Below are 72,089 nucleotides of genomic sequence, written 5' to 3'. Positions count from 1 at the left end.
TCTCCATGCTCTCACCCTATGACATGTGTCACTCCTTGATTGGCTATAAGGAAGCACAATCCATGTGCTCTCCTCTCATGCAATCTGAGCCCTCCATGAGCTTTTCCCCATCCTTGCATCTTAGCCCTCAATCCCTCAAGCCTCTTGCCTATAAATTGGATCCTTCCCCTTTGCAAAAGAACACAATCCATAAAGTAAAGTCATAATGCCATTTTAAGAAGCCATTTTACATCAAAACCATACACTCACACCCAAATTCCAACTCCATTTGAAACCCTTTTCGAAGCATAAGCTTGAGCATACATCCTATCTATTTAGACAAAGCCACTCAACAAGAGAGCTTCTCATTGAGAGAGCCCATTAATGGCTCATATTCTCAATTGAGAGCTCATCTTAGTCTATCTTGAAGTTTATGAATTTTGTTTAGTTTGTAGAAGCTTTATTTGAATTTGGTTTCTATTAGCATACTAACATTGCTCATATATAGTGAGGAGGATAAATGAATTGAATAAGGAATTCCCTTGCTTGTAAGAAGAGAACCAAATAGTAAGAGAATTTTTAAATGTTGGACATGGAATGAATTTGGTCATTATTCCTTAAGTGTCCTAAAAGAGAGAAAGAGTATAAGAAAAATTTCAAGTCTAGAAGAATTAGAGTTTTTTTGTATGCAAATGAGGATCATGAATCTGAAGAAAGAGTTCAAAGTGAAAGTGGTGATGAGTTAGGATTTGTATCTATAAAAGAAGAAAAACCTAAAAAAGAATTTAAAGAAGAGAAAGCCCTAGTTTTTAGAGTTGGAAAGATAATTGATTGGATTATAGATAGTGATTGTTCACATCATATGACTAGAGACATGAATAAGTTTGTTAATTTTAGTGATCATGATGGAGGAATTGTTAGAGTTGGTAACAATGCAATTTTCCATATCACTGATGATGTCTATTTTTTTGATGGATCAAAGAACAACCTACTAAGTGTTGGATAGTTGGTTGATAAATGTTATTAGTTGAAATTAATAGAGAAGAAATGCATTAATAGTGATAAAGATAGTAAGCTGATTGACTTTGGTACAAGATCCAGAGGTAGTGTCTCAATTGAACCCTATAGAGATGACTTGTTTGGTTGGAAAGGTGTATAATAGTTGGTTATGGCATATAATTTTTTTACATAAACTTAGATAATATTATGAATGATGGTAGTACATTTTCTATCAGATATCTACCTAGAATTATGAAGCCTACTAATGTTGTGTTCAACCAATGTGTTATGGCTAAGTGGAAGAAAGTTTCCTTTCTAGGAAGAAGTTCACTACCACATCAAAATTTGAGATTGTTCGTACGAAATTGAGTGGTCCTACTTGAAAAAGAGTATTCTATGGTGAAATTTACTTTATATTTTTTGTTCATGATTTCACTAGAATGATGTGGGTAGCATTTATTAAAGAAAAATTTGAGGCCTTTAAAAAGTTTAAGCTATTTAAAAATAGAGCTGAGAATAAATATAGAGTAAAGATAAAATGTTTGGGATTAGATAGTGATGGAAAGTTTACCTCAAGAGAGTTTAATACCTTTTGTGAAGTTAATGACATCAAGAGATAACTCTCAACACCTAAGACTACTCAAAAAAGTGGGATTGTTGAAAGAATAATTAGGTCTATAATAGAAGCACTAAGAGCCATGATGTCTAAGAATGTTGTATGAAAGTCTTTTTGGAGAGAAGTAGTCAAGACAACAATATACACAATGAAAATAGTATAGATTGGAATAGTTGCAAATAAGACTCCCTGTGAATTATGGTTTAGGCATGCATCCTTATTGAAATATTTAAAAGAAATTGGAAGTAAGTATTACATAAATAGAGATGATAATATTGGTAAGTTTGATGTAAGAAGAAATGAAGGTATGTCCATTGGCTATTCATTGAAAATAAAAGCTTATAGTTGTTTTAATCAAATAACTAAGACTATTTTTGAGTGGGAAAATGTGAAAGTGCATAAAAAGTTTGGAGCTAAGGAGAGAATATTGGATTATAATTCTAATGAAGAAGAAGATAATACTAAACCTATTATGGGAAACATTGAATTTTTCTTTGACACTAACAATGATTTGCAGAATGATGTTCAAATTGTTTAACAAAGAGAATAACAAAGGTTTGAACCTAGAGAAGAAGTAATAATTCAAACACCAAAGCCTACACCAAATTGACAATTTGACAAAGAATTTCCCTTCTAATTGGATCATTGGAAGAAAATAAAAATTAGTATGATGAAATAAAATTAAGAATGAATTTGAGATGGGTATGATTGGCAAGATGAAATATTTCTTAGGTCTACGAATTGTATAGAATAGTGCTGATATTTTTCCATCACAAGAAAAATATTTAAAAGACTTGTTGAAAATGTTTGGCTTTGAAAGTTGTAAGATTGTTAATAAACCCATGATAACTGGTCATAAGTAATCTAAAAAAGATGAGATATCTATAGTTGAGAAGAAGAAGTACAAATCTATGGTTGGAGTTTGAAATATCTAACTCACACCAAAAAAATATGGAAAATCTAGTTGGGATATTAGAAATATCTCAAGAAGATCCTAAAGAGGCACATTATGCAACAATAAATAGAATATTCAAATATTTGAAGGGTACACCTAATTTTGGTTTCAAGTATGACAAATCAAATGATTCTACTTTATGTAAATATATTGACGTGGATTAGGAGAACAATATTGATGATAGAAAAAGAATCAGTGGTGGAATATTTTTCCTTGGAGGAAGATTGGTTTCTTGGTTAAGAAAGAAACAAGATTGTATCTCATAATCACAAGTAGAGTATGTAGCAACCAAGAACAATTGTAATTAGATCATGTGGATGAAGGAGATGTTAAAGGACCTTGGGATATAATTTTTGAAACTTGTTATCATACATTGTGTGATAATCTAAATATAGTATGTATGTCTAAGAATCCTATGTTGCATTCTAAGACTAATTATATATTTATAAAGTATCATGTTTTGAGAGAGAAAGTTGCAAAGAAAGAAATCAGATTAAAGTATGTGATTAAAAAAGAGAAGATTGCATATATCTTTATAAAGCCTTTACCTAAAGATACATTTGAGTATTTGTGAGATACACTTGTAGTTATGCCTTTTCCTACTTCTATGTAGATGATGTAGAAAGTGCATTAGTCTAGTAGTACATATTACTATTTTTTATCTAGACTGAATGCTCTACTTCCTATATGGGGGAGTATTTTTTATGAGTAGAATCATCAAGAACACTTGGTAGCTGGTATTGAATGGTGTCTTTGGACACTTGATCTAGTTGAATATTTAGAGACATTAATTGGCATAACAAAGCCTTTTTTAGTGATGTCAATGGGGGAGAGAGAGTGAATTTGAAATATCTTCTATGTATGACAGAGAAGTGTTCTAGATAGAGAATAAGATCTCTAACATAATATGCAAGAGATTGTGAAACATTTATGGATGGGGGAGAAGTTTTGTTCCTAATAGATTGATTAATATCAATAGGGGAGAAGTTGTGAAAAATGGTTTCCATCCATGTAAGTTGTTCCTGTGAGTTAGAGTAAGAAAGAAAAGATAGAGAAGTGCTCCAATGAGTTTTTCATTTGATTGATGAAGAGGATTTTAAAAGAAGAAAATATCAACAAAAACAAAGTTTTATTTGGTAATCTCAAAACTTATATGTATTTCAAATGTGTTGGCATCAATTCCAAAGTAGGAGATTATTAGCATGAATGTTGATGGCATAAATTTAGGGGAGTATCCTAAGCATTGGATAGATGGATAACATGATTGATATTTTGTATTCATTACTATGTTTATTATTGATGTCAACATAGTATTTTCATTACTATGTTTGTTATTGATGTCAACATAGTATTGTTTCTATGAAGACTAGAAGAGTAGTAGACAAAGAATGGAGATGTACATACTACATATTGATGATCAAGTCAAGTGTAGTTGAGGATGTCTTCTACATTGTATCTTGATGAAGTGGACAAGTATCCATACATAGATTTAAAGATGTGTAAAATTATCCTTGAATTATAAAGGAGATTGTGTAGAAAAGGTACCTAATAAGTGCTTTCTAATCTATGGATTATATCTCTTAACAATAATAGAATCATGATGAGTGCAACTAGATAGTGACAATAGAAAACCTAATGATAATGCTAGAAAGTGCACAAGGTCAAAGTTCACATGTGTGAGAATTTGTGAAGAGTGTGAGCTGAGAGTGTCATGTTATTGTAAAATAATTTTAATATCTTAATTAGTTCCTATTATAATTAATTGGGAAAGCCTCAAGGCCAACTCAAGAAATTATTCTAAAGATATGGTATAAAGGAAGGTTATTTTCCTTGTTGTGAACTATGCGATTTACGTGTGAAGTGAAAATTGTACAATTGATATGCCAAGTTGAAAAATCTATGTAATAGATCCAAGAGATTATTGGATGTGACATTGAAGATCTATTATTGAGATCTAAAAGAGGATTTTTTTGTTCAAGAGGACCAACGAGTTCAATATTATTCATTTCTATTATTTTATAAGGAAAAATACAAAGATCAGTTAGATAGTGAGTTCGGTGGTCTTGCCCCTTTAGCTATTTGGATAGTGGGTCCTTTTTCCTTCTACATCTCATAATAGGGATTCAAAGTCTCCTAACATAGACTAATATATAATGAATGTATTTTATTGGTTCTGCACAAAATCTATCCTCTTATAAGGAACTTTTATATTAGTGCATCATTTTGTAGGTAACATTAGTACCAGGGTTTTCCCTCTAATCATGGTTTCCCTAGTTAACATATGTGGTATTACTATTTATGTGTATATTCTTATGGTCTTTTATTATATTGCTCAATTTTTTTAAGGATTAATAAGATTGTTAAATGTTTTAATTTTTGGATTGTTTATTCACTACCCTTGCCCCTCTCGGTTATCATGGTGGATTTTACTTCATAGTAATATAATATCTCTGAACTAAGAGAGGTTGTTGTTGTTGGAATGTTCAAATGGGAAGAGTACTTCTAAGAGCAGGGGGGGGGGAGGGGGGGGGGGGGGGGGGGGGGGGGGCGAATCAGACGTACCAACATTTATCCTTTCAAACCCTTATTAACACATAACTACAAGCAATGTACATGCATGTAAACATATAAACAAACATGAAATGAAAACATGCATAAATACATAACACAAAGATTTGGTAACCCAGAAACCCTCTAGGAATAAGAAGGTAAAACTTGGGTGGGGATGACACCCAGAAAAATCATTGCAGAAATCAATGTTCAACCACTTTTGATGGTCTGCCATGTGAGAGGCCTACCCTATTAAATGCTTTACACTATGTCAATAGTGACCTGGTTTAAGGATTTACAAACACTTACATGAAGTGTCACCCTGTTAAAGGATTTACAATAGGTTGTTAAACCCACCTAATACATAGGATTTTCAAGACCTTCTCTAGAGGATTTCCTAGCTAGCTGTTAAGCTAACCTATCAACATAGGATTTTAACCTCTAATAAAATTTGAAAGAGTATTAGAACATTTGACTTGATTGAATGAAATCTCAAATTGTTGGGTTTTGGTACTAGATCTACTCTTTTTGATCTGATCCTTCCTTGATCTGATCTTTGTAAGTGCTCCTTGTCCCTTGTACTATTCTGATCAACTTAATATGAAATTGCTACTATGTTCCTCTAGATCTTTCCTTCTTCACATTGAAATTTTTCTATAATTTCCCTATATACTATTTTCATCCACACTTGCAATGGTGCATTCGTCCTCATAAAGAATACGAAGACTTAGGGTTAGGTATGGATCTATGATCCATATGGAATCTCAAATTCCTACTCATAGCTTGCATTTTTCTCATTGGTTGCATGCCTTCTCCATTTTTCTAATTGGTTGCATGTAGATTGCATAGGGAATGTAAATGATTCATCCTTATCCTTTTTTATCCTTCAAAAACTCTCTAAGTCGGCTCCAAAAATGGTTTACATCTTAGTTTGTGAAAGCAAAAACTCTTATGCTCAACCTGTGTTACTTGACACTCATTAAATTACTGATGCTCAGCATGAACTAATTCCTGGATTGCTTGGCATCTATTATTTTTTGACTTTCTTGGCACCTATTAATTCTTGGTTTCCTCAGCACCTATTAAACAATGTATTTCTCGACACATGTATGTTTTGTATTGTGTGGCATATGTATTTTCTGTATTGCTTTGAATATGTATGTTCTGTATTGCATGGCATCTAAACATTCCTTGATCACTTGACACATATTGCATTCTGACTTACTCGACACCAACTGTGGCTTGGCACGTATTGAAATTTTGGCTTGGCATACATTGTGTACTCATCATATATAGTGAAAATGGTTATGTGTGTTGACACTCAATTCTACTCAACACTATGCATATCCATTCTATTTTGAAAATGATAGGGAAAGCTAGGGCTTTGGTCAGACACTTATTGTCAACAATGGAGAATTCATCTTTAAGTTTTCCATTTTCACATAGTTTATCAAATGCATTAAATATCTCCAAATCTCCTATGGCTCCAACTTTACAATTATAACATTTTTAAACATCTTGAACCATGAAAACTTTCTCAAGAATTATGGATAGGGCACAAGTGGAATCATTTTTATAAGCAACTTTAGGAATGGGTCTAAACTCTGGCTATTTGACTTCATTACTGACTAGTTGAATTTCATGACTCTCCTTCTCCTTAGTGCTTTTTGACCTTGATATCATTATTTACCAAACTAGGGTTTAAAATTGAATAAGCTTTCAAACTCTATGAAGCTTGGCACTTGAATGAAATACTTGTGAAATCGATGAAATCAAGTCGAATTTCTATTGGAATCACCACAAATTATTGTTTGATTGTTGTAGAATCACCTCTTTGCTCTGCTTGACTTTGCTTTGTGTTCAAATGATTCAAAAATGAATGATTTTCAATTTATTAGGTTCAAAAACCTAGCATTTATTGCATTTTTTTATTACAGCTATGCACTTGGCTTCCAAAGATTTTATCAACTCGGCTCCTACTGAAGTTCATTTACTCGATAGCTACTAACATGTCTTACTTGGCATCCACTAGTCTATTCAACTCGCCATATACTAGAATTTTTCTCGGATGCCAAAGATAGCTTGGCATCACCTTCTAACTTTTAACTTGACATCTTTCCTCATGCATATTTCTTCTTTGTAGTACTTCTATGCTTTCTTGGGCTGATGTATGATACATCTTTATATGTATCAGCCTCATGTATGTGTCTCATGCTTAGTTGGATGAGGTATGATCATGTGACCTCTTGGGTAAAGTGATCTCTCCATTTGACATGTTGCATTCACCTTTCTTCTTCCATGTCTTGTTCATTTGTCATCTTATTTGTTCAACATGAATCTTCTCTTTTCCTTTGTTGACTTCAATTTTTGGTCTTTTTGACTTTGTAGGAAAATTTTTGCTAATATGACTAGTCTTCAAGAAACTAAAACATGTAGTTTGGTTTAGCCATCTACTATAACTTCCCTTGAAATGTGTCCTTATGCAATTTTCAAGAATGTGTCCATACTCTTGACAATAGTGACATCTATACCTAGTATTGTAATCCCAATTGTAGTGATGTGCATGATTGATTCCTCTTATAGGCTGATTAGGTGTCCACATAGGCTTTGATTTGCATTCAAATTCTTTATGTCCTTACTTTTTGTAGTTGTAGTAGTGACCCTCAAATCTTGGTATCCTCATGGTCTTAGTTCTACAGTCTTGTGTTGAATGTCCTTGCTTTTTGCACTTGTGACAAAAGTTTGCATTTCTAGGTTTATCATGTTGAATACTATTCTTGCTTCTACACACATTAGAGGTATGTCCCTTTTTACAATAGAAATAACAAGTAGGTTTAGAGTTCTTACCTTTGTTGCTTCTTTCTTCTACAACCTTGGATGATTCTCCTTGTTCAGTGCTAATGTAGCCAAGTCCTAAAGTATCGTTACTAGCCCTTGGTGATTTCAGCAATTGCTCAAAGTACTTGATGGTCTCATTGGGTTTGTTGTAACTTTCTACTATTTCCATTTTTCTCTTCAATTCGTTCTACAATTATTTATTCTACATCTTCAAGGTAGAGATCTCAATGTCTTTCATGTTTAGCTCATGATGAACATTCATCATCTGGCTTAAGGTGTCCAATTGCATGTTTGATATCTTTTCAAATTGAATTATCTTCTCTTCCAATCTATTGATGAGATTTCTCTTGTCATCTCCTATCGTGGCCTTGTCTTCAATAGCTCTTTTCTTTTGTTTAGTCACTTCACAAAGCATAATGGCTTGTGAGTCTTGTTCCATCTTAAGAGATCTGATTTCTTCTACTTGAGCCCTATTTTTCTCCATTAATTTTGCTATTGCTACATCAAATTCCTTGGAATCTCGATTGGAAAACACTTGTGAGGTGTCAATATTCTTGTAGTGTATGCTATTTTCAGCTATGGCTATCTCCTTCCTTCTTTACAATGATTTTCTCAGTTCCTCCCTAGCTTTCTCTTCTTTGTGTACAGCTAGTTGTACATCAATCACCTGGTTGTCAATGATCTTCCCAAGTTTGAAGACTTCCATCTCCTAACCTTTTTCTCCAAGCTATTATGCTTCTCCTTGTGAAAACTAGTGCTCTAATACCAATTGTTGGAATGTTCAATTTTGAAGAGTACTTCTGAGAGGGTGGGGGAGAGGGGGGAATCATAAGTAACAAATTTTATCCTTTCAAACCCTTATTAACACATAACTGAAAGCAATGTACATGCATGTAAACATATAAACAAACATGAAATGAAAACATGCATCAACACATAACACAAAGATTTGGTAACCCAGAAACGCTCTAGGAATAAGAAGGTAAAACTGGGGTGGGGATGACACCCACAAAAATCACTACAGTAATCAATGTTCAACCACTTCTAATGGTTTTCCTTGTGAGAGGCCTACCCTATTAAAGGCTTTACATTGTGTCAATTGTGACCTAGTTCAAGGATTTACAAACACTTACATTAAGTGTCACCCTATTAAAGGATTCACAATAGGTTGTTAAACCCACCTATTACATAGGATTTTGAAGACCTTCTCCAAATGTTCTCGTACTTAGTTGTTAAGCTAACCTATCAACATAGGATTTCAACCTCTAATATAATGGTGAGAGAGTATTAGAAAATTTGACTTGATTGAATGCAATCTCAAATTGTTGGGTTAAGGTACTAGATCTACTCTTTTCATTATGATCCTTCCTTGATTTGATCTTTGTAAGTGCTCCTTGTCCCTTGTCCTGTTATGATCAACTTGATATGAAATTGTTGCTCCGTTCCTCTAGGTCTTTCCTTCTTCACACTAAAATTTTGCTATAATTTCCCCATACATTGTTTTCATCCACACTTCTAATGGTGCTTTCATCCTCCTTATAAAGAATACAAAGAATTAGGGTTAGGTATGGATCTATGATCCATATTGAATCTCAAATTCCTGCTCATACCTTGCATTTTTCTCATTAGTTGCATGTAGATTGCATAGGGAATTTAAATGATTCATCCTTATCCATTTTTCTCCTTCAAAATCTCTCTAAGTTGGCTCCAAAAATGGTTTACATCTTAGTTTGTGAAAGCACAAAATATTATGTTGGTCCTATGTTACTTGGCACTCATTACATTACTAATGCTTCACATGAACTAATTCCCAAATTCCTCGGCATGTATTATTTTTTGACTTTCTTGCCACCTATTACTTTCCTGGTTTGCTTGACACCTATTAAACACTATATTTCTCGGCACATGTATGTCCTGTATTACTTGACATATGGATGTTCTGTATTGCTTAGCATATGTATGTTCTATATTTCTCGACATCTAAATATTTCCTAGATCACTCGACACATACTATGTTCTGACTTGCTCAACACCAACTATGGCTCGACACCTATTGAAATTATTGCTTGACCTACATTGTGTACTCAACATTTATAGTGAAAATGGTTAAGTGTGTTGACACTTAATTGTCAAGACTATTCTTTTAACCAACAGTTGTGTACCTTGACAAGACCATCGTGGAGCACTTGATAGAGCACTAATATGCCTAATAATCTCCAAGTTATGATCCTCTGAAAATTAATGCACAAATGCACTTTATGCATCTTGGGGATGCTTTAGTTTTGAATGTCATGAATGTTCTATGATCTCAATCAACTAAATAGGGGTATCGCTAGGCTTCACCCAACCATCAAGAGATAATAGAGCTAAAATCTTACTTTGAGGTCATTATTTTGAAAGTTATGCATTGATACACCAATAAACTTAAGTACACTACAAGTCTAGGCATTGGTTGAGATCGCTATAGAAAATTTAAATGGAATGTGATCTCTCCAAACTTAGAGAGGTCTTTGTAGAGCTCAACATAAAAATTGTGTAGAATTTGATAAAGAACTTGTATCCCTAATGAGATCTATAATATAACCCTTGGAAGATCATATCCAAACACACCTAAAACACATTGGGGATGGTCTAGTGTTGGGTGGTTGCCAACATTCTAGGATCTCCATGGATGGAATAGTTGTGTCCCTAGTGTTAAACCACCCATCCAAAGATAATAGAGCTTATGATTTAATGCAATGGTTAGTGGTTTGAAAATTATGCACTGATGTACCAATGAACTTAGCTACATTTCAATTTTTTGCATTAGGAGAGATTTTTGTGCCAAATTCAAATGGAATGTGATCTCACTAAAATAAGAGATTTTTTTGTATACCTTGGTATAACTTTAATGTAAAATTTTAAAAGGCAACGATATCCTTCTCAGGATTTGAGTTCTAATCCTTTGAATATCGATCTCCAAATGCACTTAGTCCACCTTTGTAATACTTTGGTGTTGGGTGCTTGTGAATATTATGTTCTCTTTATGGATGGAATAGGTGTATAGCTAGGGCTCTCCCACCCATCAAGAGATAATGGAAAAGAAAAATTGATACCATAGTCAATGGTTTGAAAGTTACTTAGTCATGCACCAATGAATTAAGGTACACAAAAGGCTTGGAATTGGGCAAGATCACAATGTCATTTCAAATGTAGAGTGATCTATCAAAAAAGAGAGAGGTAGTTATAGGCCTTGTCTTCACCATCCTATACAACTTGACCAAGTACTCATATCCCTCATGAGATTTGAGTTATCACCCTCAAAAGATCAATCTCCAAATACACTTATTGCACCTTGGGGATGCTTCAATGTCATGCATTTGTGAACATTCTATTATCTCTATGGAGGAAATAGGGTGTCACTAGGGTTGATTTGTGCATCCAAATATAACACCAATAATTATTTGATGCCACAAATATCATTTTAAGAGTTACACATCATGCACAAATGAGCTCAAGTACACTACAAGTTTTAGCATAAGACGAGATAATCATGCCAAATTCAAATAGAATGTTATCTCTTCAAACTAAGAGAGACTATTGTAGGCCTCAAAATCACCATCATATATCATTTTATATAGAAATGATATCCCTCATGATCTTTGAGTTGCGACCCTTGGAAGATTGATCTCTAAATGCACTTAGTGCATCTTGGGGATGCTTTGGGGTCAGGTGGTCGAGAATTTTGTAGGCTCCTCATCGACAAAACATAGGTGTCACTAGGCTCAAACCACCCATCTAGAGGTAACAAAGCTAATGATTTGATACTAGGATTAATGATTTTAATGTTACATAGTGATGCACCAATAAAATGAGTTATACTGCAAGTTTTTATATTGCAAGAAATTGTTGTGCCAAATTTAAATGGAATGTGATATCTCCAAACTAAGAGAGTTTTTTGTACATGTTGGCATCACCATCTTATAGAATTTGATAAAGAATTGATAGTCCTCCTAAGATTTGAATTATGGCCCTTAGAAGATCAATCTCCAGAAGACTTAGTGCACCTTGGGGATACTTTGGTGTCAGGTGGTCACGAACCTTATAGAGCCTCTATGGAAGGAATTGGGGTATCACTTGGGTTCACTCACAAATCCAAAGCTAATGAAGTTGATGACTCAATGCCATGATCATATGTTTTAAAGTTACATAGTGAGGCACCAATGATCTGAGGTACACTACAAGTTTTGTCATCAAGCAAGATTGATGTTCCAGATTCAAAGGGAATGTGATCTCTCTTAAATGAGATATTTCATTTTAGACCTTCACATCACAATACAATAGCATTTGATAGAGCATTGATAGCCCTCATAATCCCTAATTTATGACCATCTAAAAATTAATCTCCACATGCATTAAGTGCACCTTGGGGACACTTGAGTGCTAGTTGATCACACATGTTCTAGGTTACCCATCTATAGGTAACAAAGCTAATGATTCAATGCCAAACTTAGTAGTTTGAAAGCTATAGAGTGATGTACCAATGAACTAAGGTTATTACCAAGTAAATTAGACCAAGTAATATGGTCCTAGTGGATGGAACATGGGTTATTACAAGTAGATTAGCCCAAGTAAAAACATCATTTTTAAGATCACTCCATGTTATTTATTGACTTTTTCTTCTTACACCAATTTGACCATCAGGAAACCTTATGAAAAATATATATTAAATCAACAAGTTTATTTCTACAATTTCTCAAGTGTTTCATCAAACTTATATTAATGCATGTACTACCCAAAATCCTAGTGTCAAAAATATAATATAATTTTCTTCATTTCGTTCCGGATTGGGTTTCTATCTTCATGCATTGCTACTCTTCGTGATGTACCTACATTTCAATATCATACAAAATATTACTATTATGTAGGCATAATAATAAGTAGATTGATGACCAAGATTCTATCATAATTTAATTAAATTTAAACAAGATACCAATTGGTTCACCAAGTCATTATGAATAAATAAACATAAGAAGTAACTATACCTAGTTGCGTGTTCTTGTAAGGTCCCCTCTCTTCTTTAGGGTCTCCAATAGGGCTTTGTGATTAGCATTAATAATAGTTAAAGGTTAATTTTTCTTGGTCTTCCTTGATGCTTCAAAAATATTAATTTTTTTTTATAATAAGATGTGAATATATGAGAATTGTTTTGTTCTTCTCATAGCCTTAGAATACAATAATTATATTCCTTCTAAGAACATATTTCCACAACTATGTTCCAAAAATAATGTGAGGCCTCACCCAACCCACCATAGTATAGATGACATATTTGCATTATGATACTTCTAATTTGATGTTTTGATATACTTTCAAGACTATAGGGGGTATGTTATTTTAATATATGCACCTTAATGATCCACACATGAGGACCTAATTGATATAATTAATGATTCCATTTAATGTTCTAAATTATTTAGATTGCTTTAACAGAAATTGAAATTGTAGAAATGCTTGAAATGTCAAATTATAATGTTAGTGTTAAAGAATAGATTTTGTTATGCAATAGAACCTAATATTGTGAATGGGATGATCAAAAAAATATGGATGTTGTTTTATGACATGATAGTATGCAAAATGTTAATTGGATTAAGATGTTTCATGACTTAATGTGATATGCAGATAAATGTTAATTTGACTATGATGATTTATGATATGCAGATTTGATATTCTAACATCTTTAATTATTTATTTGAAATGATTAGGAAAGGAAATTTAATTTAAAATGTTAATAGGGACTTTGTAAAATTTGAAATTTTATGCATTTATGATATGCAGATAAATGTTAATCTGATTATGATGGTTTATGATATGAAAATTTGGCATTCTAACATCTTGAATGATTTAATTTGAAGTATGTTAATAGGGACTTCGTAAAATTTGAAATTTTATGCATTTATGATATATATATTTGATATGAGCTTCTTGGACTACTGATGCTTGAATTTAATTTGTAGGAAGTGGAACCATAGAAATTCTTGAGGGAAACAAGTTCCAAACCTTTATGAACATAGTTTAACCAAGGTGAATATTTGCAAGATTCAAAATCCTCATTGTGAAAGTATTTTTCTTCATAAATGTGAGTTTTCTTACATGTAGAAATGTTTTATCATTTTCTTCTTTTGTATTACATAATGAATCTGCAAGTATGGAGAAATTTGTTATGGGTTCATGTAATGTATTGTGGATTTGGGCATTATGTTGTGATGTTTGTGAATTTTCTATTGTGAATTTGGGCATTGTGTTGTGATGTTGGTGAATGAGTATTGGTTCATGTAGTTTCTTAATTTTCTTTCTTGATCTTTTTGTTTTGATTTGAATGTCAAGTGTTGATATGGGTGTGAGGGCTTCACTCACCCTTTGGGAAGGGAAGAGGAGTCCAAGGTGAAGGGCTTAGTTGGGCTTGAAAAATAGTTGGGAACCTTGGAGTATGGGCTCCATTGTATGTCATATTCATTCAAATCTTTCTTTGTGGGTGATAAGGGAAATGATGGTGTAGAAAGGAAGATTATGGAGTGTAGGTGTTCAAGGATGCTATGGTTAATGATAGTATGCTGGAGGAATTTTGTGAAAGCCCCAAAAAGGCATGAAAATTATTTATTATAGATATGTGATGATATGGCAAGTCTCCTTATTGAAATAACACCTTCACCCTAAGTGCAAATGGTTCCAATGGTGAATCATAGTGTAAGCCTTGGAAGGTAGTTATTATGTGTTATCTTGTAATTTTTCATGCATGATCATATGTTGTATGTGTGTATCCCATTCAAATCTTGTTTCCCCTACTCAGTGGGTGGCTTCATAGAAGCCTAGGATGGGAGGTGAGCCTCCAAGGTTCCAAGTTTTGTGTTGTGTTGCAGGTTTTGTGAAGATGGATTCCTTGGAGATATTATGGTTTATAATTGGCAATATTGGAAACCAAGTGTGTGTGGAGATACAAATCCTCCATATCATTGTAAATGTGTCAAGATGTTGAATCTCCATGTTCATTTCATTGTGATGTAAAGATTGATATTCTTGTTATTGTATCTTGTTCAAAATATGTAAGGAAAGATTGAAAAATAATTATATCGTTTACTTGTAAGGAAGCATTCATTGTGAGCTTTCACATTATGTAAAATGATGCAAAATGGAGAATCATGTAAATGAAACACTTATTCCTACAACTCAATTAGTGTAAATAATTCATAGTGGTTACATCCTTTTGATATAGTTTATTTAATTCAATGCATAAATGGGTGTATTGTAAATATAAATGTTATGCATACAATATGATAGAAGAAAGTTAACATATTTTGATAGTTCATTCATGTATGAAGAATTATGTTACTTGGACTTCAAAGTTCTAATCTATTCCTAGGTTAGATAATATCTTCACATCATCACACAATCACTAAAATTCCATGGTAGAATAAAGGACAAAATTTTCTTGAGAAGACAAAATACATAGTTTAAATCTATGAGCAGTCTTGTTGTATGTTTACATTTCCTCTCCAAAAAATGTATAGGGGAAGAAAATAAATCCCTTCCCAAAAGAATGCAGAGTAATAAAATATTCAAAAGAATATATACCTTAGGAACCCCTTGCTTAGAATAATAAGAAATAATACATTAGAGGTGAGACTCAAACTTGTAATAATGTGCTAATGCATAAGCTTTGAATTTAAGGACTCATAATAATCCTATGATCCTTGAGTCACAATCTGACAAGTGTTAAAAACAATGTACATATTAGATAATGTCAAGTTGAATATAGTAAAATGCCCTAGGTATCTAACCACCCCCTTAGACATGATAGCATCAAACAAAAAATGATAATAATAATAATAAATTTTCCCTATAAATTAAAATAAAAACTTACACATACACAAGATAAGGCAAGGGCTTGGGCACACATCTTACAAAATAATAATATTCAATGTTATTCTAGATTTTTTTTGGAATTTGATTGTGTAGCATTTTTTAGCATCAAAATTCTAGATCACACTCAGTGATCCATCATCATGATGAACAGTTGGAGAATAGAATAGAAAGTCCTATTCTATTCTCCAATTGTTCATCCTGATGATGGATCATTGAGTGTGATCCACAATGTTCTGGATCACACTTAGTGATCCATCATCATGATGAAAAGTTTGAGACTAGAATAGAAATTCCTATTCTATTCTCCAACTGTTCATCCTGATGATGGATCACTGAGTGTGATCTAGAACATTGATGCTAAAATATGATACACAATCAAATTCCAGAAAAACTCCAGAATATTATCATGGATTGTGGAAATCTAATGTCGATATTCAATGTTATTAAAATGTTCATGAGGGAGACAAAGGGCCTCATGTCCCCTTTTCAAATAATTAAAAAAGAAAATCTTTGCTAAGGCAGGCAGGCCCAAGAAAGTGAAGTTTCGGAAAAAGGGGGTTAATCTTTGGAAACCGTTGGACTAATAAATGAAAATTATTATTAAAATAAGTTTCATTAACCTCTCTTGGACGTGAGTTATAGTTATGCCCTCTTTTAAGGGGTTTGGAGGCATTTTGGGCTGATTCTAGAACTTGATTTTTGCTCATTCTTTGTTATTCTTCAGAGGCTGACAAACCTGTGGAGAAGGAGACCCAAGAACGGGAGTTTGCAGGTTTCTAGGGAGACCCAAGAATGGGAGTTTGTAGGTTTCTAGGAAGGCTAAGGATGAGATTTTGAAGCCATTCTATGTGCATGCTCATACAGAGTTTTCCTTTGTGCTGAACAGTGTAGATTTGTGGGTTTTTGGGTGTGGTTTTTTGCATGAGTTTGGTGTTTTCAGTTGAGCATTTCATATCAGTTTTTTTTGCTGCTGTATTTCAGACTTTAAGATGTGAAAATAGAGCTGAATATATGTATTGGTATGTGATTAAACTTCTGAGATAGTTTATTAGTGTTTTTGTGGTGTTTCCGGGCATTTTTGTGTTAATTTCGGGAGCCCAATGAGCATAGTTTTTGTCCTACATTTGTGAGCTGTTTTATAAAGGCTATATAGATCTGGAAATGAAATTTTATAGGCTCTTATGCTTCTCAAATTTCTGTAAAAATTTCTACTTTCAGATTTATTAATAATAGGTGAAGCTGTGAAGCTTTTTGGCACTATTTTCGACATACCCGATTTGGGGTTTCTTAAGAAATTTGGTGGATCTTTGTGATATCAGTTGTTTGATCTTAAAGATCTGATTAAAGGTTGGAAATATCATACAAAATCAGAAAAGGGGCATTTCAGTGGTATCAGAGCCATGATCTTGCCAGCCTGAGGGTTTGTAGAAGTTTGCATTTCAGTTTTGACAAGTACCCAGATCTTGCATGTCAATTTTGACAACTACCCAGATCTTGCATGTCATAATTTGGTGGTTGCATGTTGCTTCTAATCAGTTGCATGTCCAAATATTAGGTTTCATGCTACTTCTAATCATTTTTATCTTAGTTCTTGGTGAATTTGGTGGTTGTAGAAATTTGCATGTCAGTTTTGACAACGACCTAGATCTTGCATGTCAGTTTTGACAACTACCCAGATCTTGGATGTCATAATTTGGTGGTTGCATGTTGCTTCTAATCAGTTGCATGTCCAAATCTATGGTTGCATGCTACTTCTAATAATTTTCATGTTAATTCTTGGTGCTTGAAGAAGTTATATCCTATTGGGGTTACACTCTACTTTATCCAGAATGGATAGGTATAGTACAGAGTCTCAGAGGGAACGATCTTGGACAATTGATAGCCAGAGTCAAAATAGTAGAAAGGATGGTTATTTAGACATTCAAGATAAACTTATGAAAATAAGCCATGACATGTCTAAACATTTGGTTGAGCACCACCATATAAATGACATGTTATCTGACCCAGCTAAGGTGGATAAGTTGACTGGATTTCTATTTGGCAGATTTTCTCACAGGACAGATGACACAATTCCCAAGAACTTGCATGAGGAGTTTGAGAAACTAGCTGATAGCCAAGTAGAGGTCTCAGATTCTACTCTGCCATAGGAGGTGGTGGGAAAGGATATCACACAGATTGATAGTAACAGTCAACTTGATACTCGAATTGAGACAATTGTTTACAGGTTGTCAAAGGGTGATGCCACAGGTATTCAAGATGGTATAGTTACAACAGGCAATGACTACAATGTAGTGGGTTCAGATGATGATTATGAGGATGTTGTTGTGCAAGATGGTGAGATACCTGGTAGAGATGAGCAGACATTGAGCATTCATGACTTTGCTGAGAAAGAGTACCAGGCACAGTTAGATGCTTCATCGCATGAGGTTGAGGCTGGTAGTACTTCACATGATTTGTCCAGCTAGCTGAAGGTGAACCAAGATAGTATTGTGACTTCATTATCTCATCATGACAGGTATGTGGAGTTAGTTGGTATTGGTCATATTACTCAGGTGAGGAGTTTTCTTGAGTTACCAGTTAATTCTAGTTTACGGATATGGACTCGAGATTGTTATATTGGCATTTGGGATTCAGTTGACTGGAGATCTTTAACACTTTTTGGTAGCAGTGTTTGTTTGGGTGCTATCATGGATTTGATTAGCAGATTACACGGTGTTGTCTTTTCTTGTGCCAGTATCTTGTTTGATGTTGGTATTAGTTTTTATACACCAATGTTGGGCTTTGTTCATATATCCAGTCGACCATACTTGCTGGAATGTGTTGATGATATTTCATATTTGGCAGTGTGTATAGATGAGTCCCAGGATCATATTGGCATTGATGACATCCAGGAGGATGTAGTGGGCAGTTTTGAAGACTTAGTTTCCTTGGGTATAGAGGAGTTGGGCAGCAATGTTAATGTTTTTGATACTCCGTATGTTGATATTAGCTTTAGATTTGATTCACAGGATATGGATGGTAATACTCTAGAGACTAGTAACTTTGAGGACACTCCTTCAGACAGTGCATTAGAGGAGGTTTGTAGGAGACAGTCAAGCTAGTGCCATCATGTGTCTAATCAGTTGAGAGTTAGTGACCAAGACATTGCTATCACTTGCCAACATTTCGATGCTGCTCGTCAGTTGTTAGCAGTTTATGGATGGGGTTCTCCTACTAGTGATGAGTAGGGAGGAAGTTATCTTTCCTTGACAGAGATCCACTCTTTATGGGAAGCTATTCGGATTTTGAGACAAAATTATATGTAGTTGGTAGCTGACAGAGATTATCTTATGGAGTGGGGCAGTACAACATATGATGCATTGTTGGCCAAGGAAGATGAGGTGAGTGAGCTTACTGAGCAGCTTGAGGTGACTTCTGAGATTCTTGAGAGTACATAGTTGGCTCTCAAGGAGTCACAGTTTCATTTGGCTAAGGTGACCATGGAGTTAGAGCAACTACAGTCTTTACCTAATTCTATACAGTCACAAGCTGTGGTGTTTGGTGATCTGAGGATGTCCATGGCCGAGATTGTTAGAGACAGTGGAGATGGGGATGCATCCATCCTTGATACTAACATTGGCATATCAAGTTCATTCCCACTAGAGTCAGGTTCAATTGAGTTGGGTGCTGTAGTAGATTTTTGTGGTGTGCCTGACATGGTGGTGACCTCTAGTACTAATGGCACGAAGACTAGAGATGTTGTATCAAAGACCATGTGTGACATTGGTGAGCTGATAGTTGGCATGGTTCTGACTAGTAATACTACTCCCTTCGCAATGTCTTCAGAGGTAGTAGTCAGTTCCAACTTGGTTAATGATCGACTGCAGTTAGTTACATCTGGATTGCAGTCTAAGCCACTGACTGAGATTGGTGCATTCTATCGGCATTACACTGTGAGGTTGATAATACATGACTTAGAGCAGGAGTTTTGGAGTGATGCTTTAGCAGGTGTTGTTATTGATTCTATTCCTTTGGCTATGACATCTCTTGACTTAGCTAGTGATCAGTCACAGTGGGTTGTATCACTTCTTCATGGTGAGCTGTTGACTGAGGTTGGTTTTTTTTATCAACAATATATTGCAGGGTATGTACATCAGTTAGCATTTGATCCTTGTGCTGAGGAGTTGATGGCAGACAAATTTGGTTTGGATTCCATTTCTTACTCTTTATCTTGTAATGTCTTTTCACCATCAGCAGTGTATGGGAGTTATGGTTATGAGATAGTGGCCGATGATTTGCAGAGTTGTGTTGACTGTAGGAGTTGTATAGTGTGTGGATTCTCCATACTTGGTATAGTTTCATTCGAGAGGGTTCACCATTGTTGCAGAGTTGGATTGTACATTCCATATAGGCCAGTGGGATGCGTTGATGGTATTTACTGTGTTGGTAGTTTGATTTGTCCACTTTACTTGGGTTCTGATGTTCTAAGAGTTTGTGCCTCATGGGTTTTTGATTGTGGTAGTGGTGATTTCGGAGTTTGGTTGAGCTATAATTGTCAATTTTATTATGGATTCCTCTTGGTCATATTGTAGAGGATATTGCAGGAGCCTGTGTTAATTGGTAGTAGTATAGTTCATGACTACATTTGGGATCCAAGTGGATTGATTGGTTTATTGTTCAGCCATTGCTTGAGGACAAGCAATGATTGGGAGGGGAGGACTTTTCATGTCCCCTTTTCAAATAATTAAAAAAGAAAATCTTTGCTAAGGCAGGCAGGCCCAAGAAAGTGAAGTTTCAGAAAAAAGGGGTTAATCTTTGGAAACCGTTGGACTAATAAATGAAAATTATTATTAAAATAAGTTTCATTAACCTCTCTTGGACGTGAGTTACATTTATGCCCTCTTTTAAGGGGTTTGGAGGCATTTTAGGCTGACTCCAGAACTTGATTTTTGCTCATTCTTTGTTATTCTTCAGAGGCTGCCAAACCTGTGGAGAAGGAGACCCAAGAACGGGAGTTTGCAGGTTTCCAGGGAGACCCAAGAACAGGAGTTTGTAGGTTTCTAGGAAGGCTAAGGATGGGAGTTTGAAGCCATTCCATGTGTATGCTCATACAGAGTTTGCCTTTGTGCTGAACAGTGTAGATTTGTGGGTTTTTGGATGTGGTTTTTTGTATGAGTTTGGTGTTTTCAGTTGAGCATTTCATATCAGTTTTTTTTGCTGCTGTATTTCAGACTTTAAGCTGTTAAAATAGAGCTGAATATATTTATTGGGACATGATTAAACTTCTAAGATAGTTTATTAGTGTTTTTGTGGTGTTTCCGATCATTTTTGTGTTAATTTCGGGAGCCTGATGAGCATAGTTTTTGACCTACATTTGTGAGCTATTTTGTAAAGGCTATATAGATCTGGAAATGACATTTTATAGGCTGTTATGCTGCTCAAATTTCTATAAAAATGTCTACTTTCAGATTTATTAATAACAGGTGAAGCTGTGAAGCTTTTTGGCACTATTTTCGACGTACCCGATTTGGGGTTTCTTAAGAAATTTGGTGGATCTTTGTGATATCAGTTGTTTGATCTTAAAGATCTGATTAAAGGTTGGAAATATCATACAAAATCAGAAAATGGACATTTCAAAGGGCCCCACCTACCCAATCACACTTAGGAAAGACCCTTACTAACTCATATCACCACACCTTGATTTAAGTCACCTATCCTATTGAGAACCTTTTTGAAGTCCATAGAAATATGCAAAAGTGGACATGCTTTGACCTATGTCAGAATCATCCTTTCCCTAGGCTCCTTTGCCATGGGAGAGAAAGTATTCTCTAACCTAGGGAATGATGGTGTCTAGGGAAATGGGAAGAGGTATAGGGTGGTAGGGGGAAATGCATGACATGATGTTAGTAGAGTTTTTAGAAAGAATTATTAGTAAAATATTTAGAAAAAGGTGTTAGTGGGTAGTTAAAAGGAGGTTAATTGTGGTTAATGTAGATGTTAGAAAATGAGTAGGATAAAGTAAATTGGGTATAGTTAGTGGTGTACTTTAGTAATAATTAGATAATTAGAGTGTTAATAAGATTTTATTTTATTACCTCAACTAATGACGAGAATAGTAGTTGGAATTTAGTAATAGTACATTTATATTACTTTATTTGATAGAAATAAAATTAATATGACTAATTTAATTAGTTTAATTTTCCTTGTGTTATTAGGGAGCTTAATGTAATAGTATTGGTAAGATTTTAAATGTAATAAGAAATTAGTGGTTAGAAATAATATATTTGTATAGTTGCATTGTAAAGTTTACCATGGTCAACGATTGAGGTGTAATAGAATTATAGTTTACGTAAATTAGTATAACTAGAAATGATCACTAACAAACATATAATAAATAAAATATGTAGTGTTACAATGGAATATATGATGTTATGAGTAGAAGAACATCCAAAATGTGAACACATAGATATACTTTTTCAACTAGTTAACAATGAAAGTGGAGATAGATGTAAATTAGTACTAATATTTTCATGCACTACAGGATATTTATTAAAGTCCTTATACTTGCTTCTAGTAACATTCTCATATGTAATTTTGGTAGGAAGGCATTTCCAAACTATGTGATAATCTAAGCAACCCTTATATGGTATAGCTAAATGTATTTGTTTTACATATATACATGTATAAACACTATTATAAGTTTAATATAATCATGCCCTCAAGTATGGAGACGTGGTTGATATGGGGTTTTATTAACTCAGCTCCATCAATAAACATAGTTGTTCATAAACCTGAGCTAGGATTGATTGTACTTAGTGTTATCCATTATTTGGTACACAACAGTAATAATGATCTTTATTTATTTATTTAACAAGTACATCTAAGATTCTTGTATGTGTATATAGGTTGTGAAGCCCAAAACTTTTTTTTTTTGCTAAATTATTATAGATGAACCTACCCCCTTTATATCCTTCCATAAACTAGTGATTAAAGCAGTGTGGCATATGTTTTGGATCTACATTGGTGTAAGAAGGATGCATTATTTTCACAAGTGATATATTTATATATTGTATTAATAGATCCCAAAGCTAGTAAATTCATCAATGAAAGCCTTAACAACATGTGCCTTAATCGAGACAAGGATATATATATACATACACCGTAGTAGTAAGAAGTAAAACCGTGATTTGAAATATTTTGGAATTTAACTCTCTAATTGTCAAATCAAACAATCATAAATTGTGTACTCAAGGAATAATGTTCCTCATTCTATTCCAACCACTAGGGAGCTCCCTTGATTAAGTGCATGACCCTTAGGACACTTAGGGATTGTAACAGTCCCTTGGAAAACCTTGCGTCAAGGTATCTTGTATACATAGCTAGATGATAACCAAACTGTAACTTGTAAATTTTCAAGGTGTCAGTAAAACTTGGTTTTATATATTACAATAGATAAATAATAATACTACTAATAATGAGGATCATAATAATAAGAAGAAGAATAATAATAATAATAAAAAAAAATTATGGTTGTGTTTTTTCCTTGTTAAATTTAGAGCATGACAAATAACAACACAACCAGTAGGATATGTGAACCCATTATTATCTATAGTAAGTTTTTTTAAAAAAAATTACCTCTTACTTAATATACTAGCCAAAAATCTTATTTTTCATCATTCCCCTATGGTGCAACCAATGAAAACATTTATCTTGGCTGAAGAAGATCCTATTGATGGTTATGCTCAACTAAACTTTCCATGTCATCATTTCTGATAGAGGGTAAGAGAGACAATAGTTTAAGATAATGTGGAGCTGATGTATCCACCTATTCACTCAATTCAAAGTTATCACAATGACCCTGAAAAAAAGTAGGACAAAGGAAGCTAGTTACCGTGTCTAAATTGTCCATGTACTAGAATTGAAGCTTCAGAATTAAAGTGTTTTTGAAGAATATCTAATAGTAGAACAATCCAATCTATCACCAATGGAATCCTCCTCCACTAACCAAAACAATATGCATACTCTTGAATCAATATTTCACCTATGATAATGTTGAACTTCACCAATCAAGAATGCTATGAACATCAAGGATATTGAAACCTAAAATATTCAATTTATCCTTAACTATAGATCTTTTCACACATGCCCCTTCTCCAATGTGTTCCCCTTCCCCATGGTTGGACTATAAATACTCCAAATATAAGGCACACCTATCTACATAAATCCTACACAACTGATAAAACATGAGAGAATTCTTCAATTGACTTATGCAATTATCTGACCAAATGATATGTATATTTATACCAATATCTTGCTCCAGCAAGAAATCAATTTAATTATCAATGCAATGCTGCACAAACTCATGAGAGTGAGATATATTATTGCTCATGTGAAAATCATACTTTCTAATTATCTATTGGTTATCTTCCACACTATTAGGGGCATGCCTATATATTATGTGGACAAAAAATGTAATGTGAATGGAGTCGTAATAATGAAATTGTGTCTCATTTTGAGCTGCAATGTATAACTTTCTCTCCAAAGTCAACAACTAATATAATATTACTAATGGAAAATATGTCCTTATACATTCTAAATTATTAACCCAATCACTAAGATGTGTGACATTTTCTTGAAATCCAAAACAATAGAAACCACATTGATTTCTTGTGCAAGCAACTAACATCTAGAGCCCTCACCTCCACTCTTCAACATGTATATCACCATTTCATATACCCTTCTTTTTACTATTTTCCTCCCAAGATGTTGTTCACAACCCTCATAGAATTTTTTATAAGCTTGGATAAGACACCTCACTTTGAACACTTATTATTTAAGGAATCATTTCTATGAAAGAAAGAACCATCAATTTTGGGACATAAAGTTTGATTTAGAAAGTCTCTTGATAATTTTGGAAGCTCAATAGTACAACAATTCTCCAACATTTCATTACTATGCAAAGTAGAACATACGAAACATAATAGTTCATGGTGCATAGTAAACTCCACATGATATTTGAAATAACATGTGTTTTGAAACTTAAGTGGCAAATAGTAAAATGGCTTCAATGATTCAAATGCCTATTGTGATATATGCAATATTTGATCAATCTCTTTAAATTGCAAGAAAAACATACTTTGACTTACCTCATAATAATGCATAGCATGTGGCATGAGTTCTCTATTTCCAATTCTCAACTTCAACATGTCCTTAGCATTTGGTGAGACTCTTGAGCTAAAGTGCCAAAATAGTGTAATTTACTTCTTCTCATCATCGGCTTTTCTTATCAAAATATGGAAGTCTCCCATTTTAAGCCCATATATCAATTTTAGGAGTATCATCAATTCTCTCTTCTAGCAAGTTCTCTTCTCAAAGTACAATGATTTAGGTTCAATTCGAGACATGTTTGGCTCATATATCTACCCTAACTCAAATCATGACTTACCAAAGAGGTTCTAATAACCCTTCTAGTAGGTCTCGTGTCCTAGTTCTTGCTAATTTTTCCAATCTTATTAAGAGCACTAAAATGATTATTCACAATAAGGACATTTCTCTCCATTTTCTTCTTGTCACGAATCTTCAATTTGAGAAGAATATGTTGAATGTTTTTTATCTTTAACAAGTGTTGAAAATAGATTAATACAAGTATGAGAATGTGTTTGAATCATTGATTTATCATTGATGTCAAACCTGCTACTTGCTAGTAAGATAGTTGTTTAGTTAATTTAAGTACTATCATTTATTTGATTGATGAAGAGGATTCAATCAAATGAGATTAAAAAAAGCACCTAGAGAAAAGGTTAAGTTATGGAATGAAAAAGAAGTAAAAATATTAGTTAAGACATCAATGATATAGTCCATTAATTATCTACTTAAGGTTGCAAAGGTTGGATACATTGATTAAGTCTAGAAGAACAAGTAAGAAGAATTGAGTCTACCAAGCTTGATCGAGTGCATAATAGGTACTGAGTAAATTTAGTGCAAGTTGAGCAAAAAAAAAATTGGAATCAAGAAAAGTGAAAGTTCAATGTATGTTGAGTGATATAGTGTAAGCCAAGTAAAGTTTAGCTGATGCCTAGCACTAGTAAACTTTAGTGTTTGTCAAGTTATCTAGTGGATGATGAGTGGAAGAACATTATGGAAGCCAAGTGACAACATATTGATGTCAAGTGCTAGTATTCATGTTAAATTATAGATTTGATGAATTTGAGGCAACTATTTTGTTTTCTTGAATCTTGTGAAGTGTGTGGAAAATAACTATGATCAGTTGGTGGCACAAAATTCATGGTAAATTGTTTTGAGGTGAATTCAAAGAGAATTGAAGAAGAAGTTTCTAGAAGTGACTAAAATGAAAAGATAGGTAGATTCATTGAATCCTACCTAATCCTAACTAACCCTAAAATGGATGATAGAGGATGGATGACAAAAAGATCTTAATTTTCTATGTGGATGAAAGCACAAACCTATGTTACCCTTTCATAAAGGAAAAGACTAACAAAAGTATAACTTCAGCTTTAATGACATAAAATTAGTATTATTATTTTGAATTTTAAAATGAAGTAAACTAATGAAATTTGTAGAAATGGATGAAGTTTAAGATTATAATTTTTAACAATTATTTGGAATAAGAATTAATATTATTCTCTAATTTTTATAGACAATTTTTTAGCTACTGAAAAGCATTGAAAATTAGGGGTCTAGTTCCCACCAAAAAACTATAGAGAAATAAATTTATTACCTATTGATCTCAGAATATGTTATAGATAACATATATAGCTAGAACAAAAAAAAATAGCTTTAGAACTATATTTTCTCTTTTATAATGATTCAAATTTCAACTCACCTGAAAGTGATAGATTTCATCTCCTACCACATTTTTCAAAAAAATCTATTCTAACAAAGAGAAAAATTATATACTCTAGAAGAGGACTCTTTCCTCTAGAACATGATATAATTTTTAAATTTTTTTGGCATGATTTATTATTTTTTCTTTCTCAAGACTGACATCTTTTCGAGTGTTAGAATACATTCTTGTAGAATTTTTTTAATTAAAATATACCATATCTAATTAAAACACTGTAAATTATATATGACAATATTATGGACTTTGAGCTCTATAAACTAGTGTTTATATGTTATTAAGAAAATATCATAAAAAGTAGTAAGAGTTATTGAAATGCCACTTTTCTGAAATAATTTTATGTCTTTAGTAATTGGATAGAAACTAGTATAAAACATGCATCTAATAGCTATTTCCAATTGGAAAAGTGTGAGATTACATATAACTTAGAATAAATTTATCTAGATCATATGTTTAAAAAAAAATTGATTTTTAGATAGAAATACCCAAATTTAGTCATTCTGATAAGTCATCTAGAAAGGTGACACAACTTTTTACTTTACCCATTTAAATAGATGATTGCTCAAAAGCAAGGTTGATCAATGTTCGAGAAAATAAGTTAGACAAGAGGCATAAGGTATTGCATCATTTAGTGACCCAACAAAAGAGACTACTATTGGGAAGAAAAGCAAGAAGGCTTAAGATTATGAATGCTTGAAGGGTTAACAAGCTATTAGAGATAAAGTGTATGAAAGCCAAGAAGAATGGAGGACTAAAACAAAGATCTATAATTTGAAAGTGAGTTGTAAGTTGTTATCAAATCAAGCATTACTATTACTTTCTAATCATTTTACTAGTCGAGGGTAAATCCTTTGGATTAAGGTTAATCTAATAGTCATTTGTAAGCCCTTTAACAAGGTGACATTCAAAGTGAATGATCTAAAGTCGTCTAACAAGACTCACTCTTCACAATGTGTTTGAAATTCTCTAACCAAGTCATATTTAACAGTGTGCATTGTAACCTTTAACATGGTTTACCTTTTACAGAGCATCACATAGAAGAGTGAGAATGAGTAGCTTGCTATTGGTGGTATTTCCCAAATTGGGTTTCCGTGTAAAATCATTGTGTCGAATTTGTTATTAAATCTATTATGTTTCATGCTTACATTTTTGCAAAGTTGATTCAACAGTAACCTACAAATTTTAAGTGATTTTATGATCTAATGGACGCATGCATGAATATAGTTTATGAATATGGGTTCATTAAGATGTGAAAAGTTTTCTTTGTACATATATACCTTGGATAACTAATTCACCCCCCTCTTAGTTATTCTAAAGAATTCCAACAACAAGTGCATAAAAAGTTGGCACTGATCCACCACTGTCTTGTTGCCAAAAAACATCTCATACAATTTTTGAAGCCCATAACCATATGGTTCTTTGTTATTTCTTTCCTTCCAAATTGCTAATAATGATTTTTTCAATTTGACTTAACCATTTTGGTGTTCTAGGACCTTCATTTTGGTTATAATTAGAAGATATGTATTGTTCTTTTGTATTGTCATTTTTCACAATTTTAAATCCTAGCATTGACATTATGAATTGGACCATTTTCAATCTCTGCATTGTCATTATGAATTGGTACATTTTCATTCTCTAACTAAACATGTTCATTTTCCAACTCTATAATTTTAGCTTTGATCAATACATTGTCAACTTGACTAACACTTAACATACCTGGTCTCTTCCTTCGGTGAATTTCCCTATCTTTTTCCCTATAGGGTTTGATTTATTCATTTCATGCCTTCCTTTTTGATTGAGCCTTCTAATGGCTACCACACCCCATTTAGACAACAATCTCAGATAGCTTATTGAATATTTTAGCCACCTTTTGAAACAGTGGACCCTAAACCATTTTTTTCTGCAAGAGTATTGTTCAAACCCATGAAAAAGTAAATAAAAAATATGATTGCAAGGTATATAATGAAAAAGAATATTTTGTAAAAGTTTTCTAGTAAACTATATGAGGTACTCAATTCCATATCAATTACCCAATTATTTTGAGTATTTGATTCAATATCGGATGCCCGAATTATGCTACCCAATAATGCAGGGAAATAAAGTGGGGACACATTTTTAAAAGAGAGATCACTTTGTATGGGACCACTTTTTGTATGCGACTTAATTATTATATATATTACATAAATGTAATAATACATATTACTATTTAAATAATATTTTTTTGTCTATTATTAATTATTAATATATTAAATATATTATTATAGTTTAATATATAATATATAATATTTAATATAACATATATTATTTTAACTATATTGTAATCATATATTGTAGTTTAATGTATATTATAATTATATATTGTTTATATAACACTATTATATATATAATTATATGCATTACTATATAGAATTGGTATATTCTAATATATTTTAATATATATTCTAATTACATATCGTGTATATATAATTTTTTATTATATAATATTATACATATTATAATTACCTATAACACATGCCTTGAGGGGCTCTAGGACCCCTAGGGACACATATATTTGTTCATATGGATCGAAAGAGGTCATAGGATAACCTATGACCCCTTTCGATACTTTTCATTACAACATATGTCCTTAGGACCCTTAGGGACCTATTTCGTTTGGTCATATGGGTTGAAAGGGTTCATAGGTTTAACATTTTACATTACAACATATGTCCCTAGGGGTACTAAGAGCCCAAGGGACAAATTATAATTTTTTCATATGGGTCAACAGGGGTCATAGGATAACCTACACCCCTTGTCAACAAATTTCATCACAACATATGACCTTAGAGGTCTTGGGACCCCTCGAGATCTATTTCATTTGTTTGTATGGGTTGAAAGGGGTAGTAGGATAACCTATGAACCCTTTTGACATATTTTATTACAACACATCTTTTGCTGTCCTAATAGCCCTAAGCACCTATTTTATTTGTTCATATGGCTTTAAAGGGGTCATAGGATAACCTAATACTCCTTTCAACAAAAATGATTACAACATATGTCTGTAGGGGTCCTGGGACTCATAGGGAACTATTTTATTAGTCCATATGCATCAAAAGGGGTCATAGGATAACCTACGACCCTTATCAACACATTTAATAACAACATATGACCCTAGGGATCCAAGGATATCTAAGGATTTATTTAATTTTCTCATTTGGGTTGAAAGTAGTCATAGCATAAGCTATGACACCTTTCAAGACATTTCATAACAACATTTGTCCTTAGGGGTCTTAGGACTCATAGAGACATATTATAAATGTTCAAATGGGTCAAAAAATGTCATAGGATAAGATATTAATCCCTTTCAACACATTTTATTACAATACATGTCCCTAGGGCTCCTAGGACATACAGGGAGCTATTTCATATGTTTATATGAGTCAAAATGGATCAAAAGATAATCTATGATCCCTTTCAATGCATATAACTACAACACATGCCCCTAAGGGACATAAGACTCCTAGATACATATTATAATTGTTCATATGAGTCAAAAGGGGTCATAGAATAACCTATGAACCCTTTCAAAAGAGTTAATTACAAGATATGTCCCTAGGGGTCCAAGGATCCTGATGTACCTATTTTATTTTTTCATATGGGTCGAAATGGGTCATAGGATAATGTGTGTTCCCTTTTGACAAATTTTACTACAACATATGTCCTTAGTGGTCCTAGGATGCCTTGAGACTTATTTCATCTATTCCTTTGGGTTGAAAAGGGTCATAGAACAAACTATAACCCCCTTTGACACATTCCATAACAACATCTATTCCAAGGGGTCCTAGGACTCCTAAAAAAATATATTATTTATTTATATGGGTCAGAATTGTTGATGGAAATTAATTAATTATATATTGACATTGATGTTACACAATTGTTATACTTTAACCAAGAACTACTAGTTGGAACCAAGCTCAAAAGACTCATGTATTATTCAAGCAAAGGACAAGTTTAGTAATTCAGTTGAAGCTGAGCTAGATTGGTCACCAAAGGAGTTTAGACATGACTAAGTTAGAAGCTTAGTTTTAAACTGAGTAAGGTTAGTTACCAAGGAACTGAGTGCTAACCAAGTGACTTAGTTTCAATTCAAGTCAACCTGCATCAAAATAATTTCCTTTTATTATTTGGTTTATGCAAGCTAACTTGATGGATATTAATTGTTTAATTGTAAGGATATTCAAGCTGACTTGACATAGTATTTCATATATATGATAGATCAAGATTTGGATTGAATAGTGTGCAAGTGTTGAAGAAGATAAGATGAAAATTAAGTAGGATATCTTATTAAGAAAAGAATATCCAAGGAGCTGCAAATAATATTTTGATCAACAAGGATCAAGATGATAAACCAAAAAAGGGATCTGAATCAACAATCAATTTGCTTCATCAATCAGGTCAATCAAGTCAATCATCATTACTCTCTAACAATTGTAGCAATAAAGAAGTCTCTTAACAGTGTTGACTTAACTTTTCTTTTTGAAATCCTCTAAGTAGGTGGCACTTTTAGATTGAAGTGTCTTAAGACCTCTAACAAGGCCACTCCTAAAGGGGTGATTTAAATTCTTTAATAGGGTGGCACCTAATAGTGTGTTTTGAAACCTTTTATAGAGCTATCTCCTAATAGGGCTCATTTTAGAAGTGTTAAAAGTTGTAACTAGTTGCATTAGTGGTTTTCCCAAATTGGGTTTCCATGTTAAATATTGGTGTTTTATGTGTTCCTTTTATTTTCTTATTGCTCTATCTTTCTACAACTAAGTTACTAATAGTTAATGCACTTTAATATATTAGATTGCTTTATTAGTTGAGTTATAGAGGATTTATAGTTCTAATTGAGTTGTGAGTTATAAGAGGGGTTATTACTAACATTTAAGGAATTTAGATTTTTTTTACTGGTAATCGATTCACTCCTCCCCTCTTAGTTACTCCTCTTATATTTCCAATAGAAAGGGGCCATAGGATAACCTACAACTCATTTTGACACATTTAAAAACTATATAGATGTCCTTAGGGGTTCTAAGACCTATAGGGACATGTTATAATTGTTTATAAGGGTATAAAGAGATGATTGGATAACCTATGACACCTTTCAATACATTTCATTAAAACATGGGCCTCTAGGAGCCTTGTGACCCATAGGGACCTATTTCATTTGTTCGGATGAGTTGAAAGGGGTTGAATAGCATAACCTATTACCCCTTTTGACATATTTCATTACAAAATATTGGAATTACAATAGGAAAGGTAAAATTCTGAGAGGGGGGATAATCAGTAGTTTAAACTTGGACCCATAAAACTTTCACCACACATCCACCTCATACATTTACTGAGTAAGCTAAACTACCATGTAAAGCATGTACATCTAAAACATTAAAGCAAGTAAACATTCACACATGCATGACACCATATATGATTACCTAGAAACCCTGTAATGAGAAAGTAAAATTGGGGTGAGGATGACACCGACAAATCTTCACTATTGCAATAATAAAGTGTATCCAATAAAAGTCACAATATTTTGAGCATGAAACATGCTCTACCTTGTGAAAGGTCTACCTTGTTAAAGGCTTACAATGATTTTTAGGTCTGACTCTATTAAAGGATTTCAATACCCTGTTAGAAGTGTGCCTTGTCAAAGGACTTCAACTTACAATTAAGTAAGCACCTTGTTAGAAGTTTTCAATAAAACCTATTATGACTACTATGTTAAGAGCTTTGATTGACTCACCTATTAGAATGATTCAGCAATGGTCATGCAGTTAGCACTTGAATTCTTGATAACATATAACCTTTAAACTATTGTCTTCTCAATCCTTCTTGGTCAGATGTCTCTTTACTGTACACTATTCTCTTTCCTCTGTTCTGCTATAAGTGATTATGTAATACAATCTCACTTCATAACTCCTTAGCCACCATGAGTTCTTAGTTTCTAACATTCAAAATACTCTCTTCACTCCTTTATACACCTTACACATGCTAGATAGTTTAGGGTTGGTCCTCCTTAAGAAGACTTTGGCGACTTAGTGTTAGGTATGAATCAATGGATGTGATTCATCAATTTTTCCACTTACACCTTCCCTTTTCTGATTGGTTGGATGTATTTAATTTGGGAATCAAACATAAGATTCATCCTTATCTCCAAAATAATGTAATTCATCTTTAAGTTAGCTTAAAAAATGGTTTACATAATTGTTTGTGCCTATGAAAACAATTATGTCAAAATTGTGTCACTCGACATCTGATGCTCGACATATATTGTTCTTTCCACTCTGGCTCAGCATATGTATCACTTGGCATCCACTATTTACTTAGCTCTTGAATCACTCAGAATATGCTATCTATTGAACACTTGAGTGACTCAGCACATGAGTGGCTTGACACTCATTGTGGACTCGGCATGCTAGTATAGTATATATGTTGCACTTAGAATGTATTACTTATTTAGCATGAACTATGTAAATAACTTAAGTGTGTGGACACTCAATTGTTAAAACCAATCTAAGATCAACAATCTGCTCCTTTGACATGAGTGTCAAAAACACTTGAGTTTACATTAGTATCCATAATCTTACAAGAATAACATATCTTTGACTTGGCTTATGTACAAAACTTCAAAATTTGAAAATTTGGTAATATCTTAGATACCTGAAAACTTGATAACTCCCCCTGAGTTATTAGGTCTATTCTATATCAAAAAATTTATACTCCTTAGAAAATATGTCTCAACTGATACTCTTTGACTTCATTCTATTTTTTGCTTGTTCTATCTTAGCTTGATCTATCTTTTTTGTGTCCCTTTTCTTACTCTCCTTCTTGTTTCTCTTTTCTTTAGTTCTATTTTTCTCTTTCTCTTATTCACCCCCATTTCTCATTCTCCTTATATCTCACCCATAATTCTCTCTTTGTTCTCTCCCCTTTTATCTTACTCATTATATCTTACTCTCCACCCTTTTGATACTTATGTCAATGGGCAATACATTGATAGTGTGTTTGTCTAGAAAAAATTATGGACATCTAGCATTATCTTGAGAGATGCATCCCAATTTTCACATGCTACAAATAAAGAATTGATTTGGATGGCCAGATTGATAGTAAGGTGTACTAGGTCATCTAATGTTGAAAGATTTGGATCTTTCTTCACGAGAGCTTCAATATAACCTAGCTCCTTGTGAAAAATTTCCATATGGGGGGTCAATGTTGATTTTGATGTTAGTTAGTTTAGCTCTTATATTGGATTCATCTGCTAATAATGTAGCTAACTAACTCTAGGTTCATATTAATGTTCTGAAGTGCTTTTCACTCTGAGTTGGTGTCATTGGCAATTTTGCACCTGATGAACTAATCTAATTTTCCAAGCTCAAAATGTGACTTCTAGTCTCTTGTGTGAAACATTTTGGATTGCTTAATTTTGTGTTCAATAAGAAGATATTCTCAAGTACCTTCTTCATATTTTCTACTTTAGTTTCCAATGCAACTTGTGTTAGTGCTATGTTAGCTGATATCTTTTCATTTACTTTGCTCTAAAATTTCTTTTCTAACCATTTTAACAATTTTGCATTTGTGTCTAGGTTTGTATCACTAACCTTTTCTTCTATGTGTTAGTTATTCAATGTGTGGGTTGGTCTCAACTAGATTCAAGAGACTGAATGCTTCTAAAAAGATGTCTTTGATGTCTTGCAATGCCTACTTCTACCTTTGCTCCCTTTTAAGCATTTCTTGATGCTTCTTCCTTTCTAGGGCTTCCTAAAGTATTCCCATCCATTCTATAGTCATTGTATCATAATCATAATTTGGTAGAACAATTTCTTCACTAAGGATCCCATCTCTGTATTGTATCTCTTCTTTATTCTTTCATGAGCTTGAGCTTGGCACTAAGATCTGTAATGGTGTTGCATCTATGCTTACCTTCTAAAAAGTTTGACTTGAAGGTGTGTTAGATACTAATAAGGTTACCAGGGCTTGAATGACAACTTTCTCCTTCACCATAGGTGTCGCTTCTATCTCTTTAGTGTTATCCTTGATATCTATGATGTCTAGTGATGCACCTTGTACTTGTGTTGTGGGTGAAAATAATTTTATCTGACCTATTTGACTCTATTCTTCAATAGTGGCTTGAGTTTCCACAATATCCTTTGTAGTTGTATCAAACTTTTTTGATGTAGTTTCTAGTGTTTTTTCCAAAGGTTGAGTGACTTGAGGGGTGATAGTAGGTGGTTCTTGTGTATTCAATTTTTCCCTTGTTGTTTCAATCATTGTTTTCTATATCTCATCCACACTAACCAATATAGGATTATCACAAAGTTTTTCCTTTAATTTGGACTAATTAAGTATCTTCTTGAGATCTTCCTCTATAACAGGATTGATGTTCTGATCTATGACAAGAGAAACATCCTTCACTATTATTGTTTTAGTATTCTAACCTATTACATGATGGGGGCTGACATTAGGAAGCTGTATGTTTTGCACACTTTTTTCTTCTTCCAGCTCTACCTCAATTGTTGCCTTGTGATCTTTTGTGCATTTCAGTTCCTCCCTCAACAATTTTTTCATTGTCTTCTTCTTCATCATCATCCTTTACATCTATGGGCTCTTCCTTACCTTCCTTCATTGTAGTTAACCCATATGCAAGCTTCCACATATATGTGGACTTCTTGACTACATCTTCGATATTGTTTTGCAAAATGCTAAAGGCTTTGTATTTAGGTACAAACCTAATAGCATATTTCTTCAAAGCCTTAGCAATATGTGCCTTACTAATTTCAGGAATTACTTGTACAAGAGATGTTTCTCTTTTTTTTCTTTCTGAGTTTAATAAATAGTACCATTTTTGCTCAACTCTATGATACAAGCTTTTGGGATTTGAGTTCGCAATTGCTGGTGGGGTAGTCTTGAATTTTTCCATCATAGCATATATAGCATCCTCCACTTGATTCTTCTCCACTTTCCCAAGATTATCAAAGTCTATATGAGAGAATCTTGATAAGTTTGCACTATTCTTGACATTTTGACATAGATTTTCAAGATCTGATAGAGGATTGTGACTCACCACTTTGAATTGGTTGTTGTCATCTAATTCTATTTTCTCCTCATCTGATTTAGCATGTGCAACATATTTCCTTTTTGGCCTTTTCTACACTTGTCCTCCTTGCTTTGTAGGTTTTGTCTTCTCTTTAGCCTTTTGTATAGTCATAAATGCACTAGCTATTGTAGTGGGTGCAGTTGGTTTGGGCTAACTTGGCTTGTCTATCTTCTTGGCTTTTATCACTAGTTGGGTCTTAGGCTTCCTCTTCTTTAGTTATGTGGGAGTAGGTTCTTTCTCGACTTCTTAGCCCTCGACACCTTCAACAACTTTAGTCTCTTCTTCGCACTAGTCTTCTCCTACTCCTTGAGTAAGTGCAAGTGGTGTTTGTGTTTGAGAATCTTCTTCCTTTTCATCCTCCTCCTCCTCCTCCTCTTCTTCTTCTTCTTCTTCCTACTTGAAACCCTCTCCAAATTTGGCTTTCAAATTCTTCACTAATTTATCGTTCTTTATTATAGAAGTAGTATTTAATTCCATGGTGGTTTTGGAAATTTCTATTTCATAGTTTCCAAATGATTTTGCATTTTTATCTACCTCTTTTGCAAGTAAAGATGTTATAGTTACAAAGGCATCATCCACATTTATTTCATATCCAACTGGCCTCAACCATCATACCCTTGGTGTTGTTTCTTGAACAAAAGTATAATCAGCATCTACTAGAAAATAGACATCATCATAATGTAGTTCTACTAGAGATACTAGTATTCTCATTCTTTTCTTCATTGACTACTTGAAGTCTTCAAAATAGCTTGCCATTATAGATTCAAAATCCTTACCCAATTGTTCAATATACTCACCAACCTCTACTGCTATAGATCTGTTGTTTTTCCATGCAACTATGCCAAATGTAGGAAATGTTTTTTTCACATAAAAGAATATGCATATCAAAATAGAACCAAATTTACATTGTGCACTCTTTGTCTTTCTGATTGCTCCAAGGTTCTCAACTAGTTTCTATAGTTCTGCTAGATCATGGGTGTGATCTTTGTTGACAATTTTATATCCAACATGTTGTTCAATATACTAGATTGATAAAATTTATGTGAAATAACCCTTACTACAAACTCTATCAAAGGATTAGTAATTGTGTCAATAGTAATGCCTCTCTTGTTCCATACAACTCCAACATTCTTCTCAATCACCTCTTTTGAATCACTCCTTAGTGTCTTAGTCTGATCTAGTGTTGGATAACTAGTAATCTTATGGATTACGCTCTTGGTTATTTTGATAGGTCCATTATTCATCCATAATGAATTATCATGAATCCTGCTAAGCAAGATCTTTATCCATTCTATTTTAAATACATTCGAGAAATCTAGGGCTCGTGTTTACCCTTTCTTTTCTACAATTTTGCACTCTTCCATCAGTACACCATTATCACAGAGTCTATCATAAGATCTTCTAGTCTTCATATCACCAATGCTAACAATTTTATAGTTATATAATTTCCTAATATTTTGCACCATTGAAACTTTCAGTGGTATCACGAATAATGCATCGGAGGGGTTTTGTTTGTAATAAATATCACAAATAGCATTAAATATGGGTTGCTTAACCTCATTACTAACCAATTGAACATTTAAAACCTCCTTACCCTCTACATTCTTTGAACTAGATGTCATAGTGTTTAAAATATAAATTGTGTAGGTTGCACTTGATAAATACCTTATAAGATTTGACAAACTGTTGGTGAATCAGTTCTCAAAACCTTCTACAATTGCTTTGAATGAATTTCTAGATTATCTTTTGCTCTCCTTGTTCTTTCCCAATTTGAAATGATGTGAAATGAGTCAAAAATTCATAAAATACCCTTTGAAACTCTACAAATAATGTGAAGTGCTTACATAGTTGAAGGCTCAGTATCAACCAATTTCAAGCTCACTCAACATTCATTAACATTCCATTCACTCAACATCCATTATGAGCTTGATATCAATTAGTAAGTTTGTTAGCTTGGCATCTTCTAGCATATTACTCAACACAAATAGGAAATATTTCATACTCGGCATAACATGGAAAAGTCAAAGATTTTTCCTTGAATTCCTAACAACATTTTCCATCTTTATTCATGCTAGTGTAATCTTTTCAATATAAATCCATTAGAACTGATGTATGATATAACCTTTGAATATTAGTACCACATAGCTCTTGATTTCTTATTTTGATGAAGTTTGATCACCTAACCCATTGGGTGAAGTGGTCCCTTCTACATTTGATGTGTTGCAATCATCTTTCTCCTTCCATATCTTGTTCATTTCATTTCTAACTTTTTCAACATTTGCCTTGACTTTGTCTTTATCAAACTCACAACTTGGTGGCTTTGACCTTGTTGGATAGTAGCAATTGATGTGACCAATGTTCAAACAACTAAAACATGTTGTTTGACTTAGCCACCTTTTGTAGTCACCTCTAAAGTGTGTCCTAATACAATTCTTAGAAACATGTCCACATTCTTGACAATAATGGCAGCTATATTTTGTATTGTAATCCCAATTATAAGAGTTCCCACTGTTCCTTGCCTTTGTTTTCCTATTTGATGAAAACATGGGTTTGGATCTACACTCAAAAGCTCTATGTCCATACTTTTGATAGTTATAGTAATATCATTCAAATCTTTGTGTGTGCATGGTCTTGGTTCTGCATTGATATGTCTGATGTCCTTGTTTGTTACAATTACATGATAGTGAACCATGCTATTCTACTTTGCATTCTAATTTACAGTCTTGTTCCTACACACATTAGAAATATGTCCTTTCTTGCCACAATTATGAAAAATAGGTTTAGAGTTCTTACCTTTCTTGTTCCTTTCTCTAGCATTTTTGAATGACTCATTTTTTTTAGTCCATGTATATCCTAGTCCAAATGTATCATTATTGGATCTAGGAGATCTCAATAATTGTTCAAAGTATTTGGTTGCTTCATTTGGTTTGTTGATACTTTTAGCATATTCCGTTTCCCTCTTTAGGTCACTTTGTAGTTGCTCATTCTACAACTTCAATGTTGTTATATCAATGTCCTTAACATTCAATTCATACTTGGCATTCATCATTTGGCTTAGAGTATCCATTTACATGTTTGAGATCTTAGTTAGCTCTGTTGACTTATCTTTGAGTCTATTGGCAAAAATTATTTTATCTTCTTCAATCATGACATTGTCTTCCATAGATTTCTTCTTTCGTCCAGTCACCTCACACAATAGTATGGCTTGTGATTCTTGCTCTAATTTGAGATTTATGATTTCTTCTACTTGGGCTCTATTTTTTTCTATTACATTTGCAACTGCTGCATCAAATTCATTGGAGTCTCCATTAGCAAATAGATTATTAGTGTCCATCTCTCTGTATTATGTGTCATTCTTTGCAATAGAAATTTATTTCCTTCTCTTCAAATATTTCTTTAGTTCCTCTCTTGCTTTATCTAGTTGATGTAGAATGAGTTGTATTTCAATTCCCTGATTCTCAATAATCTTTCCCAACTTGTAGACTTCCATTTCCAAGATCTTTCCTAAAAGTTGCAAAGTTTCTCTTTTTCAAAGAACAAGGCTCTAATGCCAATTTTTGGAATTACAATAGAAAAGGTAAGCTTCTAGGGGGGAGGGGGGGAAGGGGTGGTGAATCAGTACTTTAAACTTGGACTCATAAAACTTTCACCACACTTCCATCTCATACATTTACTAAGTGAGTTAAAATATCATGTAAAGCATGTACACATCTTAATCATGAAAGCAATTAAACATTCACACATGCATGACACCAGATATGATTATCTAGAAACCCTCCAATGAGAAGTTGAAACTAGGGTGGGGATGACACCTATAAATCTTCACTACTATAGTAATAAAGTATATTCAATGAAGATTACAAGGTTGTGGCCATGAAACATGATCTACCCTATGAAAGGTCTACCTTGTTAAAGGTTTACAAGAACTATTAGGTCTCACCCTATCAAAGGATTTAAAAACCCTGTTATAAGTGTGCCTTCTCAAAGGACTTCAACTCACAATTAAGTAAGCACTTTGTTAGAGGATTTCAATATAGCCTATTAGGACTACTCTATTAAGAGATTTGATTGATTGACCTATTAGAATGATTCAACAATGATCCTATAGTTTGCACTTTATTTCTTGATAATAGATCACCTCTAAAGTGTTGTCTTCTTGATCCTTCTTGATCAGATGTCTCTTTATTGTAGACTCTTCTCTTTCCTCTATTCTACTCTAACTGATTCTACAATGCAATATCACTTCATAAATCCTTAGCCAACATGAATGCTCTATTTTTCACATGCAAACTGCTCTCTTTGCTCCTTCATACACCATACATATGCTAGAGAGTTTAGGGTTTGTCCTTCTTAAGAATACTTTGGTGACTTAGGGTTAGGTATGAATCAATGGTTGTGACTCATCCATTTTGTCACTTAAACTTTCCCTTTTTTTGATTGGTTGCATGTAATTACATTAGGAATCCAACATAATATTTGTCCTTATCTCCAAAATATTGTAATTCATCCTTAAGCTAGCTTCAAAAATGGGTTACATAGTTGTTTATGACTATGCAAATAATTATGTCAAAACTATGTCACTTGGCATCTGATGCTCAACATATATTGTTCTTTACACTCTAGCTTGGTATCTATATCACTCAACATCCACTATTTACTCAGCTCCTAAATGACTCAGCATATATTATCTATTCGACACTTGAGTGACTCGGCACATAAGTGGCTTGACACTCACTATGGACTCGGCATGCTCTTATAATATATATATTGTGCTTAACATGTATTACTTATTTGACATGAACTAAGTAAATAAGTTAAGTGTGTGAACACTCAATTGTCAAAACCAATCTGAGATCAACAACAAATATGTCCCTAGGGGTCGTAGGACCCTTAAGGACATATCTCATTTGTTCATACGATTCAAAAAGGGTCAGACAATAACCTAGCACCCCATTCAACATGTTTCATAACAACATATATCATTAATGTTCCTATGACTCATTTTGACACATTTCAATGCAACATATGTCCATAGGTGTCCGAAGACCCCTAGAGACCTTTTTCAATTGTTAATATGGGATAAAAGGGCTCATTGGATAACTTGTGACCCCTTTCAACATAATTCTTTATAATATACCTCCTTAGGGGTTTAAAGACTCCTAAGGATATATTCTAATTGTTCATATGGGTCAAAAGAGGTCATAAGATAACTTATGAACTCTTTCAAAAAAATTTATTACATCATCTATCTCTATGGACCTTAGCACCCCTAGGGACTTATTTCATTTATTCATATTGATGGAAACCTATAACCCCTTCCAACATATTTCATTACAGCATATGTCCCTAGGTGTCCTAAGACCCCTAGAGACATTATAATTTTTTATATGGGTCAAAAGGTGTCATAGGATAACCTCTAATCCCTTTTGACACATTTCATTACAACATATGTCCCTAGGGGTCCTAGAACCTCTAAGGACCTATTTCATTTTTTGATATTGGTCAAAAGGCATGATAGGTTAACATATGACCCCTTTTGACACATTTCATTACAACAGATGTCCTAGGGGGTCCTAAGCCTCCTAGGGACATATTTTAATTTTTATATCAGTTCAAATGGATCACAGGATAACCTATGGACCCTTTTAGTAAATTTTATTACAATATATTCCCTAGGGGTTCAAGGATAATTTGTAAACTCCTTATTATTAAATACTTTAAAAAATTAGATTTAATAGGATACATATTTAATGTAAAAATTGTATATGACATTGCTTGTGAATTGACTAAATAACACTTAGAAATGCATAAAATATCCATGTAGCAAAACCATCCATTAGAAAGAATAAGAGACAAGGATTTAGTTTTAGTGTTCACTAGACAATGGCTACATCTTGGAATATGTACACACATAAGATCGGTGTGATTATTATTGGGTATAGCTTTTACATCACCATGGTCTTCCATGTTACTACCTACTTCCTCCTTCCATACTATAAGGACATGTACTTCCTAGAAATATGTTCATAGCTATCTCCTTTATCACATTTACAAAGCTAAGAAATGGCATTGAGACTCTCTCTCTCTCTCTCTCTCTCTCTCGCTCTCTCTCTCTCTCTCTCTCTCTCTCTCTCTCTCTCTCTCTCAACTAAAGCATATGAATACAATAGGTTTCAAGCCTTTACAAATGACTTAAAAGTCATGAAACACTCTATAGGAAGCCACTAAATTTTAATCTCTCAATACACAACTTAGCTTAATTATAAGAAAAAATCTCACTTCCCAAAAACCCTTTACAAAGAGTAAAATGAACTCTCCAAGAGTCTAAGAAATAAGAACACACTCTTCTTCACTTACAAGATTTTTCTCTCTAAATTTTTCTTTTAATTCTCCTCATCATGATTAAAAACACTTCTCCAAGTCCTCCTTAAGCACATAAATATTTTTTTAAATGAAGTAAACCCATACAATAAAAGAGTCATTTTTTATATCTATATTTAAAAAATAATAATAATGTTTGTTTTCAATAATTTTGGGCTTTCTTTTAAAAGCACAAAATTTTTTTTATATGCATGGAGGGTTTGGGTGCCTTTATCCATGGGATTCCTCTGGATTACTAACAAATTTAATATTGATAAAAAAAAACACCAAATTTTAGCACCAAACCCACTACAAATGGTGCAATGGTGGAGCACACATATTGGAGATACTTGGTTGTCAGTTCAACTAATGTCGTCCTTCATTTGTATTTTTCTTTATTTTTTATTATACACCTAATGCATAGAACAAAAGATGTTGCTGCCAAATTAAGTGTTTCCTCCACATGTGGTCTAGTGGCAAGCTAAAATGACTTTGATACCTTAGTTCAATGTTTGAACCCCATTAGCTCCATTTTATCAAAGATTCAAATTGGCCCATGGGTGCTATGTGGGTACTCTTTATATCTCTATCAATAAGAGATGTGTAATGTTCAAGTAGGAATACTCTACCATATACTAAGTGTCACTTTATCAGTTACTAAATGTTGGTCAAATGCCATGTCACATATTTTCCAATGTCATGCTAATGTCATCACTAATTTAATGGTCAACTTTTGAATATAGAACTTTGACTACTCATGTCTTTTGTATCTGTTATGGAGCTTTATCACTCTCCAAGTGGGAGATTGTTGATATTGTGGTGACTGATCATGTAGTGGGGGTTGATATTGAGGTTTCCCTGAAATGCTCCTATAAGTGGTTGTGATGCATAATGAATTGTAATATTGGTGTACATTTTTGGTAGATAATGAAAAGATTGAAGGCTATGTAGGTGGATGTAGCCTAGGTTTTAGGTGAACCACATTCAATCTTTGTGTTATCCATGTTCTTTGAGTGTTATAATTTTTTTTCTACATATAACTATTTATCCTTATATTGTTCCAAAATTGTCAAACCCTAGCAATCGGTATTAGAGGAAGGTTTTTTATTGTAGATTGATAAGACTTTCAGATTTGAGTGGGAGCAATGGAGGATTCCTAATTCAAGATTGAAAAACTCAATGGCCTAAATTTCTAGTTATGGAAAATGCAAATAGAATATTACCTATATCAAAAGAATCTATGAAAACCATTAGAAGGAAAAGCCAAGAAATAGGGAACTATCATGGATGAAGATTGAGAGATCTTGGATAGGAAGGCATTGGGATCTATTTGAATATGTCTTGCACTATCTCTAACTTTCAACATATTAAACGAAAAAATGATAGTAAAGTTGATGGAGACATTGTCTACTTTATATTAGAAACCCTCAACTTCTAATTAGGTATTTCTTATGAAGAATTTATTTAATATGAAAATGGGTGACAGATGATCTATAGAGAATCATTTAAATGAATTTAATGGAGTTAAAAGTCAGTTGTCATCCATACAAATTTCACTCGATGAAGAGGTTAGGGATCTCTTAATCTTATGTTCTTTGCTAGAAAGATGGAATGGCTAGGTTATCCCTTTAAGTAACTTTGTCTCTAGTTCAAATATTTTGAAATTTGATGAGGTTTTTGCTGTAATCCTAAGAGAGAAAATGTGACAAAAAAGCATAGGTGAAACTTTGACATCTACTTTAAAAATGGAGAACAAAGGAAGTTAAAGGGAAAAGGAAAAGGGCCTTCTCATGACAAGTCACGAGGGAAGTCAAGGATAGGACATTCTCAATTTAAATGAAAGAAATAGTGCTGGTGCAGTGGAAAGCCTAGTCACCTGAAGAAAGACTATTGGTCCTAGAAAAATAAACAAACAGATGAAAATGAAGATAACAGTAAGGAAGCTAATGTCATAATCAACCATAAGCATAATCAAAGCAACCAATATAAAAACATAATCAAATCACCTCTACAGTGTAGACCACTCATGGTAACAATCATGATCCCATCTAAATGAAAGATCAACAAGGTTGCATCTATAGAACAAGATTTTAGTATGCAAAGAACATTAACAAATAAAGTAAACATTCATAAACCAAAAAGTAAATGCACATATATGCTTAGACAAAGAAAGAAAACAAGAAGTGTAAACCTCACAAGAGAAAGCACTCCATGCTTTCTTGATTCTGTAGATGTGTCCTTTTGCTGTGGATGTATGCTCAAGATGCTCAAAAGCTACTTCAATGGAGATGGGTAATGGAAAATTGGTAGCTTTGTGAGCTCTCAATTTGGCATTATAAGGGTAAGATTGGTGGCTTTGGTTCTCAAAATAGCATGGTAACTTTAGCTCAAAGATTTTTGATGAAATAGCTTGGGATGGGATTCAATTTAAAGGCTAAGGGGTAGAGGGATGGAGGGCTTAGATGCAAGGATGGATGAAGGCTTAAGGAGGGCTAGGATGCACTCAAAGGAGAGCACATGGATTATGCTTGTTTAGCACTAATGGGAAGGTGACACTTGTCACAAGGAGGATGAGTGTGAGAGGGTAGGTTAAAGGGTTGGTTAAAAGCATGATGAGTGGGGTTGAGTATGTAAGAGGGATGTAAGAGGAATGAGTGTGGAAGAGGGAAGAGTGTGGAAGATGGGTGTAAGAGTCATGAGTGGGCTTGTAAGAGTATTTTATGTTTTGTAAGAGCAATCATGACTTAGCGGTTGGGTTTTTTGAGGGGAGACTTTGGTTTGGATTAGGAAAGTTTTAAACTTGTTTAAGGAATGTGACAACATTAGGGGGTGGATTAGGCTTGGGTTTAGGATTATATTAGGGATGTTAGAGATGTGCAAGTGGATGGCATTAATGAAGGTGGGTGAGTTAGTGGCTAAGCTTCGTTAGTATGGGTGGATGGGGTGGATTAGGCTAAATGGAGGTTTAGAGATAGGTTAGGGGTTTTTGAATTTGAGGATTTCATTTATCAAATAGATTTATTTAATAAATGGGGATTTTTGGAATTAGATAGGAGAAAAGGATTTAATTGATAAATAATAGATTATTTGATTTATCAATTAGGACTATAGATGATTAATTAAATTAATCAACTAGGGGATGAAAAAGGATTAATTAAATAGAAATTTAATTAATAATGCCTTTTTAGATAACTAAATAGGATTACTAAAATAGTGTAATCAAATTTAGGTTTCTACAACATCCATTAGGATGACTGACAGAAGTCAAATGTGAGAGGCACTACATCATCCCTTCCAAAAACTAGGCTTACTCCTGGAAGCCCATAATCCAAGAATAGAAACCAAAACACATCAAGAACTAAAAATCAAAATTGAGCAATAGGAAAGACTCAATATACTCTCCACAAGTCAAAGAAGATCACTCCAACATACACAAACTATCACATCAACCACCAAATAGGTCAACCACAAGAGAAAGGTGTCACACTGACACAAGGTCCTCCAACAAGGAACCTTCTATGTGCCAGCAAAAACCCATCTAGCGATAAAGTCAACAATAGAAGGTAAGGAAAATGTCACTCTACCTCGTGCATAGGTGCCCCAACTAAACATGCACCTACCACATGATCGCAAAACCAAGTCAACACACTACGCACTTCCAACAAAAGTTGGAATCATGGGGAATAACCATCCCAAAATTCCCAAGAATACTATCATGTCACAAATTATCATTCTGTAATCCACATAATCTCACCCTTAGAACAAAGCAAATGATAGTTTACCAACAAAATTACACTCTCCAAAAGACTACTCACCACCAAGCATAGGAGCACAACACCTCTCCAAGGTACAAAAGCTCAACTACCACTAGGAACTAGGGTTACATAACCCAACTAGACAAGATATAACCTGTCCACAAGGTTCCAAAGACTTTTGTTAGTGGACACAATCATGTAAAATCCTCATACCAACACATAAGATGGTAACATGTGCCTAATTAGACCATGTCCCTCTAGCACCATAACGGGAATACTGCACCCAACCTATGGCTAAACTCAATCTGTAGCCTCAAGTCAATGTTCAATGAGAAAAATTGACTGAGATAATCCTCTTGAAGAAATAAGCTTATAAAGAAAGAACTACAGAGTATTAGAACTGGGAGGGAGTCTCTCTCAACCTCTGTACTAAATAATCCTAAGCTGCATTAGGGAACTCACAATTCCACCAACCGTCAACGTACTCAACTGAAAACACTAACTGAGTTACTTGCATAACCATGCCAGCCTACTCTCTTAAGAGAGAAAAGGATACAAAGATGCACCAAAGTCAACATCCAAAAAGGAGAATCTAGACTCATCAAAGAACTGAGTCACTCACAAACAACAGGGCAACATCAACCTCAAACAAGGAATGCTCACAAACCACACTTCACCTCACAAGGGTGGGTCAGTACAAAAGGAAGCACACAAACCCAAACATGAACTCCAACAAGTACCTTGTAGATTATGAATACTAGATAATTCTTCCATTAAGAGTAACATGAAGAGTTAAACTTCTCCAATGGCCATAAATATGATATGTCATGATTGAATTGGCCTCTACTCGATAATGGGTACTCAAAACATCGATCAATAAATCCAAAAGTGTGAACGAGATTGTTGCTATTCCCCAGGATGAATTTTGCATTAGCACATTCTCACATAATGTTTCTTAGTAAACCAAGTGAGAAAGTGCAATGAACCAATTTCTCGTACACAATTTCAAATCAACACAAAATTTCCTTCACTTCAAAGGCCATAACATTCATGTTCAGACTCAGATTGACTCTATTTGAAAAAGTTTCGAAAGGATAGCGACAAGGACTACAATAGGATGGAGCTAAGAGAGTCCTAAGACCTAAGAGTTTGAGTCACCACTCAAGACAAAACCACATAGGCAAAAACAATAGTCTCAATCACCTAGACAAGTAACAGACAAAATGTCCAAAACCACTCAAGAACACACATGCCCAGAACAACATAAGACATGGAATGAAAGGTAGTTCACACACACTAAATGCCATCATTACTTATCTTTCATAATTTCATTAATTAAACATAACATAAGAACTAATGCACAATGAAACTGAAAGGTTTTCAAAACAAGGGTCCAAGAGTCACCATAAAGCCAGTACATATCTTTCAATTTCTTTCAAGAATAACATCATATTTACTCATCTTTTAAACCATCCAATTACATTAACAACTTTAACTCTATCAAAGAAACACTAGCATGTTCTACATGATGTTTGAGATGAACATGGCAGAGTCACAATACACAACTAGGCAATGGTTAAAACACATTCAAAATAATCATCATGAACCAAAACAAAAGCTCAAATGGGGAATTGCCAATTCCAACAATAAGTATTAAAAAAGTGCACATTTGAACAATAAGTCAAACATGACAACTATCACAAAGAGAGCAATGGATTCAAATTTGGTGACTATTCCAAGAGAGGAATATACTAAAAACCAATGCTAGCCCAACAATATGAGCAAAGTACCTCTAGTTAAATAAAATAAGGCATCAATCAAAACACATTACATGTGATGACTGAGGACAGTCACACAAGAGGGATAAATCACCACACAATGATAAGGATTACATCATCCCAATAGTTTTAGAGAACACACTCACAAACATCGAGAAATATACCATCAGTAATCTCATGCATATGTAGACAACAATAATTTCCTTAATTATTTTACATGCAATGCAACATTTAAATATTCACCAATTTAATGCAAATTCCCATAAGCTTAAGAAGTAACGAGATTGGGGACTTAAGTCATTAACCAAAGGATATAATGCAAACCTGCTTCTTTGTAATGATTCACAATAACAAAAAATAATAATAAAATAAAATAAGGGAAAAAGGAGAAAATAGGAATAAAAAAATGAATTTCTATTTTCAAGATGCATAGGTGGCATAAATAGAAAAATAAGAAAAATAGTTGTCATTCCATTAATCAAGGTGTTCCTTAAATCATTGCATTTAATATTTGTTGTGATCCATAAAGGAAATGTAATTTTTTAATTGGGCTACATAGTGGTGCTTAGTTGTATTTAGGTGGAAATTCTAGAAAGTTGTAGATATTGTAGAAGGTTGTGGATATTGTGTAGGTGGATATTCTAGAATGTTGTGGATAAATCATGCATTGGGTTGTAAGTGCCTATTTAAGGAAGGCTAATGTTCATTTGTAATCAAGCTCTTCGAATGTAATCTCTTGTAAGGAAGCTCTCAAGGTGTAGTAAACAATCTCTTTTGTTGTAAGCTCTTCTAGTTGGAAGCCCTTAGTGAGGAATATCTCTTATATTGTAAGAATTTGGAGTCCTTTAATTTGGAGAATATTGTAATGAATCACAAGTATTAATGGATGCTTTATGAAGCATTTTTGTCATCTCTTTGTCTCCATCTTGTTGTGATTTTGGTTGTGCATTTGTAAGGGTGGTGTGGCCCTACATCAAAATTAAAGGAACCATTTCATTTCTAAGATGACAAATAAAGAATCACAAATAAGATTCATTTATTTACTTATAATTAGGAGAAAACAAGGGAATAATGCACCTTTCTCCACATGGAGAAACAAAAGAGGCACTCAAAGCCAACACATGGACACTAATTAGTGGTTCCATCCAAAAAGGTCACACACGCAACCAACCAAACAAAGGCATATCGATTCCATCTACAAAACAAGGGAAGACTCACTTCCTTCTTCTCACACAGATCTAGTTGTACCTACTGGACAAGAAAATCCATCACAAGTAGAAATTGAAGCAACAAAATATCACAAGCTCTTCACCAAGACACTCAAACTCAACCAATGTAGAAACAACCATATGGGCAACACATACACAGAGATCCCAATGTTCAACCTAGCTCTGATACTAGATGTAGTGCCCCACCCAGAGATCCTTGGACCAAGGATTCAATACAAGCCAAGATTTTTTGTTCAACAAGTATGAATGCACATGACAACATCATACACAGATCATAAGGATCACAATAGAAGACCTCACCAATAATTTGAGCAATCAACAAATCTTTGAATGCCACTATCGAACAAAATGATAGACAACATGAGATGCATAACTGCATTTGAAACAAAACATACCATATTCAAAATGTGACACCAAAGGATTGAAGAACACCTTAGATGGTAACCAAAACACTTTCTAAAAAGTTTGAGTCTTCCTGAAAAATGCCCATTGTTCGCCCAGATAGGTTTTCACAAAAAACTAGGTGATACTTTCTAGTATCGTGTGATATTTCGAAAGAAGCAAGGCAAGAATTTCAGGGATTGGGCAACACTCCTCTCAAGGGTATGAAATAATTCTCAAGTATCATACAAAAATTCTTCAATGTGGGTGTAATACTTTCCAGTATCGCATGACATTTCTCTAAGAGATATATGATACAATCAGGGATTGTACAACAGATCTCTATTGGACATGCAATACAAAATTGTATCCATGCTGACACATGGTTGTCCAAGAAAAGAGAGAAATATTCTAAGGGTCAAAACAAGGAATGAAATGGGAAAACAAACCTCCACACTAAGGAGTACCAAATTTACATAAATTGATGAACGAACACTCAAGTGCAAAAAATAACCAAATCCCATGAAACAAGAAAGAGGAACATCTATCCATCCAAACCATAGCAATAAAAGAACGTACTGAAAGCAACATTGTAGTATACAAAAATAACATCGTAATGAGCAAAACAACCCAACTAAGTACACAGTTCCTCCCAATTGTCAATAGCATCATAAAACCATCATGGATCCTAGCCATCCCCTACATGTAACATCCCAAGCCACCAATCAAATCATCAGTACTATTTTAATAGGGATGTCACTACTAAAACATGCTACAATATAAGCAAAAGGAATTCTAGCATGCTAGTAGCAAAGTATAAGATAATCCTACCAATAGATAACATCACCTATCACATGCTAATCATCATAATAAGGAAATGCAATAGTAGCTAACATCATCTAAACATGATATCCAAGCATTCCAATGAAAGTGTAAATCACAAGAAAGCATACTTTGAAACTCAAAGTATCAGGTGAAAACATCTAGCAATAGTCACTCTAGGATAAAAGACTATCTTTGCACACTGGTCCCTAGTAGTTGTATAGGTAGCTACACCTTCCAACGACATGGCAACTATTATCATTCATTCACCCGCCAAAGTTTCTCTTTCGTCAGATTTCAAAAGGATCGACGGTCAGCGCGATCTCATAATTGAAAGTTGCACGGGAGATAGTATCAGCGACATCGCGCCCAATTGACACATGTCTGGTGGGCCCGACGAGCGGGCTGCAACAGAGGGCGGGTCAAGAAAGTTTTCTGGCACCACATGCACTATGGCGCTATCGCACACCGACTAAAAAATCTCCATGGTGACATAGCGCTCGATAGAGATGCTCACGTCGGCAGGCAACGAGTTTTCACGGGCTGGAAGTTCCAAAGACCGGCGAGGTGCCATGGCGCCAACAAAAAACCAATGCATTTTCTGATGGCGACATAGCACCCAAATGGAAAGTTCATCATAGTGAAGAATGACTAGAGAGGTGGGTCCCGATGGTACTCCGCATGTATAGTTTGTCAGCCCGGTGTCACGGTAATAAATCAAAAGTAGCCGCGTGTAACCAGGTTAGAGTCTCTCTCAGCACGGCTAACACAGTCAAGGTTATGATCTCCACCATTGGATTGGCTTGGATCGATGGTAAGTGCCATTGCGCTATGGCAGAGTTGCGCGAGAGTTATGACAATGACATTGTGCCCTGGTGACACGTGTTAGGTGGGGTCGTATCGCAAGGCGATGCCAGGTGGGCTAACATGGAGGACAAAAACATGAGGTACGACGAGTCTTCACAATCGTCAGATTTGGTTGCATCGACGGTCAGTGCCATCTCGCTATGTCAGAGATGCACAGTTTTTAACATGGTGACATAGCGCCCGTGCGCCACGTGTCCTGGTGGGGCCGCATTTCATGCCGCCAGATGCAGTTAGAGTTGGATGATCGAAAAACCAACGAACAGACACCATGTATCAGCTAGCCCAGCGAATCATGAGAGAAGGAGGGCCGCAGAAAGGAGAGTCTGTGACCGTCAGATTGGAAAGAGATCAGCAGCGGGTGCTATCTTGCCATGGAGGAACTGCGCGGATTTTACAATGGCGAGTTAGCGCTTGGAGGACACGTGTCCTCACGGGTGTGGTTTTTGACATGGCAGTTAGCGAGCAGTTGTGATTAGATGATCGCCAAGGTGGCACAGTCAAGTTGAAACCTTTAGGCGCTATGGCGCTATCGAGACCTTCGAAGGCTTTTTCGATAGTGACATAGCGCCCAGTCGCATGGAAAGGGTGGTAGCGCCCAGTCGCATGGAAAGGGTGGTAATGCCCAATCAGATGTAAAGAGACTGCCAGGGTGGCAAGATCGAAGGTCTGATTGGCCTGCATGGCCCAGTTGGCTCGTCGAGCCTATTGACTGATCGATTCGATGGATGCACGAATCATGAATGATGGAAAATCAAAAGTTTTGCCACAAATCCGATGGTATGATTGATTGCCACCAACTTGGAATGAATGCTAAGTGCAGAATGACACTCCATCTAGCCGGTCGATCCATCTACCATGTCAGGGAATGTTGCGGCGCCATTTTCGTCTTCTCCAGGATCTTTCTCAGAAAGATATGAGATTTCTTGGTATGCAAGCCAGGATTAAATTAGATCTCAAATTGGATTCTCAGAGTGGAAGTTAATGCCAATAGGTGAGAAGTGAATGTAATGCAGAAATCTTCAGTTATGCCTGAGCTATAAAGGCAATTTTGTGATCTATTCTTAGGGTCGACTCTTCCTGGTTTTCTCTGCTACTGCTTGCAGACTTGCAGTGTAGAATCCTTGTGTCTTTGAGCTACATAGTATCCTTTTTCATTCTCTTCAGTGGTCAATGTACATGTGCTTCTTTTGCCTCTCATTGATGTATTATTGAGATTAGTGGTCCACATACTATATCTATCTTTGGCCTATTGGATAATATACAAGTGAAATATCCTTTTCCTAGTGTCATTTAGTTGGTTTTTTGATCTGTATGTGATTATTGATCGATATAAGTCTGGATGTGTATGACTTTTGTATATTACCCTAGTTTTGTAGTGCATATATGGGTAGGAATGAGTCTAAACACTCTATTTTGGTGCATCACCGCCTTAGATTAGACTAGGTAGATTTTCTTTAATGCTATCTTTCTCCCTTTCCCTTTTGAGAATAGATAGGTGCGCCCTGACAGTAAGAGGAAGCCGACATTCTCTGGAGACTCAACCTCATAGTTCAAGTCCCATAGCTTGGAGGTTGTTTCCATGTTTCACTAGGTTGTTATCGCGCTTAGGCCTTGGACAAGGGTGCAAACCTAAGTGACAATAGTTTTTGGCACGCCTGGTGGGACTCATATTAGAAGATTTCATGTCTACTGGTGTCAAAAGAAGAAAGAGTTTCTGAGATTAATGCTAAAGAAGTAGTGCTGCCTTCAGTATTCAAGCCTTCAAGAGGCTGATTCATTAAGTACTTGGCAACTCTGAACACCAACAAATCTGGTTTTAGGCCAAAGTTGCAGAAATTCATGCCCAGAGCTGAAGCAAGGGCATCTTCTAGAGGTAATTTTCAATATCAAGAACTCTCACTTTCAAGTCCTAGAAGAAGGAGGGCTAGAGCTTCATTATCACCAGTTAGAGGTGGAATAATAGTTAATATACCTGTAAGATCTGTCTCTACTCCTCCTACTATCCGAACTCAGCCTAGATTGCCATCAGCACTCATCAATAGAACACTTGCTTATATGGCACACCCTTGAGTTCGTGCTTTTGCCACCTTTAATGGTGGAAGTCCTCTATTGTTAGCCCAAAGACATGATATACCAGTATCTGCACTAAAAAGCATACTTGATTTTATTGGTGAAACTTCTATTTCCCCTTTAGAGCATATCCAAGAAGTAGCAAATGTCTATAATATTCATGGTATTACAGAAGATGATGTTGCCGTCAGACTTCTAGCCTCATCTTTAAAAGGAAAAGCATTACAATGGTATAGAGGCTTAGCTCATGGTTCCATAACTGATTAGGATGGACTAGGAGCAGGATTATGCAAACATTTTGAGGATAAGAGTGACCATTTGTCACTACTAGAGCAACTGAATACAATAAAAAGAGCCCCCCATGAATGTATGACTGATTTTAATTACAGATTCCAAAAGACATGGGATAGAATACCTACTATAGTGAAACCTACCCCTGGTAATGCCTTCTTGCATTACCTTAGAGCTTTCAACAGTGATATTGCCACTACAATCCAAACTATGGGAGGAGATACATTACCTAATGCTTATGAGACAGCCATAAAAGCTGAGAAAATTCTAATACAAGGAGGAAAGTTGGCTCCAAGGCCTCCTATGCCTTTCTTTCCTCATGTTCCCAACCACCAACCAACAATAGCCCCTCTCCCTACAATTTCTACATCACAAGCCCTTACTCTAGTTCCCCATTCTTCCACATCCTCAAACGGAATAGATGAACTCAAGGAAATGCTCCAAGGTCTAGTGTTGAATGCAGATAAAAGAGAAAAGACCCTAGATAAAAAATTGCAAGAGCAGGGGAGGGAGTTGAGGGACCAAGGGAAGAGATTAGAGGACAGTGTTTCTATGATACAAAAGATGAGTAACAAGGTGGTGGCCTTAGAAAGGCAGCAAGCTCAAGGTGGCAAGCCCCCTCAGTTACAATATCAAGCTCCAAGTGGTGATAGGCCTCCTAATCAATGGAATAGCTCTTTTGATCAGAATAGGCAAAATAGTCATGCTGCTGCTTCAAGCTCAAATCAGAACAGAGCTTTAGTTCCTCAAAATAACTTGGCCCAAGATCAAGATTTTTGTCCTTCTTGCAACTATTCTTATACCTATTGCATGTGTCAGAAGGCAGAATCTTATATGGCCCTAACTATCCAAGAACCTACAACAAAGCAACCGTACAAAGAAGATCATACCAAGGAGGCCTCATATATTCAAAGGTAGGGTGATTTCTCTTTCATAATCACCAGATGGAGGAGCATTGTAATGTAAACTAGGATTTCATTGCTCATAACACAAGAAGCAAGAAGGGAGCTATGGAACATGCTACTCCTCCTTCTCCCAATTAGGCCTCAACTTCAAGTCCTACACCTCATACACAAACAGAAAATGAGCAGACAAACACTTTACAACAGCAAAAGCAAGGTCCAAGAAATGAGGATGCAAGTGATCCTTTTGTTGCCCCATCTCAACCTCTTATAAGTGCAGCCCCCAAAGTTTCTACCAAAATTCCTAGTGTACCATTGAGTGTGGTAGAGCAAATGAAGAAGACCAATGTAAACATTTCTATGTGGGATGTTGTTGCTACCATACCAATGTAGAGGAAGATGCTACAACAAGAGTTGGAGAAGATTGAACCCAAGGATCAACCATCTACCATGGAGAGTGCCACTAGTTTAGTACAACCAGCAGGAGATGTGGAGACAAGTAAAAAGGTTAGACCTCCTCCATTCTATGTTTCTCTAATTATAGGAGGAAAATTAGTCCACAATTGCATGATAGATTCAGGGGCTAGTAGCTCAGTAATGCCAAGGTGTGTTGCTGATGATTTAGGAATAAAATATGAGCCCATTATTAGGGATGTGTTACAACTAGATGGGAGTACTATCAAAACTGTAGGCATCCTTAGAAGTGTGGAAATGGCCCTACATGCATGCCCTAGTTGTACTATGATTCAAGACATATCTATTGCTGAGGTTAAGCCCTATTTTTCCATCTATCTTTCAAGAGACTTCACTACTCAAATTGGTGGATTCATATCTGCTGATTGGTCTTACATGTCATTTAAGACCAGATATGGGGCCAATGCTTCAATAAGAGCAGAACCTCAAGCCCTTCATCACACTGAACCCTACACTCCCAACTTCATCAATATGAATTGCCCTATCCTAGAGATGGACGAATATATCATAGTAAATGAGCTTGTTACTTCCATAGCAGAGATTCCTGATTTCTTCTTAGATGAGTGGGAAAATACATGTCAGTTTGAGCCTATGTCAGAAACCCTTGAGACAGGCCTTAGTACATATTGCATAATAGAGAAAGATGTTCAAGTTCCTGACCTTGTTAGGACTAATGATGAAATAAATGGAGTATGGAGTATGTACTTTGATGGCTCAAGGAATAGAAATGGATCAGGGGCTGGTCTTATGTTGATCTCTCCTGCACAAATAAGATACTACTTCTCTTTTAGGTTGCAATTCAGTTGTACCAATAATGTGGCCAAGTATGAATCCTTGATCCAAGGTCTCCTACTTGCCCAAAAGAGGGGAATTCAAGCCTTGAAAGTATATGGGGTAAGTGAGTTGGCAGTGAACCAAGTGAGAAATCAGAATATCACCAAAAATGGCCTGCTCAAGTATTATAAACACAGAGTATGGGATTTGCTTGAGGGTTTCCAAGCATTTAATATTCAAAGCATTCCTAGGAAAGAAAATAAATATGTTGATAGACTTGCAGCAGTGGGTGCATCTTATGATGTGCCAAGGAATCTTGAGGAAGAAAAGAAACAACAAATAAGGGTAGAGGTAAGGCCTACTGTTCCTGATAATAATACTCATGGGCAAGTGTTTGAGTCTGATGAGCAAATTGTGAGCTTCTTGCAGAATGAAGCAGAATTTTCAGAGAGAAATCAGTCAAGACTACAAGATCAATATGGTGATCAAATCATTCATCTCAGTTCCAACAAGCTGCCCAAGGGTCTCATTACCTTGGAGAGTGTCTTTAATCCTGATGATCAGTCAAGGGATAAAGGGATGAATCTAGCTGCAGAAAAGGATGACCATGCCCCAGTTACTATTGCTGATGGAAAATCTCTTAACATGGGGAAGGTATGTTCTGAAGCTGAGCAAAAAAATTTCATTCATCTATGTCAAGAATTTAGTGATGTATTTGCTTGGACGTATGATGATGTAAAAGGTTTTGACCCTAGTTTGTTTTAGCATACCATAGATTTGGTTGATAGGGTCAAACCAGTAAGACAAAAGCAGAGGCCAGTGAATCCCAAGATTGAACCTTTGATGAGGAAAGAGCTATCCAAGTTGATTGAAGCTAACATAATTTTTCCTATTAAACACTCATCATGGGTGGCTAACCTTGTCCCTGTGAAGAAGAAGAATGGAGAAATCAGATTGTGTGTGGACTTTAGGGATCTAAATGAGGCTTCCCTTAAGGATCACCATCCTCTTCCTTCTATGGAGAAAATTCTGTCCAAGGTCAGTGGGTCAAGGAGATTCTCTTTTCTTGATGGGTTTTCTAGTTATAACCAAGTGCTGGTTAAAGAGTCTGATAGATACAAGACAACATTTACTACTAAATGGGGCACCTATGCTTATTGCAAAATGCCATTTGGATTAACAAATGCAGGTGCCACATTCCAAAAGGCAATGGAGGTAGCTTTCAAAAGATTAATTGACAAGTTTGTCTTAGTATACCTTGATGATATAACTGTGTATTCCAAGAATGTGGAAGATCATCTTGATCATTTGAGACAGGTATTTCTAAGATGTAGAGAGTTTGGGGTTTCTCTCAACCTAGCCAAAATTGTCTTCGCTACAAACCAAGGAAAACTATTGGGACACATTGTATCTAAAGATGGATTAACCATTGATCCAGAAAGAACAAAAGGATTACTTGCCCTTCCTCTCCCTAAACACAAGAAAGGGCTGCAAAGTTTCCTTGGTAGGATAAATTTTGTAAGAAGGTTTATTCCTAATCTTGCCACCATGGTGAAACCCCTTACAGCCATGCTCAAGAAAGATATGGTCTTCTCATGGACCAAGGAGGGGAAGGAGAGTTTTGAAAAGATCAAGGTAGCCATAGCATCGGCCCCTACCCTCATGAACCCAAATTTTGAGAAAGATTTCATCCTCTACACTTTAGGTGGTGAGTCAAGTATTTCTAATATCTTGACTCAAACAAATGACAAGAATGAAGAGCAGCCCATAGCCTTCTTTAGTGAAGGGCTTAAAGAATATGAAGATAAATATAGCTTTGTTGAGAAGCAAGCCCTTGCAATCATTAGAGCCTTGAAGAAATTTAGACACCTTTTATCTCACAACAAGATCCATTTTTTGTCGCCTCATGCTAGTGTAAAGGACTTCCTTTTGATCAAGGATATTAGTGAAAAAAGGGCCAGATGGATCACTAGAGTAATGGAATATGAGGTTGATATTTAGGTTACCAAATTGGTAAGAGGGAGAGGATTATGCAAAGAGATGTTATCAGACCAGGAGTTGGATGAGGAGGTTTCTATGATAATTGCAGAGCAACAAGAGGAAGGAAATGTTAATGGCCCAAAGAGCTGGATGAATGACATGAAGAACTTTTTATCAGGGAACATATACCCTCAGGGATTGGACCAAGCTAAAAGAAGACAATATAGACTACAATCCATTCCCTATGTTGTGATTGATGATATCCTATTCAGGAGGGATTTTAATGGGACCCTGTTGAGATGTGTTGAAGAGGATCAGGCTGAAAGGATGATTAAAGAACTCCATGATGGCCCTGATGGTGGCCACTTCTCTACAAGAACAACTGCCATGAAGATCATGAGGGCTGGTTATTATTGGTCATCCTTGTTTCATGATTGTCATAGGTATGTGAGAAAATGTGAGAAGTGCACTTTCTTCTTAGAAAAAGAGAGACTTGCAGCTCTTCCTCTTCATCCCATTTATGTGGATCAGCCCTTCACCCAGTGGGGGTTGGATTTCATAGGCCCCATTAATCCTCCATCTAGTGCAGGTCATAAATGGATCTTAGCTGCTACTGATTATTTTACTAGGTGGACAGAGGCAGTTACCTTGAAGGATGCTACAGAGCCATCAGTTGTTGAATTCCTTGATGGAATTGTATCTAGGTTTGGAGCTCCTTCTACTATCATCTCAGATAATGCCAAATCTTTTGTTAGAACCTAGATTTGTGCATGGGCAATGAGTCACAATATCTATCTAAGCACATCATCAAATTACTACCCGCAGGGTAATGGTTTGGTTGAATCTTCCAATAAGAATTTGATCAAAATCATAAAGAGAATGATAGAAGACAACCAGAGGGCCTGGCATAAGAAGCTAAGAACTACTCTATGGGCTGATAGGATAACACCCAAGAGATCTATTGGGAATTCACCTTTTATGTTGGTTTATGGTAGGGAGGCCAGACTTCCAATCTCATTGGAATTCCCATCCTTGGAGTTGGCTCATTAGCTGGAACTAATTGAAGATGATGCCATGTTAGTAAGAAAGGTAGAACTAATTGAACTGGAAGAAAAGAGAAGAAAAGCTATGCAAACTCTAGAGATACATCAACAAAAGATGAAGAGGAGCTTTGACAAGAAGGCAAGGGCCAGAATCTTCAGAGACGAAGATTTGGTTCTCAAGTGGGATTCAGACAGAGCAAAACCAGGAAGACATTCCAAATTTGATCCACTATGGAGTGGCCCTTATCTGATCTCTGGTTGCAAATAGGCCAACGCGTTCCAGCTAAATAGGCCAAATGGTCAAGGTCTGCCCATTCCAGTCAATGGGATCTATTTGAAGCCCTATTTCTGAAAGTATTGTGAATCTATGTACATAGTTAATCTAGTTTCCTTCTGTCTGTTCCTATTTTTCAATAAGTGTGCGTACATAGGGTTTCTCTTTTGAATCGCCAGTTTCCAAAGTTTTGATAGCCTTAGGTCGCGGAGGAGGTTCTGTTCTTTGTTTCTAGTCATAGAAACAGAGCTCGAGCTTCAAGGTCTTCAATGTTTTGATTTCCTCTCAGGCGGGTTAGGTTTTCTTGTAGCTCTCAGTTTCGTGCCTTCCAGGTCCTTTTCTTGACCTTGTAGCCCAATGGAGTTTTCTGCAGGCACTGGTCTTATGCATTGAGTACGCTCATGCCCCCTGTGAGTCACCAGAAATTTTATCATTCATTCACCCACCAAAGTTTCTCTTTTGTTAAATTTCAGAAGGATCGACGGTCGGAGCGATCTCGTCATCAAAAGTTGCACTGGAGATAGTATCAGTGACATCGCACCCAATTGACACATGTCTGGTGGGCCTGGCGAGTGGGCTACAATGAAGGGTAGGTCAAGAAAGTTTTTTGGCACCGCAGGCGCTATGGCGCTATCGCACATTGATCGAAAAAATCTCCATGGTGACATAGTGCCTGACAGAGATGCTCACGTCGGCGGGCAACAGGTTTTCACGGGCTGGAAGTTCCAAAAACTAGCGAGGTGCCATGGTGCCAATGGAAAACCAATGCATTTTCTGATGGTGACATAGTGCCCAAATGGAAAGTTCATCATGGCGAAGAATGACCAAACATGTGGGTCTCGATAGTACTCCGCATGTATAGTTTGTAAGCCCGGCATCACGGCGATAAATCAGAAGTAGCCACGTGTAACCAAGTCAGAGTCTCTGTCAGCACAGCTAACACAGTCAAGGTTATGATCTCCACCATCAGATCGGCTTGGATCGATGGTAAGTGCCATCACGCTATGGCAGAGTTGCGCGAGAGTTATGACAGTGACATCGTGCCCTAGTGACACGTGTTAGGTGGGGCCGTGTCGCAAGGTGATGCCAGGTGGGCCAACATGGAGGATGAAAACATGAGGTATGATGAGTCTTGAAGATCATCAAATTTGGTTGCATTGACGGTCAGTGCCATCTCGCTATGGCAGAGATGCACAGGTTTTAACATGGTGACATAGCGCCCGTGCGCCACGTGTCTTGGCGGGGCCGCATTTCATGCCGACAGATGTAGTTAGAGTTGGATGACCGACAAACCAATGAATAGATGCCATGTATCAGTGGGCCCAGTGAATCACGAGAGAAGGAGGGTCGTGGAAAGAAGAGTCTATGATCATAAGATTAGAAAGAGATCAGCAGCGGGCGCTATCTCGCCATGGAGGAACTGCGCAAATTTTACAATGGTGAGTTAGTGCTTGGAGGAGACGTGTCCTCGCGGGTCTAGTTTTTGACATGGCGATTAGCGAGCAGTTGTGGTTAGATGATCGCCAAGGTGGCGCAGTCAAGTTGAAACCTTTAGGCGCTATGGCGCTATCGAGACCTTCGAAGACTTTTTCGATAGCGACATAGTGCCCAGTCGCATGTAAAGGGTGGTAGCGCCCAGTCGCATGGAAAGGGTGGTAATGCCCAATCAGATGTAAAGAGACTACTAGGGTGGCAAGATCGAAGGTCTGATTGGTCTGCATGGCCCAGTTGGCTCGTCGAGCCTGTTGACTGATCGATTTGATGGATGCACGAATCATGAATGATGGAAAATTAGAAGTTTTGCCACAACTCCGATGGTATGATTGATTGCCACCAACTTGGAATGAATGCTAAGCGCAGAATGACACTCCATCCATCCGATCGATCCATCTACCATGTCAGGGAATGTTGCGGCGCCGTTTCTATCTTCTCGAAGCTCTTTCTCAGAAAGATATGATATTTCTTGGTATGCAAGCTAGGATTCAATCAGATCTCTGATTGGATTCTCAGAGTGGAAGTTAATGCCAGTAGGTGAGAAGTAAATGTAATGCAGAAATCTTCAGTTATGCCTGAGCTATAAAGGCAATTTTGTGATCCATTCTTAGGGTTGACTCTTCCTAGTTTTCTCTGCTACTGCTTGTAGACTTGCAGTGTAGAATCCCTGTGTCTCTGAGCTACATAGTATCCTGTGTCATTCTCTTCAATGGTCAATGTGCATGTGCTTCTTTTGCCTCTCATTGATGCATTATTGAGATTAGTGGTCCACATAGTATATCTATCTTTGGCCTATTGGATAATATACAAGTGAAATCTCCTTTTGCTAGTGTCATTCAGTTAGTTTTCTGATCTGTATGTGATTATTGATCGATATAAGTCTGGACGTGTATGACTTTTGTATATTACCCTAGTTTTGTAGTGCATATATGGGCAAGAATGAGTCTAAACACTCTATTTTGGTGCATCACCGCCTTAGATTAGACTAGGTAGATTTTCTTTAACGCTCTCTTTCTCCCTTTCCCTTCTGAGAATAGATAGGTGCACCCTGACAATAAGAGGAAGCTGGCCTTCTCCAGGGACTCAACCTCGTAGTTCAAGTCCCACAGCTTGGAGGTTGTTTCCATGTTTCACTAGGTTGTTCTCGCGCTTAGGCCTTGGACAAGGGTACAAACCTAAGTGACAACAGCAACTATAGGTATGCACCCACTGTGCTGATGGAGATAATGATCCAATCACAAACACTCAAAGAAAATATCCAAGGGTATCACTCATGCAAAACGGTAATGATGATTGTAACCAAAAACCTAAGACAATGAAAGTAGTATAGGTCCTGGTCAGACACTCAATAGGCTACTAAGTAGGGGCAGACATCTTGGAGAGTCATTTGGAATTGACAAGCCCAAGCTTAGATTGTGTAGATACAACATCCCTCAATAGAAAGGCTCTCACACATACATTTTATTATCTCAAGTTTTATTAACACACACACATTTTATTTATTTATCACTTATATAAAGCTTCCTCTAACAACCTTTGGTGCCATGATTTCTGAGCTATGACATAGAAGCACCCTCCAGATGCTACCCTATCCTACCCATGCTCATCCTATGACAAGTGCCCATGGGCATGCATATTCCCAACCCAACCTCAATGATCATAACTTCTAGAAGTACAATGAAAGTTTGAGACCTGCAAGTCTTTTGACAAATGTACATGCACATACTGGTGTGTGGTGCACCACCATCACAAAGATCATAACACAAGGACTAGATGAGAACACTATACAAAATATCACCCAACCAAAAACAACATGGGAGGATAGATTCTACACGAATCCAAAAGCCAATGAAAGCATACATCATGAAATCACTCAACCGACCTTAATCTGGGAGTATTGATTCTACACGAATCCAAATGATGCAATAAGACCAAACATTATAAACTCACTTGATCAGCCTCAATTTGGGAGCATGGATTCTACATCAATCCTAGTTCCATGAAACAATAAAAAAGGTCCAAACTAAACCATAATAGTAGGTACAAAATCACTTAACTGAACACAAAGTCAAAAGTAGAGATGTGACATGCATCCCAATGCAAACACAAAAGTGCTACAAAGGTCTAATTGATATCCAAATAGATAATCTAGGTCCACAACCCAACTTGTGCCAAGAAAACCTAAGAAAATAGGGTGGCACACAAAACAAGATAAAAAACCCCAAATTTTGGAAAACTTTGAAATTAAAACACATTTGGCCTTTGGGTACAAAAACCCTAAAATTCTATAAATAATTAAGTTCGAACACCGTATGCAAAAATAGCTAGCATAATGGCACAAGACCCCAAACCCTGATCCCAAAATATAGGGAAATGCTCATATCCGACCAATCAGGTAGAACCAACAAATAGAAACAGAGGGGAACACTAGTTCTCAACCTCTAGACAAATGGCTACCAAAAACAAAAGCAAAAATAGAGCAAAAATAATAAAATGGGAGAACCCTACCTCACACCCAAAAGGCAAAACAAAAATCTGAACCAAAAAATAAAAAGCTTACGGAAGTGGCTGAATATCATGCCAAACCAAGGTCACCATGTGTTGGACCGAACGAGCTCAACCTCATGACGATCCCACACCCATAGCTTCCACAATGAACAAAATAGTAAATCCTCATGAAGAGGATTTTGGGTTTTACTCTCCAACTTTCTAATTCTAAAGTGAGAAGTGAGGAATTAAATTCCTTTTTGGATAATGATTCACTTTTTGAGTGAATAATCGATTACGGCAAATAACTAGCCAACCTTGTTAAACCTTGAATTGACCAAAACAAAAAAAATTGATTCCTATAAATAGGAATTCATCTATGGAAAAGCTACCAAAAATTAAAATAAATCAATTTAAAAAGCTCGAAAACCAAAAACCACATAAATTTTCTTAACTTTTGTGACAATGTGAACCTCTAAATGCACAAACACACACTTGTCTAATCATAGAATGCAAATGCATTCAACCTTTAATAATCACTAAAAGGATTAATTAAACAATTAAAATAAGGATACATCAACTATATAGGGATGACATTGGTAAAATATGAATGGCTAAATCACTAACTCTATGTTCCACTGCCAAGGATATAAATCCTGCACACTAAACAGCTTGATCAAGTGCAATTGAATATAATAAAATAGCCAAAGCAATAAATGTATTAAATCACCTAATTTAGCCATTTATTTAATTATTGAAATAATCTATTTACATCACCCACATTTGCATAAAGTATAACAACACAAGAATGAAGTAAATAACCATAGCGTTAAATCCATCACATAACATAATCAGAGATATGTCCAAATACTAGATAACTAGATATCATCATAAAACACACTCTCATCACAAAATGGAATCATCATGAAAATATGATCAAATGAACAACATAGTAGTCTAAAATCTATTATACTGAAATCCAAGTACAACATCTGACCCTTAGGTCATCGCACATGTAAATCATAACATAAGTAGATATCCCTAGCACATAACCAATGAATCCAACATGGAAAAATCCATTTCTAACTATTTAAGCATTTACTAATGGTTGTGGAACAATAAAAAGGCACTTAAATCACATAAATGAACATAGTCATATACATGACTAACCATTGCTACAGGAACCTAGTCCAATGTAGCATGGTAAAAGTATATAGTGCAATCTATGCATGCATCTCAAGGTAATCACACAAAAACCTCATGATACCACATCGATCTTGGTAAGCACTGACACAAACCTTAGTGAACCATAAATCACATCATAATCTCATAAAAAACCATAAGCATAATCAAAGCAACTAATACAAAAACATAAATCAAATCACCTCTATAGTGTAGACCACTCATGGTCACAATCATGATCCCATCTCAATGAAAGGTCAACAAGGTTACATCCATCAAGATGACTTACAAAATTCAAATGGGAGAGTCACTACATCTAGGTAATACTTTGTAGGGCTTCATTACATGCTACACCCTATAAAAAAGTATTTTTAGGATTATCTTAAAGGTGATTTTAGATAGCTATATTTGGGTGATGATGAGCCTTGTCCTATTGTTGGGAAATGAAAAATTAAGATCAAGTTTCCAAATGGAAATAATTGGATACTAGAGGAGTTAAAGCATCTCTAATTTAAGAATAAATTTAATTTTTGAAGTACAATTGGTTAGTGAAGACTGTATAGTCATGTTTTCAATGAATATCTAGAAGGTCAGTAAAGTTTCTGTTGTCACAAACTTTTACACCCTTTCCTAAAGTTCTTACCTAAAGGAAACCTTATGAAACATGGAATCTCCACATTATGGGACTTGAACAATGAGGTTGAGTCTCAGGATAAGGCTGGCTTCCTTACTATTAGGGTACATGTAATTACACTTGAAAAGAAAAGGGAGAAGGAGATGCATGGAATTCAAACCACCTTATCTAATCTTAAGAGGTGATACACCAAAATAGTCTATTTAGTCTTGTCTCTACCTAACAATGCACCATTCACCAATATAACCTTTAAATACACTAATTCAACCTTTTCTTTAATTCAACAATCATATGTAGATCATGAACCAAATGAAATTCTACAAGGAAGGAACTTCACTCTATATCATTCAAGGCCAAATAGACACTATCATGTACATTGAAGAATAGAGGAAATACACTAACAAAGCCAAGAAGGTATTGCACTTATATTAATGAGAGAATGAGGTACAATAAAGAAATATATTCATTCATAGAATAGAATCAAAGAAAAGACTGAACCTTGGAGGGTTTTAAAAACTTGCTTTTATAGTTCAAGCATAATTGAGATAACTTCAACTAGAAGCCAAATCTCAACTATTGTAATACAGCCTGAGTTGGCCTAGTGGTGGAGAACTTGTACTCTTAAAAGAGAGGTCACAAGTTCAAATCCCACTGGGAGGTAGGGTATGTATGCCTCGTTTGTAGCACCAAGCGCCTCTCGAAAAAGAGTACGAGGTAGTCCCACATCACTGTCACCATATGTAAACCCAAAAACTATGGCATAGTGTCGTAGACTATAAAATTTCCTTTCCTTTCCTTTTTAATGGTTTTAGAGACTACTCAGTACAAATCTAGGGAAGATCTACATCTCCACATGCAAATTTTCTTTTCTTTTCTTTCCAAGCCTTGAGAAGATAGAACCTATGGCCAAAACAATTGGATTGGATAGATGGACTGATATGGTTGTAGGGGAATGAAATTTGCATTGAATAGGAATGAAGAATGCTTGAAAAAGAGACTACAATTAATCTAGGACTTGTTCACCATTAAAGAGTTACTTTCTTCATTCTTAACATGCCAAATTAGGTATATCAATAGGTCAACTATATTCAACCTCTATGCATACCTTTCCTATCATTTGATTGGCTGAGGGCACCTCTTATTTTTTACATCTAAGACAAGAAATTGCATTTTCACATCAACCTAGGGTCCTATGATCTTATGATTTCTAGTTGAAGTTGAAGCCTCTAGAACATCTTAATCCTAGAGACTGACCCTTGTGATCTTATGATCATAAGCTTATACACTTTGGCATAGCATCTTACCTTACCTTCCCTTTTCTCACAATCCTATAATCACAGTTATGTTTTCTTTATATCATAGCATCACTGAAACACATTTAAACTTTTACAACCTTTTGATAATAGTCTATCATGACATCGGACCTTCTTTCTTTCTGCCTTATGACCCTATGATCACAACCAACCATTTCATGATATTGCAAATCTCCCCATTTGCACCTAGGATCTTATAAACAACTTCTTATTGTAAGATTGGGAGACCATTTACCCCATGGAAATTTCCCTTTATGTTCCTACTTTTGGCCCCACCATGCCATGCCATGGATGGTCATTTCCCTACTTTAGTTAAACCCTAAGAATCTTCAAAATCTAGGAAAGTGAGAACCCTAGATCCTCATGTTCTCAACAACAACTGAACAACTAGAAACCCATGGCAAAGTCAACACTTTTGGCTAGTTGAAACATGCCAAACCATCATTACCTTTGACACATCCCAACATTGTACAACCTCAACACTAAAATTGGTTCCATGAGTCCACATGGTGAGCACTTGACTTTGCTTTTGTTAAAGCTCGTGCATGTTCAAAAAGTGTACATACACCTACCATTCATTTTAGGAGATCTAATGGTCATAGAAATTATGAGCCTATGGTTAACTATATCCATTGTAACATCAGAAGACTTAACAATTTTCTTTACAATCTTGTGATCACAACTACCCTTATGATCATATGACCTCGTGATGCTATAATGAACACCTTTGGCATAGCTTCGAAAGCCTAGGAAAAAATCTCTACGATCATGCATTCCTCCCTTTGTTGTAGTGTTGGAACTCCTCCAAATCTCAACACTTCTCCACTCCTATAATCCTATGATTTCTCGATACTATGATCACCATTTATCCTTTGCATCTTTAGAAACCCTTGGCGTCTCCCTTGATGATCTTATGAACAATAGCACGTCAAATAGTCACAAGTCTTTGATTTTCTTTATACAATCTCCTATCTCTACAATGCCATGACAACTTACTATTGTAACATCGAGAGACCCAAAAATTGGCTTTATGACCCTCCACCTACCATAAGATTATAACCCCTAGCCCTTCTATGATCTTATGATTCCCCTTTATTATAGCATCTTCAAATGGAAGATTTGCCCTTACAATCCTATGATACACCATTTATTTCCTTGTAAAATTGCAACTCCTTAAATCTTGTCATTGTTGAAACAATTGATTAATTGTGTATTGTCTTTGATGTTACAAAAATTTTCATATCATTACCAGTCAGTGTATCCCAAGATCACTTAGGAATTGAAGATAGTTTTCTATACCTACTGAGCATTCTAGCATTTTCCTAGTTCAAAAGATAGTGTCTACTGAGTTCACTCAAGCACCAAAGGAAAGTTTTTAGAAGTTGAGTGTTAACCAAGGTCATTGGTTAATGAAGGAAATTTTGGATGGAACCAACATCAACCAAGCTCACTTGGTTACTAAAGGAACTTTGCAAGTATGTAGTGTTGACTAAGTTCGCCTAGTTAACAAAAGAAAATCATTTTTGAGTTAATGTCTACTAAGAAGGGTCGGCTAACGAAGGATTTTCTTGTTTTGGCATATTAAGCTCAAATGAATTGTATGTTATTTCTTGTTGATTGATGAGATGAATGTTAATTATTCTAAGTTATATTCTAGCTAACTTGACAACATGAAAGATATAAATGTAAGGTCAAGTTGTGAATTAGAATGATGTGAATACATTAAAGATAATTGAATATTTGATGATGCTAAGAGGAAGTGAATCAGAAGGATAAGAAAAACATCCTTAAGGAGCTTGAAAGATATATTTGATCAAGAAGGATCAAGTATAAGCCAAAATTGAGATTTGTGATCAGCAATTTAGTTACATCCAAATTAGGTCATCCCATTGTTGCTCTCTAACCAGTGTAGTAGTGATCTAAATATCTTAATAGAGTTGGCTTAATAACTTTTTGTAAATCCTCTAACAAGGTGACATTTCTATTGAATTCTCCAAAGATCTCAAACAAGGCTACTCCTAACATGGTGATTAAATTATCTAATAGGCTCTAACCTAGCAGTGTGTTTTATAACCTTTGATAGGGTTGGCTCTTAATAGGGCTCACTTTAGAAGAGGGAAAATCTATAACTAGTTGCAATTGGTGGTTTTTCTCAAATTTGATTTCCACGTTAAATATTGGTGTCAAATGTATTCATGCTATTTCTCTTATGTCTTTACAACCATGTTAATGTAATAATAATCATAGATAACATCTTAAGATTTTCATGTTAAGTATTTGCTGAGAATTCTTAGTATTTACCAAGTTACAAAATTTTCTAAGTGTTTACTGAGCATCAAAAAGATTAGATTTTCATAGAGTTGTCTTGTACTGACATCTAAGGGATATAGGATTTATTTTTGTTGTAATCGATTCACCCCTCTCCTCACATTTACTCCTCTTATATTTCCAAAAATTGGTATTAGAGCTTTTGGTTCTTGCAAAGAAGGTTTCTAGGGCCTAAGCTAAAGATAAGGATGTCTTACAGAAAAGATATTCTTAGGTTGTATTGAGACAACTTTATAGCATGGCAAGGACTTATGAGTTTACAGCTAGCAATTATTAGTGATTTAGGTTCTCATGAAATGTGGATCAAACTAAAATATATTTATGGAGGAGATGATAATATAAGAAGAGCTAAAGTAGAAAGTCTTAGAAGTCAATTTGATCAAATGAAGATGAGAGAAGATGAAAACATTGCAAAATATGTGGAAAGAGTCAAAGAAAGAGTGAGCACAATCAAAGAATTTGAAGGAGACATTGATGACAAAACAGTTGCAAGAAAGGTACTCAGAACCCTTCTTCCTATCTATGCAATTATAGTGTCTAATATTCAAGAAACCAGATGTGATCCAAATAGTAATATAACTTTGGATTCTCTAGTTAGAAGATTGATAGGTTTTGAGTTGGATAACTATGATAACTATGTTGCTAGCTCCAAAGGTATTGAGTCTACATTTAAAGACTACTTAGGAAAAGGAGTAAGAAATAAAAGGCCAATCAATTAGAAAGTGAAGAAGAAGAAGAAAATTATGATAGTGATCTTGGAGTTGTTGGAGCCCTACATGCAAGGAAATATTCCAAAGATAGAGGAAATTACAAAGGTAAGATTCCTCTAATATGTTTTTCTTGTGAACAAGTTGGTCACATTGCTTAAAGGTTCCCAAGGATAAAAGTATAATTGGCACAAAGTGGGTATTTAGAAATAAGTTAAATGAAGATGGAAAAGTTTCCAAAAAAAAAGAAAGGTTAGTATGTGAAGTCTATTCTCATGAAGAAAGTATTGATTATGGTGAAACTTTTTCTCATGTTGCAAGATTAGAAGGTCTTAGAACTTTTCTAGCATATGTAGCTCATAGAGTGTTTAAAGTTAATCAAATGGATGTAAAATATGCATTCTTGAATGGAATCCTTGATAAGGAAGTCTACATTGAACAACCTAAAGGTTTTGTAGATCCTAGAAAAAAGGACATGGTCTACACATTACACAAGGCATTATATGGTCTCAAGTATGATCCCAAAACTTGATATGAAAGACTTCATAACTACTTGATATAGATTGGTTTTCAAAGAAAAAATGACAATAGTAGTTTGTATATCAAAGAAGGATCATAAAAAATCATTGTGTTGGTAGAAATAATTGTTGATGATACTATTTCATAGGAAATGATGACTTGTAAAAGACATTTTCAGAAGAAATTAGTAAAGAATTTGAGATGTCTATGTTTGGTGATATAAAATTCTTTGTTGGATAATAATTCAATAGAAGAAAGATGGTATCTACATTACTCAATTTAAATATATCAAGGAGATACTAAAGAAATTTGAAATGGAAGACTCGAGACCAATTGGAACCCTTATGTCTATTGGGCATAAGCTTTTCAAAAATGATGATTCCAAAGAGGTAGATTAGACCACATATAGATCAATGATTGGAAAATTATAGAATGTAGTACATACAAGGCTTGATATTGCACTAGCAATCAGTATGTTGGCAAGATTCTCAACAAATCCCAAAGAAAATCACATGATGGAAATCAAAAGACAAATGAGATATCTAAAAGCTACTGAAGGATATGGTTTATGGTACAAAGTAGGAGGCAATTTGGACTTAAAAGTATTCGTAGATGTTGATTGTATAGGAATTATTGATGACAAAAAAATAACTAGTGGTGGAGCATTATTTCTTGCTAAAATACTAGTGTCTTGGACAAGCAAGAAACATGATTGTATCTCTTAGTCAACAACAAAGGAAAAATATGTGGTAGTAGAAATTAATTGTTCTAATATTGTTTGATTCAAACAACTATTAGCAGGTATGAAGATAAAGATCAAGGATCCAATAGTCATATGTTGTGATAACACTAGTGCAATCAATATATCAAATAATCTAGTGATGCATACCAAAAAAAACACGTTGCTATAAAATATTATTTCTTAAGAGAATTAGTATAAGATAAAGAAGTTAGATTGGAATATGTAAATACAAAAGAACAAATTACATACATATTCACTAAACCATTACCTAAGGATGTATTTCTATATCTAAGAGGAAAGCTAGGGGTCATTCCCCTAGCTCAAGCTCACTAAATGAAGTTTATTGATGCATCAACTAGAGCATGTTGAAGATCAATCCGTTGGTGCAATATTGACAAAGGAATAATAAAAATAAATTTGTATTTGAGGTACATTAATATTCACTAATCACCATCTTTGGCATGATATGTTAAAGAGGGAGAAGTTTGTCATCATATCTCATAGAAATTTTGTAATTAGAAAGAGAAAGAGAAGTCAAAGAGGGAGAATGAACTTGGTCTGATATGAAAGGAAGAATTTGCTATTAGAAAAAGTTGTAGCAAACAAAAAAAAAATTGACAGAGGGAGAAATTGGTAGAAGAAATGATACACACTAATAGAGGGAGTTCTCATGGATGAGAATCAAAATGAAACTAAGATAATTCCTTACTTTATTCTTTCTCTAAAAATTTCACTACACTATGACATGTTGTGTTTCCATTAATGCCAAAAAGAGATATTGTTGAAACCATTGATTAATTGTATATTGTTCTTGATGTTACACAAAATTTCATATTATTTCCAGTCAGTGTATGCCAAGCTCACTTGGGCATTGAAGACAGTTTTCTATATCTACTGAGTGTTCAAGAGTTTTCCTAGTTTAGAAGATAGTATCTACTGAGTTTACTCAGGTGCCAAAGGAAAGTTTGTGGAAGTTGAGTGTTAATTGAACTCACTCGGTTAATAAAGAAAATGTTGGATGGAACAAGTGTTAACCAAGCTCACTTGGTTACCAAAGGAACTTTGCAAGAATATACTATTGATCAAGTTCACCTGGTTAACATAGGAAAAACTTTTCTAAGTTAGTGTCTACTAAGAAGGGTCGACTAATGAAATATTTTCTTATTTTGGCATATAAAGTTCAAATGAATTATATGTTGGTTCCATATGAATGAGGAGATGAATGTTGTTATTATTCTAAGTTATATTCAAGCCAACTTGACAATATGAAACAGATAAATATAAGGTCAAGTTGTGAAGTAGAAAGATGTGAATGCATGAAAGATAATTGAAGATTTGATGATGCCAAGAGGAAGTGAATCAGAAGGATAAGTAGAATATCCTTAAGGAGCTAAAAAGATATTTTCAATCAAGAAGGATCAAGTATAAGCCAAAATTGAGACCTGTAATCAGAAATTTAGTTGCATCCAAATTAGGTCATCTCATTGTTACTCTCTAACCATTGTAGCAGTGATTTAAATCTCTTAATAGAGTTGGCTTAACAACTATTTTAAATCCTCTAACAAGGTGACCCATTTCTATTGAGTTTTCCAAAGACCTTTAGCAAGGACACTCCTAATAGGCTGATTATATCCTCTAATAGAGTCACTCATAATAGTGTTTTTTTGTAACCTTTAACAGGGTTGGCTACAGGGCTCACTTCAGAAGAGTGAAAATCAATAACTAGTTACAATTGGTAGTTTTTCCAAAATTAGGTTTCCATGTTAAATCTTGGTGTAAAATGTGTTCATGTTATTTCTCTTATGTGTTTTCAACTATCTTAAAGTAATAATAGTCATAGATAACATCTTAAGATTTTCATGTTAAGTATTTGTTGAGCATTCTCAATATTT

The sequence above is a fragment of the Cupressus sempervirens genome, chromosome 6 (genome assembly GCF_028749045.1).
Source record: "Cupressus sempervirens isolate cs-2001-9-10 chromosome 6, ASM2874904v1, whole genome shotgun sequence".
In the NCBI taxonomy this organism is placed as follows: Eukaryota; Viridiplantae; Streptophyta; class Pinopsida; order Cupressales; family Cupressaceae; genus Cupressus; species Cupressus sempervirens.
The sequence above is the reverse complement of the archived record's forward strand: the minus strand, read 5'-3'. Positions refer to the sequence as shown.